Source organism: Nesoenas mayeri, assembly GCF_963082525.1.
Source record: "Nesoenas mayeri genome assembly, chromosome: Z".
In the NCBI taxonomy this organism is placed as follows: domain Eukaryota; kingdom Metazoa; phylum Chordata; class Aves; order Columbiformes; family Columbidae; genus Nesoenas; species Nesoenas mayeri.
The window spans coordinates 23,243,895-23,307,318 of record NC_137542.1 but is presented as its reverse complement, the minus strand read 5'-3'; the positions used below and the strand labels follow the sequence as shown (position 1 = coordinate 23,307,318).

Below are 63,424 nucleotides of genomic sequence, written 5' to 3'. Positions count from 1 at the left end.
AGGATTGTTTGTTATATTAGGAGTTAAAATTTTCTCTGAGTATTAAAAACTTTCTCATTATTAACAGGGTTAGTATTTCATTCTGTGGGATTGCTTTACATTATGAATGGGAGAAGGACACAGCAAGGAATCCACCAGCTGAAGTTATTCTGAGGAACTTTATGTTAGATCTGTATGCTGTATTGATTTTCAGCAATAAATGTGTCTCAGAATGCACCTATATATGCACTGATGAGCATGCAGTAACCAACATGAATAACAATAACAAGAAGATGTTGCTTATGCCTGTGATCAGCACCAGACTGCTGTGACTGAAAAGGAAACATTAATTCTTATTTTTTGGTGCTTCTAAGGAAAGGTCTTTCATGACTGTGTTTCATGAAGCTGTGCTTTCAGTGCTTCCTTGTTTAGTTCCGTTTAATTGCCTGCCATCTTATTCATAAGATCGACTTAGCAGGTAAGATGTGATATTTTACCTTCCAACATTCTACACTAAGTCCAACTTAAGAAAACATGCTGTTTACTTGGTAAAAGTAATTTTGAAATTGTTACATGATCAGATTTCAAGTAATATTTCCTTTCAGTATAACCTCCTATATTTTGGATATTTCAATTCAAATGTTTTGTCTCTGCTTTTATTTTTTTTCTCTTTTTTTTTCAAAAAAATCACCTCAAGCAACCTTCACCCACTTACCCACACAACTAATCCTCTGTTTGAGTCTTGTACTCAGCTGAACAGGTAGCAAATACTCTCAACAACAGGAATAATACTGTGATTCAAATAATGGCAAATAAACTTGCTTACAGCAACAGAATAGGTTTTGTTTTCACTAGTGACACATATACCATTTCCTTTCTTCTAAGATATTAGACCTGCAAGTTGTGCTAGGGATACCTCAGAGCTCTATTATCTAATTCCTATCAGTGAAATCAGTGCTTAGTGTGTTTTAGCATGTCCCCCATCTTCCTCTGTGCAATTAACATGCCATCTTCATAGCATTTGGCTGAGCATTTAATAAAACTTTCTGCATAATAAAAGTGCACTTCACTATGTTATTGTACTGGTATAGCGGGACCTTCAAAATATTTGGAAGTCCCTGCCAAAGATTTAATTTCTCACTGATCTGTGAAAATTATAATTACTGTAAAATTATGGTTATTGAACACATTTTCCTTCTCCTATTAATCTTTCTTACGCTGAATTAAATATTTTTACTCAATGACAAAGTCCTACCCTGGGACTACGCAATACTCTCAGATGAACAGGAAGCAAAAGGATGAAAATAAAGTCCAGAATTTACTGAATTCATGGCAAGAGAGAGATATGATTTTTTATAACATATCCTTTTCAACACTACATTTGTGATAGCCAGGACCTGAAAATAACAAGTTTAATACATACATGGAGATCTGCAGAAATTTAGACCTACTGTAAAGCTGACAGAGATTTAAATACAAGGAATCATTTTATTACCCTACATTGTTTACAAAAAATCCACAAAATGCTCACTGGAAAATTAGATGCAGTTTTTATCTGTGCTGAATCCTTTGCTTCACTTCCTAGTCCTCTGTGAAAAATCACACTGTTAAACTCTTAATGGCTAGAGATAAACTTCAAAAGCAGGTAATATCTGCTCTGTTTTTTGAAAAATGAGTCTCTATGAGTTCACTGTGAGCTTTATGCTGTCCATGCCACATAACCAATCTTTATTAATATCTTCAAATTATCAAATGGACAAAATAAAATATAATTGCAAGGTGACACAAACAATGATCCCCTATCTCCTATTGAAAAGGTGATATAATCTGAGGATCACCCATGGTTATAAAAATGCTATGAAAAACAGTATTTCCCTAAACTAAAGAATGACCTGGGGATTGTGACAGGAAGTTCTGTATGGATGTGGCAAACTCTGCTTCACCTGCTGTTTACAACCTATAAAGACTGGACTATAAAAATGTCTGTGTGTTATTGTGCTGAAGATAATGCATCAGCTACCACTGGGAGAGAATTTTTCACTTTCTGTTACTCTGCCTGATTGGTGGAAATAAAGGTGTTTCCAGGTCGTTGTGTCAGAGGAAATGCAGAGGCAGGAGGATGTGTGGCTCTGCATATGGGTGTGATTTCAGCAGCAGGCTGCTTCCAGAGAAGTAGTTAACCAGGGAATTCACATGTGTCTTTGTTAAACAAAAGCCTCAGAACCTAGATGTTTTTATAGTATTAAGACTTTTTCTTATTGCCTAAATGTTGTGGAAGGAGACTAGAAATTTTGCTAAGGTTAGGACTGGAAAGTACTGACAGTATCATATTTGGGTATAAATATTCTCAGTGGAGCATTTGCTTGTATTTCCACTATAAGAAGATTTAGGTTAGTGTAAAGAGCTCAAAGATGTTAGATATTAATAATAATTCAAGGTAGAAATAAATATCAGCTCCCTACCTGTCTAGGGAACACTTGAGTATATTGACCTGCACTTCAAGACTGATTCTTTTATTCTGCTTAACATGAAGATCTAAAGAAAGGAGTTTGTATTCCATATGAGAATTTTTTCATTTCCTTTGAAATGTATCATCTCAGCTGCAGTGCATAGTCGTAGAAAGCTGCGAACCACATCTGCTGAAGTATTAGCAAAATAATAATAATAAAGAATATTGAACACTGTATCTGAGGCTTTTTTTTTTGCCTTGATTTCATGTTGGAAGAGGTTTTATGTATTTGTACGTACTACTATGCACAATTAACGTCACAATGATATCTATTTTGGAAAAAGATGGTTATTTAAATTTGAAATTGCACAAGAATTGTGGTTTAACTCAGCAGGGAGCTAAATACCACACAGCCATTCACTCCTCTGCCCCCTCAGTGGGATGGGAGAGAGAATAGGGAAACAGGGTAAACCTCATGTTTTATGACAGAAATAGTTTAAGAGAACAGGAGGGGATACTACTACTGCTGGTGCTACTACCATTACTAGAACCTATAAACCAAGTGATGAACAATGCAATTTCTCACCACCGGTCAACAGATACCACATCAGTTCCCAAGCAGTGGTACCCCATGCCAGATGCCCCCAAAATATGTACTAGATTGGACTAGAGGATCTTTTGAGGTCCCTTCCAATCCCTAATATTCTGCGATTCTGTGATTCTGTGAAGCTTGATGCTATGGAATATCCATTTGGCCAGTTTGGGTCATCTGTCCTGGCCAATGTCCCCTCCCAGTGTTTTTTACACCTGGCAAGGTGTGAGAAGCTGAAAAGTCCTTGGCTACTTCCAGACAGTGTAACAACTAAACTGTCAGTGTATTACTAACATATTACTAACATTTACTAACCACAAGTAATGAGAATTTTCAAAACTTGTGGTTGATTTTCTACTTAAATCCATTCTTATCACGTGTGCATTGCTATCATACACTAATGAGGTTTGCAGTAAATTATCTTTGTCACCATTTCATTCTTTTGTCTGTGTCTTTGCCAGCTCTCCATAGCCATGGGGTGAGCCTTCGGTATTTCCAACTTTTAATACATTGTGAAGAACTTCCTGAAAAATAGAACTAGAACATTTTTCTCTCTGTCTCAGAGTTAGATCATAAAAAAAATAGTCCAATATGTAATCTGTAGTCAATAGTATCTGTAGTCAATAATAGTTTTAACCCATTATCTTGAAATTCTGGACCAGGAAACAAAACAACTATAGTGGAGATATTTTAATTGTATAAATCTTAGTGTAAATAGTTGGCAAACAATCCAAATTCTACTCATGAAAGCCATTAGCTTAAAAGTTTGAACTTTTTGACTGCATATCTGTACCTATGCTTATACCAAGTGGTTGACTCCACAAACTAAATGCTATTTTTATGCAATGAGCTAACTAAAAGAGAGTCAAAAAACTAATAGACCATTAAAAACATGAGTTTCCTCCTCTGATAAGGAATAAGTCTTGTTTTTTCCACTAGATAAAGCCTTTTTTATGACCTGGTAAAAAAGAATAGAAGAAAAAGTGTTATGTAATAATTGTAGGAAAAAAATATCTCCTAAAATACCCTCAGAGGTTCTGAAAGTATGAAGGCCTAATCTTCAGCAAAACACCAATATCCACAAGTACGATGACATAAATCTAATACATATCCTATATAAAGTAACAATTTGATCCGTATAGTGTAGTAACATGAAGCACAATTTCATCATAATCAACCTGGGATTAATTTCCTGCCAGTTGAAGGTAAACATGATAATTCAAAAACTTATTTTTCCTTCCTTCCTTCCTTCCTTCCTTCCTGCCTTCTTGCCTTCCTGCCTTCCTGCCTTCCTGCATTCCTTCCTCCCTCCCTCCCTCCCTCCCTCTCTTCCTCCCTTCCTTCCTCCCTTCCTCCCTCCCTTCTTCCCTTCCTTCCTCCCTCCCTTCTTCCCTTCCTTCCTCCCTCCCTCCCTTCCTTCCTCCCTTCCTTCCTCGCTCCCTTCCTCCCTCCCTTCCTTCCTTCCTTCCTTCCTTCCTTCCTTCCTTCCTTCCTCCCTCCCTCCCTCCCTCCCTCCCTCCCTCCCTCCCTCCCTCCCTCCCTCCCTTCCTCCCTCCCTTTCTCCCTCCCTTCCTTCCTCCCTTCCTTCCTCCCTCCCTCCCTTCCTTCCTCCCTTCCTTCCTTCCTCCCTCCCTCCCTCCCTCCCTCCCTCCCTCCCTCCCTCCCTTCCTTCCTTCCTTCCTTCCTTCCTTCCTTCCTTCCTTCCTTCCTTCCTTCCTTTCTTCCTTCCTTCCTTCCTTCCTTCCTTTCTTCCTTCCTTCCTTCCCTCCTTCCTTCCCTCCTTCCCTCCTTCCCTCCCTCCTTCACTCCTTCCTTCGCTCCTTCCTTTCCTCCTTCACACCCTTCCCTCCCTCCTTGCCTCCCTCCCTCCTTTCCTCCTTCCCTCCTTCCCCCCTTCCTCCCTTTCTCCCTTCCTCCCTCCCTTCCCCCCTCCCTCCCTTCCTTCCTTGTATTCTCAAAGTTGTACTGTTTTTTGGTAGGAGCATTCCCTTTAATGACTGCATCATGTCCTGAGCTATATGTAAGCTTCTCAGGGTAGCTTGGACATTTTATCTGCTTGTGAGCCTCCCACAGCTCCAAATCTGACTAGGATCTTTGAGTGCCACTAGAAAAGTGACCATCCAGCTGGGTGGGTACTTAACCATTAGTTTCACATTTATATGTGATATCAGATATGAGTTAATCTACTACCTGAATGCATAATAAGAAATGGTTTTAAAGCTTACAATGGAGTAAAAAGGGCCTTTTTTTTTTCCTTCCTTTCCAGTTGCCTGAAAAAAGAACCAACAATTGTGTGCCTTGGTCTTTCCTCCAGCAGAGGTCACAACAACATAAAATATTGCCATGCAACTATGTGCACAACTGCCTTAGAAAAGGATAAATCCTTACTATGTAATCCAGTAAAAGTTCATAGAAATAAGGCTGCTAGTAGAGTTTCAGGTCAACCAGCAATTCCAGGCAATCCCAGAAGTTTGCTCATGTTATGTCTGGATTAATGCCTATAGTAAAAGCTTTGATGTGCTATGGCTATCTAGAAGGAAGAAAAACTAAGAATGTAATAGGCCATCTGACATAGTACATGGGAAAATCCAGTGGAAAAAAAACACCAAAAAACTTTCCCACATTTTTGAGTTTTTCAGATCTAATAACTGGTTACATAGCTGCTTGGGAATAAGTCTGTTGGCTTCTATTTTTAAAAGCAGCATTGCTGAATCATATAGTTTGACCTGTAAGTATTTTGTGGTTCAAAACAGTCCATCTGTTCTCTCATGTCAAACATGATAATAGGCAATGCTTGTTCGAAAAGCCAGCTTTAAACATTATTTATAAGTACATAGAAAAGGCAAAGTGCAAACTTATCAAAGTGAATTTTCATTTCAGGAGCCTCTATTTGGGAAAGAATAATACACTCCCTGTCTTATGTGTCTTGTTTAAAGTAGCTGAGTAATTATTTTATGTTTTGCTGGATAAATGCATAGATGTGTGGTAATATTCACATAGCAAAGCCTTATCCAAATTAATTTGGGAAACATTTTTGCAAAGCAAACTTGTTTGGACAAACTGTAAATTGTTATTCCCTCAATGCAGGTAGCAAACTGCTGTGCAAACCATTCAGCAGTACTCCATACCATGGAGCATCTGTAGTGGCCCAGACACCACAATAATGAGATCACACATGGATATATGATTAAAGAGAAAGCCACAGTCTTTGTAAGCTGTGACAGAATAGAGGGAGAGATGGTCCTACCTCTTACAAACAGCCCATATAGTTAAGTACAACACAGCTTCAAAACCTGAATAGTGAGGCATTTGTTTCAGGAAGTTACAGGTACTTATACCTTCTTTTTCCACATAATGGCTGAACAGGATCAATTATACCTCAGACTACACCTTTTGGTTCCCTAATAGAGAACAAGAATGAAGGTGCAGGAACACCTGCATTACAACGCAATGTAAGGCAAAGGGGCCGCCAGGTTCCCCATACAACAGTGTTATATTCAGTCCCTACTTTGTTTTAAGTTAACAACTACCACAAATAAATGTACAGTGGCAAGCAATACTCCCCCTAGACAACCTCTGGCACTGCACTAGAAAAGACAAATGTCACCTTAACTCCAGATACCACTGTGTAATGTGGAGTAAGTTTCTCCTGTTTCCTGAGAGTCACAGGCAAACTAAAATGAGCATCTTGCAGCAAGAAACAAGGAAAGTTAACACCAGGGAAGCATGAATAAAAAAGACCAGTATCATCAGGGTGGTTTACTTTCCTGTATTAATTGCTAGAGATATTTTTTTTTTACTTAGGTAGGATTATTTTTGTGTTATGTCTTATGATGTGCCAAAGATACATAGCAGAATTGGTCATGCTATATTTCAAGTGACGGTACCATCCATCTCCACACATATGGCAAATTTTGGTTACATCCCAGCTGCAGCAGACTCTGCTGCTTTAAACTGCTCTTTTAGTTTGGCTTCTTTTTCTAGGATTAGTCTACAACTGAATGCATGGCCATCCAAAGTGATGAGACCTCTCTGCTGGATCGTCAAGGAATTAGTGGATACTCTTCCTGTGTCAGCTGTAGCTGGCTGAGAGATATTAAGTAAAAAGCAGTAGCTGAACCCACAAAGAGAGACATTTAACTTACACTTTCATTGTGTATATTAAGATTTAGAGAACAATTTTATTATTTTTTTTTTTTTTTTTCTGCCTTGCCTGAAGTTATCTGACCTTTCAGTGAAAACAAGTTACTCTGTTACTCAAATGTCTACTAGGGCATGCAGAGACCTGCTTAAGACTTGATTGTTACAAGCGCCAAAAGCGAGGTAGCCCAGTATATGCCCAAATTATACTGAGGGTTACAAACTCTGATTCTGGTTTAAAACGTATCAGCTTTAAGTGTGTAAGCATTGCAGACCATGACTAATGTTGTTTGACAGTCAGGCCAGTGCTCCCATTTTTCTGTCCAAGGGTTCTGGTGGTGAATGGATTTTGTTGTGCAGCATTACGATTTCAAATTTCTGGTACTGGATTTTCCCAGTGTCTCTTCTCTCTCCAGGAAATGCCAATACAGCTCTTATAGGTGGAATTTACCCTTTGCTCCTGTTCCACTTGCAACAAAGCATCCTTGTTGCAGGGATTGATCCAAAATGACTCTTGAATCTAGTGACTATTCCCTGCAAATGCAGGAAGTTGGACCTGACTCTGTGCTGTTCAGCTGCCCTGTTACTTTTGACTATTTTGCAATTGTTAGCTTGGTGATTAGCATGCAAGATTTTGCAGATTTAATTTCAGTGTTCGTTGTATGCCCACCAGGATACTGAGAGCTCAAGGCACCTCCTGGAAATGTTCTTGGACAGCAGTGTGCCTTCTAGTTAGACTGCAGCCCTAAGCAGGGTAACTTTTATGCTATTTTGTCAGTGTCCTGGGAGTTTGCAGGTGTGTTCTAGGAGGAATTTAAATAAAGAGTAAATATATATAGATATATTTTTAAAAAATGTTTTAACCTAATTGTATTTTAGCTCTACACATAATTTATATGGGATTGTGGCATAGAAGGTATGATTTTCTCCCAGGCATATAACAAAATAAATAAAATTTCAGCATCCTTGCTGCTAAACTGAGGAAGTGTGGTGTGGATGATCAGGTAGCGAGGTGGACTGTGAACTGGCTGAAGGAAAGAAGCCAGAGAGTTGTGGTCAATGGAGCAGAGTCTAGTTGGAGGCCTGTATCTAGTGGAGTGCCTCAAGCATTGGTGCTGGGACCAGAACTATTCAATATATTCATCAATTACTTGGATGAGGGAATAGAGTGCACTGTCAGCACGTTTGTGATGGCACCAAACTGGGAGGAGTGGCTGACACTCCAGAAGGCTGAGCTGCCATCCAGTGAAACCTGGACAGGATGGAGAGTTGGGCAGGGAAAAATCTAATGAAATATAACAAGGGAAAGTGTAGCATCTTACATCTGGGCAAGAACAACCCCAGGTTCCAGTATAAGTTGGGGAACAACCTGTTGGAGAGCAGTGTAGGGCAAGGGGACCTGGGGGTCCTGGTGAGACTGCATCTGGAATATTGTGTCCAGTTCTGGGCCCCTCAGTTCCAGAAGGGCAGGGAACTGCTGGAGGGGGTCCAGCATAGGGCAACAAAGATGATTAAGAGAGCGGAGCATCTCCCTTATGAGGAAAGGCTGGGTTTCTTTAGCTTGGAGGAGACCAAGGGGTGGCATCATTAATGTTTTTAAATATGTAAAGGGTGAGTGTCATGAGGATGGAGCCAGGCTCTTCTCGGTGACAACCAGTCATAGGATGAGGGGTAATAGGTACAAACTGAAACATAGGAGGTTCCACTTAAATTTGAGAAGAAACTTCTTCTCAGTGAGGGTGACAGAGCACTGGAACAGGCTACCCAGGGAGGTTGTTGGGCCTCCTACTCTGGAGACATTCAAAACCTGCCTGGAGACATTCTTGTGTAGCCTCACCTAGGTATTCCTGCTCCAGTGGCGGGATTGGACTAGATGATCTTTGAAGGTTCCTTCCAATCCCTAACATTCTGTAATTCTGTGATTCTGTGATTCAATCCTAGGTTAAAATAGGATCCTCCTGGTTCTGCAGTAACTATATCATTGTTTATTCCTGCGTTTGTTATTTCACTGACTGATCAGATGAGTTAAAGTAATGTTGTGCTGTCACCTCCTCGACGCTAGGAACATGATTTTTATAGAAATCCTTCTGCAGGTATTCCTTCAACCAGTGATTTTTCTTCATATATATAGATTTGTATTCTTGTTGTTGAGGAAGTGCTTGTATTGCGTTATGGCAAAGGAAAATTTATTTACTGTGAAGAAAAAACAAGACCAATCTGTCACAACTGTCTCAGCAGTAGAATCAGATTTCACAGATAAGCCATTTTTCAAAGCCTTCTTTAGACCCACATTAATAGCTTCATCAAAGATTGAGCTGAATGTCATCCTGCCCATTAGGAGGTTACCCGTGGATTACTCTACTCTTTCACATAGCACTCTACTCTTTCACACAGCTATTTCTTAAGGATTGACAAGAAGGGAGAAAATACAAAGAGCTGAAACATGAATTAAATAAAATAAATTAATTATTCTAACCTGACTGCCTAGATTCTCAAATGGCTTATTTTCCTTTGCTGAGTACAGAGTATTACCGTAAATATTACTGATGTCTGAGCCACATGGTGGCTTTTCTGCCTTATGTGCTTGCATTTTTTTTAAGTCCAGTCTTAACTAAGAATTATCTGAATCTGTCCATTATGTTAAGTTTATTCTATGTATGTTTTTTTACTCAATTCTAAATTATTCATTTATATGTTTACATCTAGCCTTTTGGGTTATGTACCTGAACTTCTTAGATGATGGCTGAAAAAATGTCATGGGGTGAGATGTTTAATTTATTGTCACTTTGAAATGTTGTAACCGAAAGTTCATTCTTACAAATGTTAAAGTATGATAATTACCTTAATTTTCCAGCCTATTACAGAAGAGGAGGCATTTTCGTTCTGTCTCTGAAAAGGTTCAGCGTGCTTTCTGTGTCAAATCCCCATTGACCTTTCTGCTAACATATCTTTTCTGTGGGCATATTTATTTTCTCCCCTAACAGTAAAGATTCTTAATTTACTTTATATATTTGCTCCTGGTTGTTTTTTTGAGCTTTACTTTTTAAGCCCATAAAGGTTTGGGGAGATAAAATCTTACCCACCTTATTCACCAGTGTCCCCTGCCTTCATCTGATAATTCTGAACAAGATTAGACTTCGGAATTACGTATTTTGCTAGGTGGTTGTAGTCCATGTGCAAATGTATGCTGCCACTCACACTCACAGATTTTTACATCAGTACTTTAGAAAAGCAAGTTTTCTCACAGAGAGCACAATGACTAAAAAGGAAACAGGTATTTTCTGTTTAATCATGTAATGTCTTATTTATACAATGAGAATTTTAGTTTTAAACATTTAACTTGTTTCTGGATTCTCTCAACTGATGTGCTTTTTTTTCTGTCCTCACATTTATTATACATTGCCCTGTTTGAATACTATTATTATTACTGTCTCACCTTCAAAATAATTTATTCAATGTAGCATTCGAGAGAAAGATTAGTTTTAAAGGAGTCCATTTGGTTTGTTTAAAAATTAAAGAGCTAAAATGCAACTTTTAGATAAAACATGGTTTTAAAAGTTAAAGCAAAAACATCACACAAGCAGCCCTCTGGCAATAAAGCACCAAACCATGATGAATGACTGGTTCTTCTGTTTACAGCATAGCAATGCTTACAGGAAATTTTCACCTGAATTACATGGATATGTGAAGCTGTCAAAATTTATGGTAGTAACAACTGACACCCCTAGAAATCTTCAATTTTAAAAGTCTCTTTTTGGATGAGACAAAAATTTTTGTATAAGCTATAGAATGTTCAGGCTGGTCTCTGTTGTCAACAAGTCAGTGCCAGCATGGACAGTGCTGAGTGTTTGATTTAACAGTCAAAAGTGATGTAAATCTGTGCTAGATTTGGTGGTTATGGAAAGTTTCAGTCTGTTAGGAATCGATCACTTTAATACACAACAGCTTCTCCCATATAGCCCTTCATATGATATGAAGCAACTCCTAATGAGCTGTGAATCTCTTCTTTCCAGCTGTGGTAGTGACAGAAAACCACAAGAAAATCTGAGTCAAACTGACTTATCCCACTGTCCTCCCAGGCAGCTCCTTGTGTGCTAGGGAAGTAGGCACAGAAGGAGGCAGTGAAATTGCTATGACCTTGATCTGCACAGCTATGTTTGTTGTGAGGGAGAAAGCATATACATTTTTCTTCCCATATGTTTAAGTTTTTAATTTTCATAATCTCCTGTTATGAAATAAAATTCTGACATATTCTGTTCTTGTAAATATAGTCCATAATACAATGACTTACACATAGGCTCATATTTATGTATCAGTTGCACAGAATTAGTACTTAAATGTAGTTTTTTTATAAGCAAAATATTTACAAAAAAAATAAAAAAGAATGAAGCAAAAGACAGTAAATATGTTCAACAAATAGATGTCATAAAAATGTAGTCATCTAGCAAAATAAATTTTTAAAATTGTCATCCAGTGTCCATAAAGCTATATACTTAAGTAGTCCAACCTCTAGCAGTTAATAAGGCAGTGGAGGTTAACTATTCAGCCTACACATTCATGAAATCAGGGAAAAGTGACAGATAAAATGTTGAAGGTTTTGAAAGGGCTCTCTTGTTTAGTGGTAGCTAGTACCTCACATACAGAAAACAAAAATATCGGAGGTGACTCCTGAAACAGCAACATATTGTCAGACATGATCTGTCTTCTATCAGTGAGTAGTGTAATGTATGGACATTTTTCCTTTTGTTAAAGACAATTAAGACCCCTCTGAGGAGGAATACAGTGATCCAGTACAGCTTGAGGAAACATTGGGTAGGAAACACATGCTTTACTGAGTGTAAGGTTCAGATTCCTAGGATACTTTCTTAGGCAGATTAACCTCTCCCTGCTGTTAATGGCAACAATTGTTTGCTTCTGTTTATTTGCTGAGGTCTAGAGAGAAACATAATGATACCTAACCTTTCCATCAACAAATCACCAAAATGCAGAATATGAAATGTGCTGTTTATCAGACTGAAGTTTGTTTAGCTCTATAGTGAGGACTGGTTTTTTTTTTTTTTTTACCAATTACCAAGCTCTGTCCTACCCATGCCCCCTTCCTCGATGCCTCACACCTGTGGGCAGAGCACTCAGAACGACCTTGGCTCTCAGACCAGAGCAATTAAAAACATTAACTCTGTGCTGGGGTGTTATCTTCTTGTTCTCAAACTAAGTCCAAATAATGGCCATGCTAGCTATGAAAAAGAAAGTTTTCAAACTTCATGAAGAAAATTAACTCATTTTCAGTCAAACCAGCACACCTATGCCCAAGGTCTCCCATATTCAATAAACAGAACCCCTTCTGGTTGAGGGCATTAAAAAAGAAATGCCTTTTTAAAAAAAAAAAAAAAATTAACTTATTTTTATATTATTTTAGATAATTTTGACTTACTGTAATACACACAGAAGAAATAGAAGACCGATCTTCCCTGAAAATTCCTCACCAGGAGGATACAATAAGTTAAGAATATTGATTAATAATTAGTATATTAATCTGTGCTAGATTTGGTGGTTATGGAAAGTTTCAATCTGTTAGGAATCGATCACTTTAATACACAACAGCTTCTCCCATATAGCCCTTCATATGATATGAAGCAACAGACATTCTTATCTTCCAAGGGCAAAAAATCTCTAATCTTGCTCAAATTTTACCAGGCTTGTCCTTGCTGTCACTAGGCAGTGTGCTCCTTGGTACTAAGTATGGTAACTATGTGTAAGAAGGAGCTTTATTGAGTACCAATGTAGAATCTGTATTATTGGAGTCACCAACCTGCAAGAAGCCCATAGGTAAGGCCTTGACAACTTGTACCATTTACAAAGGTGTGCCACAACTGTATTTGTGCTGTATAGATCATGCTATGTCATCAAAGCTTCTTAATAGTCCGTAAAAGAGGTACTGGTGGGATTTTTCTGCACAGACAGTGAGAGGATTGTGCCTAGTTGCACTGGTTTGAAATGTTTGTCAGAGTTTGTCAAATTGCTCTTTATGTCCAGAGCCATTTTGGATTGGAGTGTATTTTGCATTTGTAATTGCCAAACTATTATTCAGTCATGATCTTATACTCTACATAGAATGGTACACAATATGAGGATATAAACTAAAATAATAATTAAAAAATGTTCTTGTTACTGCCTATTCTAGCTTACTTGCTTCTAAGTAACACTCAGTACTAATAATTTTACTTGGAACAATGAGCTACTTCTTCTCCAATCAAGGACAACAATATTGTGGTTTAATTAATACTTCTCCCAAATCTGCCCACAAAGCCTGCTAGTAATGTGTAAAAGCAGCTGTGGTCTCTTCCTCTTGCATGGCCAGTTTACTATACTGTGTATGAATCATCTCTGTTGATGCCCTTTGAGGACTATTTCCCAAGTTAGATTTCAACAGTCAAACCACTCGATACTCAGTTCTGTTTGCTGGATCTTAATGTTTGTGCAATTTTTCATGCAAGAAGTGATTCATGTTGTTCCTACAAGGCTATGAAACATTTTATTTAACTGTGTCAGTTTATGTTGTGCTTCCAGATCTTCAACTTTTGTTTCCAGAGCAGTATATTCATCAAGCCACTGTTTTTCTCTTAACATAGCAAAGGTTATAATTCCGTTCTTAGGGCCTTCCACTAAAGTCATTAAATTATTCCAATTTTTTTAAAATTACTTCATTTTAGAGTGGGATTTTCCTAATAAGTAACTATTTAAATCCCACTTTTCAGTAGAGGAATAGATGGAAGACAACATTAACACCAATCCCCCTGAAACATGACCTAAATGGGAAGAGACATAGCAAAAGAATCAGGCAGGACAAACACAATCTGGAAGCAAACATGATGATGGAGAGGCTAAGGAAAAAAAGCCTTTCATGTTAACTCTTACAGGATTATAATGAGATCTTACAGAATCTCTATGTGGTCCTCAGCTTTGCTTTCCTTCCTCATCACACTCCTTAGATTTCTGTTGTTTCTCACTTCCTTTCACCCTGTTTTTCTTGCACTTGTCTTTTCTGCACTTATCATTTGTGTCGCAGATGGAATATCCCACTCTCCTCCCCCCAGGCTCTTTTGCTTGCTAAGATCTCACATCTTTCAAATTCCTCTCTAAAACCTGCTTCTTCAGGGAATTTTCACTCCTTATACAAGACAGATGCCTTTCTTGCTCTGAATATTTTTTCCATATTTGTCTTGTCTGTATTAAGACCTGTATATCTGGCTGTTGAGGAAAATCAGTAATTTTCTTCCTTCAAACAGAAAAAGAATTCCATAGAGCTTCACTGTTTTGACTGAAATATCCCGAGGGTCCCTCTATCTTGCTGTTCCCATTCAACAGCTTCAGTCATCTTAAAAAAAATAGTTTGTCAGGAGTGGGGGAGAGGGCAGGGGAGGCCTCCTGTGGCAAGACAATGGCTTTAAGGACTCAGGTTTCTAGGACTTGCTTTTCTACATGGTATGAAATTGCGCGAAACAGATACCTTTCCATAAAGACTGCAGAAGCGTCTCTTTGGTCATACTTTCATGAAAATTAAAGGTATCTATTCAATAGTGTTAAGGGGATAGAAAGGTAAATCACTGGAAAACTGAATAGTCCTATTCAAATCTGCTGGGATTTTGCTGTAGATTATTTACTCAGGCATCCATTGCTTTGAAGAACTATATGAAAAATACTGCCATTTCAATCGAAACATAAAATATATATTTAATAACTACTGCTGACTACAGCAGTCAGTTTTCAGAAGATTTGAAAGGAAGTGCAGTAAGTTTTCTTCTCTTGTTAATTTTTATTCTCTGTGAAATGCTGACTACAACTTCACTAACATTGTATTTACATAGAGATCAATTATTGCTCTTCTTCTGTTTCATTCCAGTAAATTTCAATGATACTTCTTTGGTATGTAACAGGAGTAACATGACAGTGGTTCAAGTCCAGAAAGAAAGGTCCTCCTTAATTACTTGTGTAATATTTGCAGAGTTTAAATCTTTTATTTCTGCCTGGATTGGGCCATCACAAGCCACTGTACGCATGTGCAGATATAATGCAAAGAGATAGCAAAGGTAGTTCACCATCAAATTGAGACTTTAATACTACAAACAGAGTTACAAGCACTCTTAATTGTGAAATAACACTTCTGGAACTCACAGGGAGATTGTATTAGTACTAGTAGTGTGTGCATGGTGGGCAGTTGAGGAACAAACAGTACCATATTCTGAAATTCTTCCGGGTTGGACACTTATGCAATGCACTGTGAATTGCTGTGCTTTTGTAAGGTAAACTGGACTATGCAATTTATTGAGCCCTTGTTTGTCTCCTTCAAACACATCTCAAGTGCTTTAGGCAAACACACACATATTGAATTCCTTAAACATAGAAGCTGCCAAAAGGTGTATCTCTTTACATTGGCATCTCTTGGGAACAACCTCAGTGTGTCATCAGATTAACCCAAAGCTATACTTGGCTCTGATGAAAGTTGGGTGTTTCACCTTGGTTGAATGACAGTCTTTGCCTTCTTTTGCTCTTTTCTCTCTCTCATGTGTAATATATACAAAGAAACATTTCTCTGAGTCACGGTTTTTGAAAAAATGAGAACTTAAAGTCACTACTAGACACTAGATTTTGATCACATTGAAACATTTAAATTTACAAAACAAGACTACTGCCAGCTTTTAAAATCTGTAAATAAGAGAAAGAGTCTATCAAACAAGAACTAAAATGGATTTACAATTTTGTTGAGAATGATATTAAAATATTTTGGGCATTGTAAGGAAGAAAACATATATGCATGCAAGGTTCAAGCTGATCCTTCTCCTATACCCACATATTTATGCTGGGTTTTCCCTTTCCTTGAGTTATATTTCACAGTCATTCTTTGCTTGTGCTTGCACTTGTAGCCAGCATAGCCTGGTAGGACTGGATTTGCAGCCCTGTGCTGCCAAGGAACAGGATGAGGAGATGAAAAACAACAGCCACATAGTACACATTCAGAGGGGAGTTGCTTCAGGCTAGTCCTAGTCCACTTCTAAGACCTGAATGGTTATTAGTGGTTGGATTATACCAGATACAGGCCAAGCGCACATCTTCTGTCATAGTGTCATTGAAAAGAAACCCAATTTGCTCCCCTGTATCACTCTTCCATGGTAACCAAAGAAGGCAAGTGGAAATGGTCAGGAATATAATTTCATTAGTGTGCTCAGCTTGCTCCCTGAAATGCACATACACCAATGCATGCAGCATGGGGAAAAAGCAGGAGGAGTTAGAAACCTGTGTTCTATCAGGAGATTATGATCTGGTGGCAATTACAGAGACATGGTGGGACAGCTCACATGACTGGAATGTGGTAATGGATGGCTATGTCATTTTCAGGAAAGACAGGCCAGCCGGGTGTGGTGGTGGGTTGCTCTTTATGTGAGAGAGCAACTACAATGTATTGGGTATTGTCCAGGGGCAGATGAGGAGCAAGTTGAGAGTCTATGGGTGAGAATTAACGGGCAGGCTGACAGGGGTGATATTGTTGTGGGTGTCTATTACAGGCCATCAGATCAGCGTGAGGAAGTTGATGAAGCCTTCTACAGGCAGCTGAGAGCGGCCTCACAGTCACAGGCCCTGGTTGTTGCGGGAGATTTTAACTTCCCTGATGTTTGCTGGAAGGACTATTCAGCCAGCCAGCCACAGTCCAGGATGTTCCTCCAGTGCATTGACAATGACTTTCTGATACAAATGGTGGAGGAGCTGACTAGGACAGGAGCACTGCTGGACCTCATCCTCACTAACAAGGAGGGTGTCCTTGAAGCAGTAAAGGTTGAGGGCTGCCTTGGTTGCAGCGACCATGAGATGATGGAGTTCAGGATCTTGTGTGGCAGGAACAGAATAGCAAGTAGAATTGCAACCCTGGACTTCAGCTGTGCAAAATTTTCAAGCAATTGCTAGGGGAAATCCTGTGGGCAAGGCTAGTTGAAGGTAAAGGGGCCCAAGATAGTTGGTTAGAGGTTCAGGGACTGCTTCTACCAGGCTCAAGATCCTGACATACAGGAAGTCAAGGAAGGAAGCCAGGAGACCTGCGTGGTTAAACAGGAAACTGCTGGGTAAGCTCAAGTGGAAGAGAAGAGTTTACAGATCATGGAAGGAGGGACTGACCACTTGGGAAGAATATAAGTCTGTTGTCAAAGGATGTAGGGAGGCAACCAGGAAACCTAAGGCCTCCTTAAAACCTAGCGAAAGGAGTCAAGGACAACAGAAAGAGCTTTTCTAAATACATGGCAGATGAAACTAACATCAGAGACAATGTAGGCCCACAGATGAATGAGGTGGGTGCCCTGGAGACAGAAGATACAGAGATGACAGGGTTACTGAATGCCTTCTTTGTCTGTCTACTCTGCCAGAGGCTGTTCGGAGGAGCTCTGTACCTCTGAGGCTTCAGAGGAAGTCAGGACAAAGGAGGAGTTTGCCTTGGTTGATGAGGACTGGGTTAGGGAGCAATTAAGCAATCTGGACATCAATAAATCCAGATGGAATGCACTCGTGGATGCTGAGGGAGCGGGCTGAAGTCATTGCTAGACCACTCTCCATCATCTCCACTAAGTTGTGGGCAACAGTAGAAGTGCTTGAGTACTGGAAGAAAGAAAATGTCATTCCAGTCTTCAAAAAGGTCAAGAAATAGGAGCCAGGTAACTATAGACCCATCAGCCCCACCTCCATCCCTGGGAAAGTGGTGAAACAACTTATCCTTGGTGCCATCTCAAGGCATACCAAGGATAAGAGGGTCATTAGGGGCAGTCAACATGGCTTCACCAAGGGGAAGTCATGTTTAACCAACCTTATAGCCTTTTATGAAGACATAACAAGGTGGATAGATGATGGCAGAGTGGTGGAAGTGGTCTGCCTTGACTTCAGTAAAGCATTTGACACAGTCTCCCACAGCATTCTTGCAGCTAAACTGAGGAAGTGTGGTCTGGACGATCAGGTAGTGAGGTGGACTGAGAACAGGCTGAAGGAAAGAAGCCAGAGAGTCGTAGTCAATGGGGCAGAGTCTAGTTGGAGGCCTGTATCTAGTGAAGTGCCTCAAGAGTTGTTACTGGGACCAGTATTGTTCAATCGCTTGGATGAGGGAATAGAGTGCACTGTCAGCAAGTTTGCTGATGACACCAAACTGGGAGGAGTGGCTGACACACCAGAAGGCTGTGCTGCCATCCAGTGAGACCTGGACAGGCTGGAAAGTTGGGCAGGGAAAAATCTAATGAAATATAAAAAGGGCAGGTGTAGAGTCCTGCATCTGGGCAGGAACAACCCCAGGTTCCAGTCTAAGTTGGGGAAAGACCTGTTGGAGAAAAGTGTATGGGAAAGGGACCTGGGGGTCCTGGTGGACAGCAGGATGACCATGAGCCAGCACTGTGCCCTTGTGACCAAGAAGGCCAATGACATCCTGGGGTGTATTAGAAAGGGGGTGTTTAGTAGGTTGAGAGAGGTTCTCCTTCCCCTCTACTCTGCCCTGGTGAGACCGTATCTGGAATATTGTGTCCAGTTCTGGACCCCTCATTTCAAGAAGGACAGGGAACTGCTGGAGAGAGTCTAGCCCAGAGCCACGAAGATGATTAAGGGAGTGGAGCGTCTCCCTGATGAGGAAAGGCTGAGGGAGCTGAGTCTCTTTATTTTGGAAGAGACTGAGGGGTGACCTCATTAATGTATACAAATATATAAAGGGTGAGTGTCAGGAGGATGGAGCCAGGTTCTTCTTGGTGACAGCCACTGGTAAGACAAGGGGTAATGGGTTCAAACTGGAACACAAGAGGTTCCACTTAAATTTGAGAAGAAACTTCTTCTCAGTGAGGATGACAGAATACTGGAACAGGCTGCCCAGGGAGGTTGTGGACTCTTGTTCTCTGGAGACATTCAAAACACACCTGGACACTTTCCTGTGTAACCTCATCTAGGTGTTCCTGCTCCAGTGGTGGGATTGGACTAGATGATCTTTTGAGGTCCCTCCCTATATGTAACATTCTGTGATTTTGTGATTCTGTGATTCATATGTGCATGCCTGATCCAAATCGAAATGAAAATTTAGGCTTAGTGCAATTTGACATGTTTATCCTCCTTTGAGACTTCTACAATTGACTTCAGTAAAAGCAGAATTTTGACAGTAGAGTTTTATGAAGACGCATACCTGCTCTACAGACTGCTTTTCATCTCTTTTCAAAAATGTAATCTTTCATGATATTCAGGTTTTCTCTAATACAATGTTCATTACCACTTTCAAAATATCTTTTATTGTTTTGCTATCATTTTTTCTCTTCAACTTATTTCTTTAGGATTTTTCCCCTTTCTCTTTTTTTTTTGGTGCTTATTTTGATTTCTGTGCTTTCTTCTTTACATTTTCCTCTGACAAGAGATGAACTGGGGCTCCAGATTCAGTACAGGGAAAATTTGACTCTGTCAGTAGGAGACTACGTAATTGCAATACTTTGTATCTGTAGATCACTGTCCCAGGACTCATCTGGTGGTTGCTATTGATGAGCAGAGAATTGTGAAATACTGAAGCTGCACAACCAAGAGATCTTGCAGGTTATGATCAGCTTGGTACACAAATATTTGCAGAGGGCCTTTATGAGAATAAGCAACTATAAGAAAAACACGCAGACATGTGAGTACATGGAAAATGGTATAAATTACAAAGAAGATTGCTTTCCCTCACCTCCACTTCTCTTCTTGCCCTTCGGTACTTCTTGCTTGTTATCTCTTAAGAATTTTTTTATATACTTATCATTACAAAAACAAGTGCTGGCTCTTTGCAAATTGTCCAGTGTTCTGTGTGTTCACATTTTTCTATTTATAATACTGTCAAATAATTAGCATATTTAGTTTCCATATAGCCAATATAGTATGCTTCCGATGACCTAAACACATGGTGGAGAAAGTAGTGTCTCTTTAAGGATGCATAGTACCCAGGTGTAAACCAGTGTAATAGAAAAGACTATCAAAAGGAGCAATACTACGTTTTGAAAGTGAATTTTAATATTGAATGATATTGTCCAGATTACATTTGTGTGGTATAATAAACAAATTCGGTAGTCTAACAAATATATCTAGAAAAAGCCTATTATTTTTGAAAGACATGGAAAAGTATCTATCTTCTAATTACTCATAAGTGCTTTTTTAAGGCCACAAAGAAAATGCAAAGAGAGCTGTCATCTAACATTTAGAAGAGCACATAGATTCAAACTGTTCCTGTTGGATATATCGAAAAAGGAACATTTTAATAGCACTACAGAGACTTTCCACTGAAAATAAAAAAGTTATTCCTGAACATGAATTATAAAATTAGTAAGCTATGCACCAGACATTAAGTTTTCATTTTCTCAATTAGTAACTTTTCTGTATTATTCTTTATATTTTTAATGTAAGCAAGTACCTCTTATATAATCAGAAAGCAAAAAGTATAATGAATAGTTCTTCAGAATTCAGATCCCCTTTTCAGATTCATTTGAAGGTTGCATTTGAAGATCCCCTTTTCAGATTCGCTCTGTACCTCAAGCAGCATTATGAGTTCTTCTGTGGGATTTTGATTGTGACAGTCTTAACTTCTGTGTATTCATGAAGGCCATATTCTCCCCTAGATAAAAGAGAACCAAGAGCAATATTTATGCTAATGCTTTTTATATGAGTTATGGCCTGGATGGGATTTTCGGTGGTGTTGTATGATTAGACAGATGTATAACAGGTATACTATACATATTCGGAAGACATCTGTGCAGCTAGACTGCTGCTGGAAGCCTTTCAAAAAGCTACAGTAACTGTCTCTTGAGAAAAGAAGGAGAGAGAGCAATTTCCTTTCTGAGCAAAATAATGGTGTTTAATCAATTTAATGCATTGCTAAACTGGCTTTCTGTGCACCAAAGCAGGCACATTGTTAGGTCTTCACAGACATATTCAACAAGTTATTTTCAAATGCTTTCCTCTGATGTTGAGTTTTCTCCTAAGTGAAAGAATAGGTGCTTCATCTCATGTAAATGAGGGACATAATTAATCCACTATGAAATCTCCCAGACAGTGAAAAGCATTTAAATTTTACTGACATATTATTAACGTGATTCCACCTCTATGTTTTACATATGAGATGAAGTATGTTTGTGTGCCCAGATGTTTGACATATGATGCAGTCAAACTCTTTAGACATAAGTGGTGTTTTATAGAACAAGGATTTGTTACAGTATGTTATCCATTTCTCATCGCCATTTTACTAGATAATTCTGTAAGCAAACCAGAAATCTGTGATCAGGACTTTTGTGCTGTGGGTAAATTTTTACTGATTCTCTTCATTTTTGAAGTGGCATTCTGTTAGTTTATGACATTCAGCAGTTTAATTCATAATGGTATTATCATTCCAAGAATTATACAGGGCATTTATTCTGGAATTCAGGGAAGTCAGTGGCTTGACACTGTGACCTCCTAATTATTTCAGTGAAGTTGTTTCATACATATTTCCATCTCCTCTAAAACTGATTGCCACATGTTTACAGAATATTTTCCATTGTAAACATCTATCTGGTACTATTTCCTTCCTTGCCCTCTAGCAGGAATATCCTTATTGCTCTACTAATTGTGATTTTGAGTGGAGCATTAGGAAGGACTTCATTTTCACAAAAGCTTAACTCCTTCAAAATGCATTGTTACAGAGAATATTAATCTTTATGATAGACTGTTATTGTTTTCATGTTATTTCCAGCAAAGAAATCCCCAAAATATTTCTGCAGAAGGCTGTAATTCAGAATTGATGATATGTCAGTTTTTGGCATTCAGCAAATGCAAAACAGTCCTTGATAGTAATGGCCTAAATTATAGTTTTTTCTTGTTTTCATTTTAATATTTTCTAAAGCTCTCAGCATTGGCATAACTCTGTTTCCTTTGAAGTCAGTGGGAGCTTTGCCATCAGGAGCAGATTGAGATCAGTGATGAGCAACCATGAAAACTCTAGCATTTATCTCTTAAAAAAAAGTACAAAAAAGAGAAAAAGAAGCTCTGAAACAATTCACCAGCACTTTAATTTCTAAAGTACCTTCATTATTCATCAAAAGTACTATGCATTTGGCTTAATTCAAGGGAAAATTTACACATTTTGAATTTTATATGCTGCTTTAAAAACAATTTGTTCTTCCCAGATATATGACAAATGACTTGACAAAATACTTAAAAAAGGGCTGATTGTGATTTATGTTCCAAAAAAACCTCTAAAGACCTAATTCTATATAATATAATGAACAGGTATGATATGAGATGTTTTGTAATGTAACATGTGACATGATTCTCTTGCTAATATGAAGGTCAGGATGAACACAGATTAGACGGGACATGATTCAAATTGAAACTAGACTAAATCTTGGAACTCTGAAAAAAATTGATTAGCTTATCATTTCTGTATACTCCTCCATCTCTAGTTTGGGAAAAGATCAAAGGCCTGAAGACAACAGAGGACTAGTTTTGTCATAACTTTTGACCGTGCAGGAACATACTGTAAAAAAGTCATTTTAAACCAAAAGCTTTTGTTTAAATTAATGATTTTGAAATGCCTTGTGTTTTCAAAAACCCAGCATCTAAAGGGAATTCCATAAACTACACACATTTATCACATTTATCTGTTCATGCAAATGACACTTTCTACATATATGCAAAAACTGTAAACCATAAGTACAATGATCTGTTTTACAAATCAGTAGACCACAAGCTACTAAAAATGGTCAGTTTGAGAAAGTATGTATCTAAGTAATCTTCTTATTTGTTTTATAGGGAAATTATTTGCTTGACATTGCCTCTGACAACATGAAGTCCCTGAACACTATATAGAGTAATTTGACAAAATCTCAAACTGGGCATCCTAGTTATAAATGAGTTTGAATTTGGATTTTGGAAATTTGTTTTGCAGTTCTGGTGAATCTACAGTTTTAAAAGTATTTACTTACATTTCTCGTCCATTTCCTGACATCTTAAATCCTCCAAAAGGACAATGAACAGACACTGCACTGTAACAGTTAATCCTAGAAGGACAGAAAAATTACTTTTAATATCACAAACCAACATTTTTTCACTCTGAAAAATCAATGTTTTTCTGTTGACTGTAAAAAACCCATGATCATATTTACAAACTATATCTGAGTAATATATTTGCAAAAATATGTGTAATCCAAGGTTCAGAGAAACAAAGCATTACCAGAAACTACACTTATGATCAGGTTTCTAACACTCATGAAGGGTCCTCGAGCAGAGTGACGGTCATATCTTTCTCTGATAATTATAATAAATTTCCTTACTAACTAGTGTATAAGTTGTTAAAGCAGAGACAAGTCATAGTTACTTCTTCTGCAGCTGCACATCCAATAGGCAAATTCAGAATGACTTCAGTGTATATTTAGATCTCTTTCTGATGAATTGATGTAACTGCAGGGAACTGCAGGTATCTGTCAGTGATAGTAACTAGATTCAGTCTGTTATTCCTCCAAGCTTTCATTCTTGCATCTCTTAGCCTTTGCCTTTCTAGCTTTGTATGGGTTACCTCATTCTTTTCCATTTCTGAAAACAGTTGCCCTTTTACTTGTAACAGTTCTCTCCTGATTGTATTTCCTTACTTTTTTTTAAACCACATTTTATCAATCTTTTCCATCACAAGTAGGTTTTCTGCCCATGTTAATAACCACAGAACTTCAGATAATTCATTTCTTTATACAGAACAAAAAATGATGCCCACAAATTAAGTATGTAGTGGGCTATTCTCAGATACAGAATAGAAAGTAAAGTGGCACTCTCACTGTATTTTGTTTTGTCTTCTTTCCTTTTTAACAAGACAGTTTTCTTTTTCAGACTAAGTTTACAGGACAGTTGTGTGAAGACGTAAAGTAAGTATTTATTTAATAGCGGTTTAAGAATAGAGCAGTGATGGAAAGAGAGACACAGGAGGATAGAATAGATATACCTTTCTAAAGATTACAACAAATTCAAATCTAAAAGTATACCACCCAAAGAATTATTAAAATATCTTACAGTTACTGCCGTTGGAAGAATTAAAAAGCTATTATGTACCATACTGTTCCAGCTTGAAGAGCAGCCGCAAACGTCAGTGCTTTATCCATGTCTTTGGTAAAAACTGCTGCTGCTAAGCCATAAGAAGTGTTATTTGCCCTCTTGATAACTTCATCTGCAGTTTTAAACTTCATGATTTGTTGAACAGGTCCAAATATCTGTTTCAGACACATGTAAATAAAAGAAGTGAACTAAGATAGCTTACTATTGTAAATAATTTATATTTTAAAAAAATATTTCTGTCAGATGACCTTATTCTTGAATTCATTCAGTCAAGAGTATACATCTCATAACAGAGCTCTAGAAAGGATTATAAATTCACATAAAGATAGGATTTTGGTAGTGTTGTAGTATGCCTATTGTAAAATGATTGATAAAACAATAAATCAAGAAAAAAAAATAAAGGAAAATTATGAAAACAAATAAATAAAGATGAAAAGACACCCACCATAACTGGAGTTAGCATGGAGTCACAGTGTTTACATACCTGTGGCTGTTACCAATAAACTGGTATTTTTTTGGCAAACTCCAGTTTTAGAGTTAAGATCTTAAGCTTTTCCTTCCTCTGAAATTCCTGTTCAGCTTTTATCTCTGCAGGTAGCTGCACAACTAGACATGTACACTAGATGAAATAAATATTTCTGCTTTCCATATGGGTGTTATGTGAGATAATCATCCTTCAGGCTCAGTTTTCACACTATTGTCAATCTGTGTTCTCAGCCACAGATACCCATGGCCACCACGCAGTGCCAACTCTGTCGAGGACAGGTGGGCATTGCCACATATAATTACTTCCGTTCCATGGATCATGACCTTTCCACTTCTTTTTCCTCGAAAATGTTTAGTGCTAGTTTCTAACTACAGTTGCAGGGACTGATATATACAGATCAGGAAATCACTGAACATTCCCCCACTTTTCAAGCTTCGTCCTTCAGAACCTGGATATTTGATGAATTGCCTTGGTTGTCTGGTATTTCATTGTTCAATACACTCAAAACAGTGTGAAAGAAGCAGTGCTTGTACTGGTGAGTCAAAGGAAGCTAACCAATCTGTGAAGAAACATACTACTGTGTAGTTTCCTACCTGACACCCAGACCAGCAGAAACAATCCAAATTATTTGTCATACACCTGTCTCCTGTTTTACAGCACTGTCCCCTTCACAATTAATTCTAGATGCTCTGATGTTCATTTTAAGTCAGCCTGTTGACTCTTGCTGAAGGTTCTATATATGTTCAGCAGACTGCAGAGCAGTGCTGCTGGCTATATAAAGCAACATCTAGATTTGTAACAATTTGGAAGGAGCTTTCTAGTTTTAAGAACTATAATGGACACCAATTGCAGCATGATTGCAGCAGTTATTAATCAAGATGAATTCAAAAGAACATGGAGAAGAGGACTTTGGACATGGACTTTGAGACTGTGTTTACAGAACTCTTTTTTTTTAATGCCATAGCAGCTCTGCACTTGTGACTCTCTGTCATTCCTTGCAGATGATCACTGCAACCTTGGCACTGCTACTTTAGTTGGGTCAGCAAAAGTTTCTTCAATGCTGTGTAGACACATCTGCCAACTGATCTAGGTTAAAAACCCTGCAGAGACAGAACTCTGCTTTGCTGTAGTTACCAACAAAATGCTTATGGAAGCACAATCTAACTACTTTTTCTTATTGCAAAGTAGCCGTTTAGTGCATAGTGTCCAAACCCCAAATTAAGGGGCTCCCTAGGCAGTGCAAAGAGTTCACAAGCTGTGCCTTCAAGGTTCCTTCTCTGCTACGGGTTATCATTACTCCAATACGTGAGACATGGGCAGTATGGAGTACTGTAAACAGTTCAAACCTCAGCACTTTTATGCACTGCCAGCTTAAGCTCGAGCCTTTGTTGGCAGGCCAGCCTCCCTGACCTCCACTGAGTTGCTAAAATGGGCATCAGAAACTGAGAAAAGCATTTTAAACACCACCAGGATGGAACTACATATTTATTAAGAATGTTTCTATGTAGCCACTTGACATTCTAAATGGATATTTAGCACAGACATTTAAACAGACAATCTCCAGTGACAGTACAGAATGCCAAAAATGTATTTACCTCTTCTTTGGCGATACGCATATCATCTGTAACATTAGAAAAAACTGTGGGCTGGATGAAATAACCTTTGTCTCCCCATGGACCTCCTCCACATTCCAGTTTGGCTCCTTCTTTTTTCCCACTTTCAATTAGCTCAAGGATTTTTTGAAACTGCTCCTTATCAATCTAAATGAAAATATAATACAGAGATGAAAACAGCACACACTGAATTGTTCTTCTAACTCATTAACCAAAATCTAACAATGATCCAGTTTTGTTGAGTTGCAGGTGTTGAAGTGGAACATCTGGAGAGCCTTGCAAATATTTCTGTCACTAACTTCTCAAAACTTTGCAGTCTTTTCTGAAATAGACCAGTTATCAGAAATTCTGACATAAAAGAATCAGCTCTAGAAGGACTGATATGCTGGTTTTCTTTTTTTAAAAAAGCAAATAAAAAAATCTATAAAATGAATGTGTTTATACTTCTCCTACTCCTCTTACTTCCTGAGCTTAATGCTGCAAAAACAGCAGAGTGCTTGATCTAGCCAGCAAGACTCTTTTGTACTTCACTAGGTCTGGTAGACTGGCCATATTGTTTTCCTAGACTACTAAAGGAAGTTGAAAAGCAGCAGTAAAATATAACTGAAATTCAGTGCTGTTATCAGTTTATTCTGTTTTATTAGTGGTATAAAGGCATTTACATTTTTGATTTGAGAAACACAGATGTTAGATCGTTTATGGTATGAAGCTAACCTCTGCCCCTTCATGCTCCTAAGCCTACCAAAAAGTTCAACATATGCCAAACATAATGCAGACTGCAGACTGGCTCTATAGCATAGCAAAATGCACGGTGTTTGGCTGGAAGAGATATTTATTGTGGTAGCACAATAGGGGCTTGTATTTCTCTAACCCCTTATAGTTTTCAGTGACAAAGTGGATAGTAGGAAATAGCATAAATGAGGACTAGAAACTGAGTACACATCATTTCCTCTCATCCCCTCTCCAAATCAGTAGATCACCACTTCAGGCCTGAGGGCAAATTATGCACAAGAAAACACTTATGTGGAGAAAAACTCAATGGTAAAGCTTTTTTCTTTTTTTCTCTCTCCTTTTTTTTTTTTTTCATTAGTTCCATTTTCATCATTTTTGCCTTCACTTTTCCAGCATTCAGCCCTTCAGGCACTGGTTCATGAAGATACTGAGATTACTTCTACAGTGACTCGTGCACAGAAGCTTCTTATCTGTGATCATACTCAAGAGTCAGCAGAGCAGGTGTGTATCTAATTATCTTACCTGTGCAAGAAAAATGTCTCATTTCAGTTTAAGCAAAAATACTACCATGGTCACAGAAAACAATTATTTTCAAAGGTTCTGGGGAATCCTGGATACATTTTGGAGTAAACAGCTATTCAGCCATAGCTTTGCTAAAGCTTATATTTATAGATATATGGATTTATAAGGATTTTGATAAGGAGATGATTTTTAGTTTGCTGAGGTCCCCTTGTAATTTTGTTTTCAATTGCCTCTCTTCACAGTGAAGACTTAAAATTTCTGCTACCTTGGTGGCCAAATAGCTCATGCGCATAAACACCTTGAAGAGAAGACAAGTTTTAGATGACACAGATAATGTGTGAATTAGCATATATATGATCCTTTGTGTCCCAGCAAGGCCTTTCTCTCCTCTTTGGTGCCCACCGTGTTACTCAGCTTGCTAAGAGAGCGGGGTTAGGTGCTGCCCCAGAAGGCCTGTGAACTGGAGGACAAATACAGTTTTCAAGGAGTCTCTGTGACAAGAGAGCACAGTGAGTATGCCTGATAGAGGCTATAATTTTTTGTTTATATGAAGAATTAGTCGAAGCACAACAAAGAATTAGAAGACAAAGAGAGATATTCAGCGTAATTATGACAAAAGAAATACAACTAAACTGCGTATTTACAGTTTTTCACTAAACAGTGTCACACTCGTTCTAAAAGGAGAAACTTTGCTAACTTGTGAAAAAGTTAAGATTTCTGCTAAAGCTTCCTAAGAATAAAAAGAGGTCAAGAAATGCAAATGATGACACTGGAGGAGACAAAATTCTTCATGCTCTTTTGAATGTTTTCAGTAATGCTTTTTTTTCCTGTTTAACATTTTAAAATTTATTTTTAGTAAAGGTTTACTTTAACCTCTCTTTAAATTGTTAGCATGAATTTCAAACCCAATAAAGCCACAATAACATGAAAGTGGATCCTTGTTAGTGTTGTATTAGCTGCACACCATACACCTGGAGTTTACTTGTTTAGATCTTCCTGTTCTCTGGCATTTAAATTTATTCACCTGAACATAGCAGCTTGTTAGCAAGACACATTGGAGGATATCAAAGAAACAGCATTGCTGTTTTTAAATTCTCCAAATATTATATGGCTTGGAAAGAAGTTTTCCAATTTATTTGGTGGTTTTGGTTACATAAAATGACTGGGATAACCAATGAAGAAGCACATTACGTTATCAAATTTGTGGGACTTTCTTTGTCTCCAGTATTGTTTTATTTTGTTTTGTCTCTTATACAGTTTATTTGTTCTGTGAAAATAAAACATGTGCATAATAGCTGTATCCTGTAGTACAAGCCAATATGGGAATAAGACTAATTAGTGAAAACTAATTTAACAATACTCTTATGTTAAACGTGGATCCACTGAATCATGATAGCAATTTTTTTGAAGTTTCATTTTCACATTCATTTAATGGAGGAGATGTTGACATAACCTTTTCATATAAGCAGGAAAAAGTACAAAACTATGCATTTTAATGATGCAACTTTCTAAAACTGAGAACAGCATAATGAAACACTAATGTATTGAAAAAGAGGAAAATACACTACTAAATTTTATTTCCTCAAGCTCCTCACAGTGACACTATTTGAATATAATGAATCTCTGACATGAGTGATCACACTAGCACTTCACAGCTATCACATTGGAGCTTTCTCAAAGCATTTAAGTTCTATAGAATTGTTCCTCTCACATAATAGGGAGAAAAGAGGAGAGGAGAGGAGAGGAGAGGAGAGGAGAGGAGAGGAGAGGAGAGGAGAGGAGAGGAGAGGAGAGGAGAGGAGAGGAGAGGAGAGGAGAGGAGAGGAGAGGAGCGGAATCTCACCCTTAGGCCTATGATAGTGACACAAACATCCATCAGTCCAGTTTATTCCTCGTGGTCTGCCAGACTAACCACAAGACAACTGTACTTAGCCTTGATACTCATGCAATAATAGGTTGTACATTGTTGCATTAGAAGTACAATAATAGAAGTACATTAAACTGTTATGTCATGTCACGATTATATTGGAAACACATAACACTACTTACTTGAGGGCCTTGCTGTACATCAGGCAAAAGAGGATTCCCAAGGGTGTTCTTCTTTGCTCGTTCAACGCTCCGGCGAACAAACTCATCATAAATAGGCTCTTCCACAAAAATCCTAGATCCTGCTACACAACACTGTCCCTGGTGGTAGAACAAACCAATATGTGCAAATTCCACAGCGGAGTCCACTGAAAAGCAATGAAGAATTCATCAGATAACACATTTGAATGGTCATGTCATAAATTCTTTACAAATCTTCATCATTCCTTCTCACTTCCTTTTTTGAATTTTTATATGGTCCTTTAAAGTACAAATATTAATCCATTTACTTATGTACCAAACTACTAATAAAAAATAGTACAGTACACCTAGAAAAACACATTCTACTCTTCTTTGTGAAATAAAGATTCAACATTATTTGCCCTATCAGACATATGAAGAGGAGTATTCAGCTAGAAAGTTAATAAACCTGCATAAAATCTATCTATCTGCTTTTGGTTCTGCATTTGTGTCGCATTAGGATAATCCTTAATTACACCCTTAAGGGGTAACCTTGACAGGTTGTCAGAGCTTCATATCCATTCAGTGCCCACCAAATTTTTGTGGCAGTCTAACCTAAAACAATGGCGTGACCAGAAAACATTAAGAATTACTCCTTCATTAAATGGGTACAAGTAATTTACTGACAAGGAAAAAGAACATGGTACTTGAAAAAGTAGTAGGTTTATATAATAAAAATGCTACTAACAGTCTGCGTCTGCAAATATAATATTAGGACTTTTTCCTCCAAGTTCCAATGTAACTCTCTTCAGATTGCTCTTCCCTGCTGCTTCTTTAATAAGTTTGCCAACCTAAAAGGGAGGAAGAATACAGTTTCATCTTAAAAAACTTATTATGACCTCTGAGTTCCTCAAAAGTGAAAATTAGTTCATAGTTCTCTGCCATCCCAGTAATAGTAGAAATGAAAAATAAATTAAAAAAGAAAAAAAAAAAAAGTCAGGGTGCAGGTGATTTGCAATCTACAAACCAGGAATGTTTTATAGAAGATTTTCCACCTGGACACACTCCTGTTAATATGAACTGTCCTGGAAAAACACACTTGTAGTCGTTGTGGCTTTGGTCTGTGACTGTCTCTGGCAGCTTTCTTACCTTTGTTTCTTGCTGCTATATTACACTGTCATAAGAAGAGGACTGTCACCAATGTCTATGAATTCATCCTTTGGTCCATCTGCCTTTAGAAAGACATTGGGGCATGGGAATTGTAGTTGCTACTATCCGTTTGGAACATCTGTGGGGTATTTCTCAGATAGCATGTTTTTGGATATTTTCCTGTTACTTTAGAGCTGAAGATTTCTAAAAGTAAATATAGCTCTTGTACTCAATGTGTACTCATCTTTGACATGAAGACAGGTTGAGAGGGTTAGGATTGCTCAGCCTGGGGAAGGCTCAAGGGGACTTTATAGCAACTTTCCAGTACCTAAAGGGGACCTACAAGAAAGATGGAGAGGGACCATTTACAAGGGCGTGTGGTGATACGACAAGGTGCAATGACTTTAAGCTAAAAGAGGGCAGATTTATTTTAACTATAAGGAAATAGTTCTTCACCATGAGGGTGGTGAGGCACAGGAATAGGTTGCCCAGAGAACTGGCTATGCTTCATCTCTGGAAGTGTTCAAGACCAGGTTGGATAGGGCTTTGAGAAACCTGGTCTAGTGGAAGTTGCCCCTGTTCAGGGCAGAGTGGTTGGAACTAGGTGATATTTAAGGTCCCTTCCAACCCAAACTATTCTATGATTCTATGGTTCTATAAGGCAATGCTTTTTATCTTTGGAGTATATATCCAAGAAGTTAAGAGACCATTTGGGAGCTCTTCTATATAGAATTCACACAGACAGATAATATAATGTATTGTGTTAAGGATCTGGTTATGTAATACTTGCACTGAGAAATCTATCATATCGGTCACAGTTCTTCAGGGTGAAGGTTAGGAAAATTAAGTGACCTTTCTTTCCATCACCATCACCTCACCTAAATAAGGTTTCTGAAGTACTTTCATATAATTCTGTTGTTATTAAAACTAAAAAGAATGGAACACAGCCTGCTTTTGCATTTTTTATAATTACTGAAAAAAACCCAAAACAAAAAAGACCCCCAAAAATCTCCACATTGTATCTTGTGGAGTGTCTTTGTTTGAAGGGCTTTTCTACAATAGAAACATTGTTTAAACATGTTTAAAGTTAATAATAACCAACAAATCATTAAGCAGACTTTGTTTAAGTAAACAGCAGCCAAAATAAATAAAAAAGTTTAAATAGTTACATAGAACTTTTTAGACATTAAATCATTACAGGGAATCAGGGAGGCTCAGTTCCTGCTTATGTTTTCTTGCATTCATTATAGTACCTCTGTAGAGCCCGTGAAAGCTACTTTATCTATATCCATGTGGTAAGCAATCGCCGCTCCAGCAGTGGGTCCAAAGCCTGGCACAATGTTCACAACTCCAGGTGGAAATCCTGCCTGAAATGGAAGAGAGAACCCTGTGAGCCTGGGAAAGAATGATGACTAGAAGAACACATCTCATTTAGTCTCACTTCTCTTCTCTAGACTCCTTTTCTCAGTCATACAGTTATTCTCAGCCCTAAAGCCCCAAATACGTTCATTTTCACAATTATGTTCATTCTCACATGTAACCCTCTTTCCCTCACCTGTCTTTTAGGCTATTAAACTGTCCTTTTTTAAAAAAGAGAGAACATATAATTTTAGTTCTTTTTCAATGCCATTGCCAAAGAATACATTTATTTTTCATTTTCTTCCCCAGTCAGGTGTTTAAAGAAAAAGATATCTTAATTTCACATCTTCTTGATTAAAGCTATTTGAATCATCCTTGGACCATCTACTCACTATCCCACACACTAGATGGAATTAGTTAATGATCTGCTGACTAACACTGAAATTCTATTACGAAAAATGATGGAAATAATACTTCCAACTCAGTGCCTTTGTTTCTTCTTCTGGGTGTGGGTTAGAAGTAGAGAGTAGGCAATCTGAGAGTTTACAGCACAAAAGAGGCAGGTCAGCTACCAAGCATGAAAAAGCTGGGTATCTGAGATATGCACAGTCCCAGTTTCTTGTAAATTTTCTGTTTAAAGAGTGGGCCAAATGAAAGCTATTGTTTCTCACCAAGTCTATATTATTTGTGTTCCATTCACAGACAAAATAAGCTATTTTCTTCCAAGAGCTTGTCAGGCAAATTTCCATGGCTGTGGATCTGGATTTCCTGTGGGCTTCTGAAGAAGCTCTTAGATCTCAATGGCACTTACAAAGCAGAGCAAGCATGGCATTCAAAGACTCCCCCTAAAATAGTATCTCATTTTTTATCATTTAGATGAGTCTCTTTTTAGCATTAAACAGGACTATGCAAAGGTTCTATTTTCATTTGGAAAATGGTGAATTTTGGCTGGTGAGTTACAGCTTCTAAACCTCATATTCTGCCTTATGGACACCAGGCAACTGCCTTTGTTCAAATAACTTTAGTTCCTTACAGGTTCATGCTCAGATACCTTCCATCAATGCTTCTTATGACCAATTAATTTTCCAGATTAATATTTGCCCTGGAACTGATGAGATAATGAGGTTCTTTCCATTTACTTAACATTGTGTTTCATACTTTGTAGAAAAAAGTAAGAAAAGTATTTTTATGGGGCTAATTCACATTGTCTTACTTAGGGCATCTATTTTCCACGTCTGTATTAGAAGCTATTCTCTACATCTAAGCAAAGGAGTCTTGTGAGGACTATAAAGGATAGTGAAGATTACCAAAATGACTTTTTTTTTTTTTTTTTTAAATGTGGACATTTGAAAAGGAGAGAGTTAAATTAGATCTTCAAATAGTTTCACAATGAGTCTAAAACAACTACTGGTGATCAGCAAGGTTCAGATCACTATCAGGGATTTGGGCTCCAACTTTATTTGGGTAATCTGGGCGTAAATTAAAACCCAGATTGATTTGAGTGAATAAATCTTAAAGGACTTGACAAGATAAATATCTGTCTTTTTTTAAAAGCTACACAATATCTACCAGATAACACAACAAAAACATTCAATAATTACATACTTAAGCTGCTATTCAGTTGAACAATGAATGAATAGGTAAAATGAGAATCATCTTGCCTTTTGCCAAAAATGCCCTGCTATTAAGTATGGACACAACATGGAGCACTGATTACATTCCCACTTATGAACTCTCAAGAAATCAGAATATCAGTATAGACATTTTGTTAGACTCAGAGAAGAGCTGAGTTACTTTCTCTTTAAAGCTGTTTGTTTTTTGTTCGTTTGTTTTCAGAGTAATATACTTGTATTACTCACACGTATCTCTGTCTTATTTTTTTTTTCCTAAAGCAATTTGTCCTTCCCAATATTATCTATTAGCATTTACTATGTGACGTGATAACAGCAGGACTTAGCTCCTTCCTGATAGTCAGTTAGTTTCTGTAAAATATTAACTCATAACCAGTCAGTATGTTTTACTGAATCATTGTTTTGAAGCAGAATGACAAAAAGTGCCAAGTCATTTCCATTAACACTCTGCAAGGTTACTGTGCTGGTGATTATTGACATCTGTGACAGCTCTTCAAACATGTTAGATTACATTTGTTGATTTCATTGGGAAGCAAGATAGCTAAAGTATTTAACTGTTCTTTGGGTATTTACTGGGCTGGGCACAATAGTCAACATAACTCTGGAGACACCAGAGAAACTACTGCATGACTTGTGTTCAAGAGTACAAAGTGTATTCTCCCAGTTTCTGTGTGAAGAGAGTTCATAAGTTTGGCAGCTGTCACCAGTCCATTTTTGCAGCACCCTGTTAATAATAAAACCAGGTAGATGAAAAGCTGGATCAACTAAAATGTAATAATAATTAGCTGTATCAACAGATCCTTTTCTGTGATAACTATGTTCACAAAGTTGTTGTCACCCAACTCTAAGTACTCTGTCCTTGACTCTTCATTTGCTTTTGACTTTGAAACATACTGTGCTTTTGTAATACAAATATATTTCCCAAAGAATTAAGTTACTGAATTGCTATTTGTATTTTTTTGCGTGTGTGCATGTGAACTAGAAAGATATGCATGCTTCTGCCCTGGATTTGCTTCACTGCTTTACAGTAAGGTAAGTTCCATAGTACAAGGCCAGACATGCAATGAGATAGACATGCAGGGGATAGCCTGGCTTCTATTACCTCTGTGGCACTTCAGCTGCAGTATGCTCTTACATTTCTGAGAAGGGCAAAACACTCTGCTGTTGCTGACTTACCTCTTTAATTAAGGATCCCATGTAAAGGGCAGTCAGTGGAGTTTGTTCTGCTGGTTTGACAACAACTGTGTTTCCACAACAAAGGGCAGGGGCGATCTTCCACATGAACATAACCAATGGGAAGTTCCACTGAAAGACAGATGAGAAGGTGTATCCTATTTCTAATATATCACCAAAACGCCTTTGCTTTTTCTATAATAATAGTGCAAATTGTCATCTGGGTGGTTGAACTCTTTGTTGAACTCTTTTCAGAATGAAGATATTTTGAAAAAGCAACGGGCAAGCTTTGTTATACAAAGACCAGTGATTTTAGTTTATGTGAGTCCAGGGCATCCAAGATTTTAGTTAAGAGCTCCAGAGAAAATAAGTGTGCTCCTCTTACAAAGCCTTCCAGAAAGTTGGTAGATTAGTGGTGAAACTGGGAGTTTTGCTAACTTAAATGATCACATCCATCATCAGTTCCATTTTCTAGGGCAAACAAGGTAATAATGTGTAATGCAGCCCCTGCCCTTTTCCATGGAAGTTTCACTGGCAGCTCTCTATCGTGGTCAGTCCAGCCAGACTGCGGAGCAGCTGACTCTCTTGGACCACATATTAAGAAGCATCAGGGCTGGGTAAAAATGGTTTGCTCCTTTGAGAACATTTCAAATAGTTTTTGGAAGCATTGAGCTCATGAATCTGGGCATAAAAAAATACCGTGTGCCTTACCTTTATGAAGGTCAGAAAAAAGGCTGTTAACAGTTATCTATTATGTTAGAAATGCTTGGAAGAGTATACATGCAACTGGTCTTTATCTCTCTCCTTATCTCGTTTTAATGTTACCCCATCCCTAAAATAACAGGAGCACAAATAACACAAAGGTATTACAGGGTTTTCTAGATCTTTATCATTAAAGTAGAATTGTGTGAGTGAAGGGAAATTGAAATGATGAGCTAGCAAGGGTGTTTTGCAGCGTTCACATAGTTCTCCAAGTTTTTATTTTATGTAAAAACCTCCAATGTGGTAGGTTCGCATTTCAGTGGAGAGAAAATAGAGATATACTCAGAAGTCCTTGAATATTTTATAAGGAAAGCCAGTCCTTGTACTAACTGCTCATACTTTCAACATGCACATTTAGTGTGTCTAATTCTTTAATGTATCTTGGCTGAGTGCTTTACTTGAAATATCATGTGCCTGACCTACAAGAGAATCTAAATCAGCAGATTCCCAAGCTCTCCTGGAGCCTGGATCCATATTCCAGTGATGTTCTAAAAATCCATGTGATGGTCTAAAAAGATAGCAAATCTGTAAATTCAGGACACCCAGAACATGTGTGGAGCCCACATGTCTGAACAAACCTGACAGACAAGATGACTCTTTCAGAATCTCATAAGCTGCTGAGCAGGTCAGGTCAGGGTGCCCACACCTACTATGTGAAAAGAGATGGGTGGATTAGGAGCGTCCAGTGTATACAATTATTTTCACAGCAGTGCGTTGAAGCTGTGTAGACCTCACAAATATGTTTAAAAGTTGAGTTCCTCAATGTTTTGGATGTTCAGACTTAGGTATGCCTTTTGAATCTTAACATAAAATAAGTGACTTCAAAACTGGGAATTTAGACACTCCAAACAGGAGCTTGGAAACATATGGCTCGGTATCACCATGCTTATTAGACACATTTTTTGTGCTGTTACTTGTACCATGAACATGGTGAATAAGCCTTAGTCATAAATAAAGGTTCAGGTATCTGGATGCTGTACAGAGCAGAACAGACATTCCGGGTCCTAAACACTTTGTTACTTATAGGCTGTAAATATTACCCTCTCATAGCTGTTTATTTCTAATTCTTTCACTTCCAGCAAAATGTAGTTCTGTCTTTCAAAGCAATCAATCAGTCAGTCTTTTGAGATTTATTTTCTTTCCCTGTACAGGAAGGAGAGAGGCAAGGTTGGAGGGGACAGACTCATCAAAAACTCCCTGTTGCAGAGTTTGATGAGTACTCAGAACAATCTTTGTCTTTAAGGAACTTAACGTTTCTGACTGGTAAGGTTTCACAAATGCACTTGCATAGACAAAATTTCAAGAACATTTCCATTTATAACAGGAACATTTGTGTTTTACATAAATGGCTCCAACTTACAGGGATAATTTGGCCACACACACCAATAGGCTCATGTCTTGTAAATGTAAAAAAATTTCCATCTAGGAGAAGAAGAAATAAATTAGACATTCAGACAAAGCATTTGTGAGAAACAGTTAAACCAGAAAGAGATAAAGTTGGATACCAAAATTAGCTGGATACAATTTTACTTATAAATGATATTTTCAAAATCTTAACTATGCAAAAAAAACCCCACCATAAAGCACATCTGGATTCAATATCTATTTTCTACATAGCTCCAAGGTTTGATTCTACTAGGCTGACTGACTTTTTGGAGTGATAAACCCTCTTCTCAATATGGTATGCACAGCAAACCAATGAGTGTTCCTCATTTCTTTTTCTTTTATCACCTTTTGTTTTTTTTGGGGGGGAAGGTACTCTTTTAAAAGCTATTTAAAATCTTAGGTACATATCAGAATTTTTTAAATATTAGATCTTAGCTTAAATCAAATCCGTTAAGTATAAAATTCCCTTTGATTCAAATAAACCTGTTCCATTTAGCTGAGTATGTGATGCGAAAAAGTTGGAAGTATTTATCAGTCTAGTTTTCCATAATTCCTTCTTTATTACCATTCTTTCCTTTGTCCTGAGAGAAGGCAGCTACAAACAATGTTTTCATAGAGCTGCTTAATGGGAGAGGGAATAGAAAAAAGTTTGAGCAAAATAAAGGAATGTTTCCTCATTCCTATCTCTTGGTATTTTTCCTTATACATTATCCAATAATGAAAACAAATATTACTCTTTGTGCTAATCTTAGCTTTAATAAGCAAATACCTGGGTTTTATTACTGTACCATTGCATAAGCTATACTTTTCTATGCAAAAGTGACTTATCAGACTTCATAGATGCACTTGCAAAAATCTTTTGGTCAATAAACAGTACTTATTAGTGGTGTACAGAACAAAAAAATAAATGTGAAGAACTGCACTAAATATTTGAAACATACTATGATGGATGATGGATATGAAATAACCTATATTAAGAACAATCAAAAATATTTTTTGTTTGAGATATTTTTTTTCTGTTGCCTAACTTTTAGAGAAAGGCAGTCTTTTACAGAGCACTTTGGCTTCATTTCTGTACTTTTTTCTCTCAAATGTACTCACCTATTGGAACAGTACGCCCATGGATTTTATCAGCCCAACCCGCACAGTAGCGTAACGATTTGATAGAAGCATCTAAATCCATCAGGTAAGCAGCAGAAAAGAGTTTCCCACCATTAATGGCTTCCATTGTCTGCAGACAACAACAGTTACGAAGTTAATATCAAATACTGATAATGGTTCTCGTGCTTATACTTTGTCATTTAGCTTTTGGTTGTCCAGTTTTCAGCTGTAGTACAAACATTTTGATTAATTCCCCTCTGCAAGATATTTAGTACTTGAAAATCCCAAGTTAGCAATTTACAAATGAGAAATTTTCAGTATGGTTTATTCGCAGTGAGCTATGCAGATAACATGATCACGTAATAGTGAAATTTTCTGATGAAAAAATAGCTTTTCTCCCATCTGAATCAGTTACATAGTTCTAGTTTAGATTAAATATTCTACAGGTGTAGATGAATGATCAGGTAGGACTCTGCACAAAAACTGACGCAAATAAAATGAGTGACCTCTCTCAGCCTGTTCACACTGACAGCCAAAGTAGGCAGTAATTCCCTGGAAATAATGGTCACATTAACTTAGGATCTTGTGCTTTTTAATGATTAAGGAATGTCTTCCTAGGCGCTTAATAAATGCATGGTTAACAACTTATATAAGGAAGAAGACTCAAAGCATGGAATAAAATACCTCAAATATACCTTGTGTATTTGATGTGCAAAAGAAAGATGTGAGCCATCAAGAACTCTTACTGAGAAAAGTTCATTATGAATAATAAATATTTATAAAAAAGAGACTCTCTTTTATTTGCTAACTGCTAACTGAGTGAACTAACTGGTTTACTTGAAACCAAGCTTAACTCTCCTTACCATGGATCTCCATGCAATATAGATATAAACCTTGAGAATAATAGTCAGCAAATACTTAACATCCATAAATTTCCAGTTGACCAATTCTATTCCACCCACAGTGCTTTAGTGATCCTACAGAGACACCAGCACTAAATGGGGTTGACTTCCAGACAAATCTAGGGAAAACAGTTCAGGTTAATGACTTTTTAATACCCTTCATTGTTGAGACATATAGTTAAAGACCATGCTCTGTTCTTAAATAGCATCAATATCTTCTTGACACTGCTAGAATTTTTTCTCAAGTTTTCCTGCACAGAGACACTAGGCACTTTCACCTTTGTGAAAAATTCTGCTCTGATGCTTAGTGAGAAACTCAAACTGTAGGTTCAAGATCCAGTCAGATCTTAGAAATTTTATTTAATTTTCTAAATTTGTTATTTTGTATGTCCAAGGATTTTTAGCATTTCAGGCTGACTCTACTGACTGATCCTGCAAATACAATATATCACCAACAACTCCGCTGTAAAGTGCACAGCTTTAGTTAACTGAACATATTGCAGATATCATACCTGAGTAGAGAACCGAACAAATAGAGAAGCCAGCAATGCTTGATGACTTTTAGCAACAAGGAACGGATTAAATGAGATAAGCACTTGTCATTTTGGACAATATATTGACACATTGTTGTTCTTTTTGGGCATGGGAGAAAATTATTCCCTGGCCTCAAAGTTATGAACTCTATAGTTTTGAAAATCACAACAAACTAAAGCCTAAGAAACAAAGTTCTAAGTGGCTCTTTCAACATCCTGCTTTGACTTATTCTTCTAGTAGCCTACCCATAGGGCAGTTGAGGGTCTGCAGCTTCAGGAGAGGCATCTTATCACTCTATGAAAAACTGAAATGGAATAATCTTGATCCTGGTCAGGTGCATGAACACAGGAAAATGCATTTGCAATGAGCTTTGCGAGTCTATTTTGATGTCTAGTGTTTACAAAGCTATTTGCTGTTCTACAGCACTAGTTCTGCAGGTAGGTTAAGCTGTGAGTGAAAAAAATCTCTCTTCATTTTGATGAAGTATGGAAGCCATTCAAACACACCTTATCTACAAGGGAAAAGTAGTGAATAAGGTTAGTAAGGTGTAGGAAATAAAACCAAAGTCAGTAAAATAGAAACCTGGGAGGGGCCCCAGGGAAAAGCAATACTTTCTTATTATGAATATGGCAAGTGAGAACAAAAACTACCTTAATGCTTCAGCTTTCCTGTGGAAAAAAGATTATTTCTCCATCCTCTTTGTATGTGTAAGGCCTTAGGCTATACAGTAAAGAAGCAAATACTAGCTTATCCAGTATTTAACTGACAAGGGGGCACACTTTTCCTATTAGAAATGCAACTCTCTTAAAATTTTGTCTCTCTGAAGTCCAATAAATCTAGCATTGTTAAGGTTACAAGTTCTAGCCAACCAAGTTTTCTCCCGAGAAACTAGGTGATTATCAATCCCTATCACGGTGACAAGATTCATTTAGAAAAATAACTTAGTTGAAGAAAAGTGTAAGTTTGACAGTTGCAGACTTCAGATTTTAAGGAAACAATCTCAGTTCCTTGAAATTTTCATTCTGCTTTTAAAACTTCTTTTGGACATGTGCAAGTGTCTTCCTATACTGCAGCCATAAGGACAGTAGAATGGGCAATAGATTTTTTGCAGATTTTATGTATTTTGAAAGTTTAGATTTTATGAGCTAATCAATGGTGTGGTTTGTAGTTAATGGCTAAATATTTCAATTGCAACTAGAACAGTCTGAATGATGGCCCTGAATATCAGATACTCCTTCTGCTTTCTTAAATTTTTGACTGCCTTGGCGGAAAACCATGGTTTATGTTCAAAATAATGCAAGCAATTATCCTAACTGTTAATTCCAGAAGGTGTATGAAATCGCAAAGAGATATCCTTAATTGTAGCACCATATGTGGGGTTTAAAACAGGGGAGAGAGGTACCACACTTTATCAAATCGGTGGTGCATTTTTATCTTAAATGTTCTTTCTTGCACACTCGGTAGATGGTGATGTTACAGTTTATGTGTCTGCTGTTAAAAATAGTGAAATAGCCAATACACAGTGGTGGTTAGAGAAAGGATGTCATTCACCATGTTCTTCCTATTAATAAGTAATTAATGACTGTTTTTAGCTCTGAATAAGGTTTCTTACTCATTACCAGTTGCCAGCTGGAGTTAATAAAGTACTAGTGTTAACAAAATATGCAGCCATGAAATTAAAATTTTCTCCCAGTTCTTACCTGCATCATCTGAAAGTGCTGTGCCAGTCTTTGAGCTTAGGCTTTGATTCAGGCCTTGCTTTAGACTAGTGTTAACTGTGTGGTCTACGTTATTGTGTCTTAAAGAATCAACTGTTGAAACTGTATCGATTGTAGTCAGCTTAAGTATCATCTTAAAGCTAATCAAGTATTCAAGTACTTTGTGGATGTGGGTTGTTAGCAGAACAGAGTGCAAGACAGTTTAATAAGGTTCATTTGCAACACAGATGAAAAACAAGTATTGAGACAGCCTGACTTTCCAAGGACTTAACATGTTATACGTGCATACATCTTGCTTTAAAAATCAGGACATAGGCTTTTTTTCCAGTCTTTTTGTTCATGTGTCATACTCACAGCTAAAATCAGCCGATCTCTTTCAACTAAGTCAGCTAGTTTATTCAAGAGCCTTCCTCGCTCTGAAGCATCCATTGTACGCCAGGGTGACCCAATCTCAAAAGCTTTTCTAGCTGCTTTAACAGCCTTGTCTACATCTGCCTGCGGGGGAAACAGAGAAACTTTTATAATCAGTAATTGATTCTGTCATAAGTCTTCTTTGTTGTTAAATATGTAAGATAAATTAGAGACACCAACATAAATCTAATCAGAATTAGTACAGTAATTCTAGGTACATGGATTATTTTCTTGCAAAGACTTTTGTTGTAATTTCAGAAATGCGACCTTCTCTAAGTTTCTAAAACAAAAACATATTAAGGAACTCTATTTTTAAAACTTAGATTTTCAAATCATCTACCTTCTACTGTCTATAATTGGGGACACACTCACCAGTTACACTGATGATGCAATTTAATCTCTTTTATGTACAAAGAGATACCCAAATCTATAAGTTTAATATTTAAGTACTAAACATCATCTAAAAGTATCGGGTGGTGTGCTGAAGACCAGGTTAGAAAAATCTGTTCCTTAAATTGTTTAATAAAATGAGCAAAAATTTATTATTGAGAAAGATAAATAATTATGTTTGGTTTTGAATTTTTAAGGAACACTTACTTAAATTTAAAATAAGTTTAATGATTGAATAATTAACCAGATTGAAAATGATAAGCCTAAATGTTCTGAAGTCTAAGCATTGTCTTGCTTTAAGAAGTTAATTTGTCAGTCCATTTTTTTTTAATCTCAGAATTTATTATTTATAATTTGGCTTTCACTATAGCAGAAAAATCTACAATGAATTATATGAAATTCATTTCTTTCCAAGTGTGTTCCAGGATATAAATAAATCCAATTAAAAATCTTTTGAGAAAAGACTTTCAGTATTTGGAATACTTCTATATTTCACAATCTTGAAAAAGGTTTCCCATTAAAACAATGACATTAGTCTAGTTTCTTTATATATATATTTTTTAAAGAGAAGGAATCTATACAATATTGTTTAAAGTACTTCAAGTATTACTTTCAAACTTTTTTTTTTTTTTTTTTTTTTTTACAATTGGTTAGTAAAATATCCTCTGGGGAAATCATCAAGGTTAACTAAGCCAACAAATAACAGCAAGTCGATTGTTCTAAATGTAAACCAGATCTTAAATATTTAACTGATGTTGGTAGCAACAACTAATGTTTACATACTGGGAGTGGGGTGGATAAGTGGGGTGGAAAACCCCACACAGACCTGCTAGGCAGAAAACCCACAGAACTTCCTAATGATCTTTCCAGGAAGTTTGGGAAAAAGATAGGAAGGATCTTTGCAAATAGCATTAGCATTACTATAGGGTAATACTGACCAGTCATCTACATCAGGTATCTGAAATCTACCAGATTAAAAATAATTACTTTTCTTCATAATCTGTCAGAATGTTATAAAAAACCTCACCACTTATCTGTCACCCAGAAAACCACATTCAATGAACATTTAATTCATCTTATTTTTTTGTCATCTCTTTTGATTATATATATTCTATAGCTTTTCAATATGACTTGGAAGTATGCATTGTTTTTTGCTGGAGAAGAATAAGGGAAAACCATAAAAAGTACTTGTGTGAATGAAGTAAATTAAAACGAAATACGGTGCCATGTGTTTTTTCTTCTACAAGTGCAGTGATAAATAAAACAAGAAAAAATAATAAAGTTAATGTAAGGCTGTGAATAGCTGTAAGAAAAAAAATGTTCTTCGACTGTATGAAATTTAATTTGGGTACCTAAACCTATACCATGATTATAAAGACGGATAGCTCCTTTCAGAGCTAGTTTAGACTTTTTACAGAAGAACCTTTACTTTACATGCAACTGATCATTTGTTAGCCTGCTTTATTACAAGGAGCCTTTAGGATTAGCAAATGTAGCTTGAAAGATCCATCAAACTGAAAGAAAAACAATTCCCACCCACATGTATGTCTATGCTTTGTAATCTCTACTTTTTCGTTTTTTTTTTTTTTTTTTTTTTTAAATACCACTGCATGGCAGTGTATAGCCCTTTGTCAACCCTATTGTACATACAAATTAAATTCTTAAAGTCTCTTGGCTCATTATCTGAAGACTAAGCTCTAGAATATTAGGTTCACAATGGCTATGTAATTTACTAGATTTGTACAATTCACTCAGTAATTTGGTTAATAGCAGTTGTCATTCCACATTACTTTGCAAAATTATTGGAGAGAAAGCAAACTTGTGTGTTGAACACTATTACCTCTTTATTTAATGAGTTGTTAGAGTGCTTGTAAGGACAAAAATTCTGAATGGTAAGTGAACACTTGCAGGTCATGAGTAATTTAATTTGAGGATGATCAAATATCAGGCCAACCTGATTTCCTATGTAATCTGGTTTTTAAACACTAAATAGAGAAGAGGTAGAAGCAGCAGAATTTTACATCAAAGCATATGTGGCTCTAGGGGGATATGATTCAGAAATTAACAGCATGCTTATGAAATTATTTGATTGAGAAGAAAAAGAGCCTGAAATAAACTTAGTGACCCTGAGCACTCTGTATGGGTAACTGGGACTGAAGAAAAGCAGGGGGAACTCACGGTTAGATATATGAAATGATCAAAAGCTGGATTCATGCAGACTTTCTCACCCATCTTTGTCTAACAAAAGGTCTTAAATGTGTCTTCACTATGACCTTCTTAATAGTATGTATTCATTATTGCTGATGTGCGAGACAGATAGCATTTGAGCCAAAGTTTATAAAGAGATTCATGATGAAATTACAGAGCACAGTAACTGAGATTCAATGAGCACAGGATGTTGAATGAACAGTTGAATGAAACCACATTTCAATTCAGAGTGAATCTTTGTACAGTAAATTCAAATATTCTGAAAGTGATTGTGCTTATTTTACCGGCAGTTAATTTTTGGTGAATTTATAACAGAGAGAAACATAAGTTTCATGGTAGTTCTCATAGATAAATAGGTGTTTAATGGAAATTTTGCTTCTAAGTTTAAAATACACTTTTTATACAAGTCATTCTAGATATACATATTTCTTGGCTAACATAAATATCAGATGTCATTTCGTGAGAAATGTGAGAAAATTTTCTCACTTTTGGATGTAAAAATTAAAAAATGTAGAAAATTATATAAATATTTGCAAAAACCAAAAGTAAGTATAAAACCAGTTTTATTTTCAGTCAGAGTCATCACTTTTTGTATATTGTGTGAAATGGAACTAGAACATTCTCTTCTTATGCATATTTCTCTGAGTTTATAACAAAAAAAAAAATTTGGTCACAGGTTTTAAAACTTTTTAAGCAGAATTTTTTATTCTATTGAAAAAACTAACCTCTGTACCTGATAACTTATATTTAAACTATACGGTAGCTCCAGGTAAATCTTTTCGGCAGAAAAATACATAATATAACAAAAATACAGAGCTGCTTACTGGAAATATTTGTTTACAGGTATCAATAACATTTTTAGTCCTCTGCTAAAATTAATCAATTTGTCATGATGTAGAGAAATCAGTTTTGGTGGAATACAAGTGTCTATTTGACCTTCAGCTTCAGAATCTTTATTAGGAGTATGTTCCAATAAATTTTTTACAAAACTAAATTTTTGAAGGGGGCAGTACTGAGAAGACATATCCATAGCTAAAAATGCTGATCATCTTTGCAACATCTGTGTGAGAAAATATCAATATCTGTCCACTTCATGTCATCTATAATGAAAAACTTTGTATAAATGAATAATTAACAGATTACATCACTGTTTAAGGAAGAGCCAAGACAAATAACAGACTCAAATTACTAGATGCCACTCATCAAAGATAACAAAAAGAATAAATATTTTTAACAACAAAAAACCCAACCAAATAAAAATTTAATCAGAACTTTCATCATATAGGCAAAATCTTAAGAGTATAGCAATTTTCAACTTTTGTTTACAAATGATATTAAGGTTTAGTAAAAAAGCCAAGAATCATGTTTGCAAAACAATGTATATAGGATGAAGTAAGTATATCTCTGAGGTGAATCCTTACATTGACACAGATGGATGCTTCCTGCTTTTAAGATGCAGAATTTAATTTAAAGCTAGGGTTAAGACCATAAAAAAACCCTACCTTGTCGCCTTCTTCAACTTCACAGATTTTCTCTTCATTTGCAGGGTTAAAGACTTCGAATTTTTTACCACTGATTGAATGATGCCACTCATTGTTTATAAATATCTGCAGGGTAAGAATGAGTGCAACAATATTACTAACATATATATAGCTGTTGTTCATGACCCGTTTTAAAGAATGAATCTATCTTTCACAGCTGTCAGCTGCCTAATTGATAGGTATCTGAATTAAAAATGGAATAGCTGTTTCTACATTATTCTGAAGAGATGAGTAATCAGTTATGCACTTAACCGGGAATAGCCTTTTAAAATTAACTTCAGTTGGAGAAGAAAACTTTCTACATTATGTTTTCACTTTGTTTCATATCATAATAAGATACTGTAACAAAGGAGTTCTTCCTCTCTCAGAATGAAGTCTGTGATCTACAAGGGAGTTACAGTCCCAAATGACCTACCCAAAGCTACCTTGGTTTCCTGTGCCCACAGGATTGATAACAATGGAGAGCCTTTCTGTTATATGCCCCAACAAAAGCAAACCCAGTCATTTGGTTTAGTATACATAGTACAGGTAGTATCTGGGGCAACATTATTTTGTTTAGCTTTGTGTTTGTTTCACTTCAGTCTCTCCTGAAAAAAAACCCCAAAACAAAAACAAATCCTCCCAAAAAAGCCCCAACCCCCCCCAACAAAAACAAAAAAAACCACCAAAAACCACCCCCCCAAAAAAACCAAAAACAAAAACAAAACCAACAACAACGTGATAAACATAAACAACAGCAAATTTTTCCGAAATTAAAGTCAAGGCTAAAAAAACTCCGCCACAGTCAATTAAATGAAACAAAGGAAGAACCACTTAAGCAGAGTAAAAAGCAAGCAATTATACTTCTCTCTATTAATGTTACAGAGGAAAAATAATTAGAGATTAGTGAGGGGTTCTTTTTTTCTTTTTTCACCAAAATACCCTTGGCTTTCTAGATTGGTGCTTCATTGAATGTGATTGTTATCAAAATTTAAATGCAGGAACATAAGGCTCTTAATATTCTGCAGGAAACACAGAATTGACTCCACTAAATAAAGACAGGAATAACAGAATAACAAATCTAGAGGAAATGGCTAATGTATTCCTCAGAAGCACCCTGTTAGTAAGGTTAGAGAAAGACAAGACTGTCCTTGCTATTGGTAGTAAGTAGGTAGATATTTCTATTAATACCCTGATTACCTCCAATTTAATGGTCACAACTACTGAATCTTTTGTCACCATGACATTGGTGACACTTCCCTGCCTCCCCATTCAGCCTTTAGCCATAAAATGCAAGTATATTCCTGTTATTCTAACTATTACTGCCAAGGACTGATTGTTATTGTTTGAACTGCAAGGGTATTACAGCAAATAAATAGTACTTGTTTCCATTTTGATAGTTTTTCATACTTCATTTCAACTGTGAATATCTCTGTTATGTCCCTACACTGATTTCCCTCAGCAGACACCACCACTCTTGATTTTCCATTGCCTCAGACATCATCTAACCACTTCCACTGATCTGTTGCCCTCATGTGCAACATCTATATTCCAGGAAAAACAGACCAGCATGCTTTTCTCATTTAACTGTTTTCTCCTGACTTTTACCTGACAAGAACTGGAAAAAGCCTAATAATAAAACCAAGAAAATAAGCTAAAATTGTGCTTTCCTCAATCTCGCTAGAATATCCTGTCATTTTATTTATAATCTTTCTATTTCAAGCTCTTCCTAAAGTGCTAAACACATAGCTAGCTATTAAACAACACGAAAGAACAATAATTGCACAGCAGCTGGCCCACACCAAAGTTAATCATAACAAGTTACCCAGCACCAATGAAATAGATACACAAAGTTCATTTAATGAATGTTAAGAACTGTGTCCTTACTCAAAGATTAAACCTTTATACTGGCTGAAAGCACATTGTGTACTGAATTTACTTTGCATGACTGGAACAAATACAATCAACTGCTGATTGCAACATTGCTGGCATACTTAGAACAAGACCTAAACAAAGCAAAGTGGGCATTGTTGCTTCCCGTACTCAACTTGTATGATCTGTAACCTTTCGTGTTATAACAATCCCAGAAATTCAAACCTAGGTCCTTTTGTACAGGAATAAGTAAGTGACAAGGGTTATGTTACAGCTGAAGGAATAATTAAATGTTTGAAATCCTTATAAAGTTTAAATTACATCAGTGTCATGCAAAAATACTGTATTTGAAGATGACATGAAATTCCCACCATTTTTGTTTTGCTTTTAGTAATAATTTTGTTGTCTGTTTGGTATGGCACTTTCCTTTTCTTTCAAGCTTAGGTGTCCTAATTTCAGTTGTGATAGATATTCACTTAAGATGATGTCCAAAGAGGGTCTTGGGAATAAGCAGTCTTGCATATCTCTCTGTTTTTTGGTCACTAAATATTAAAAAGACTGTTGATGAAATCTGTAGAAATTAGTCGGCGTTTCCATTAAGACAAACTAACAGACTAACAAGAAAATAAACCACTGCAATTGCACCTGAAAAATCAATATTTTTCAGTTGTCTAAGGAAAATATGATACCATACACACTATTTTAAAAAAGTAAATGTTGTCTTTTAAAAGATGTACTTTATACCATTATTAAAATAATGATAACATTTCCAAATTTTGTCTTCTGTCATATTAAAGATGATACAAAATGAAATGATCCAGCAATTACTACGTGTCAGAGAATAAAAAATCTACTAAAAATATGCTCTACTTTAGTTGAATTACTGAGAAGTTATATGATATTACACAGCTTTGAAAATTTAGAAGGCAAGGAGAATGAAGGACATCAACCTCTGGGTGAAATCTGAGGTACTTATCTCTGTTCACAAATGCATAACAGAAACTGGGCCTTACCTGTAGGTGCACAAGATCTGTTCTACCCTAGAGCCTACCATCTCTGAGCCACTGCTGGAGAAATTGTCAAAGTGAGTTAACTTTGTCTCTGACTCCATAAGTTAGCCTTGAAAGAGAAAGGAAAATCTCATTCGAGAGATCTGATACATGGCACAGATGTTGAAGACAGGAGGCTATGTTGCTACCAAGTGTTGTGTAGGTTGCTATTTAAAGTTGGCATGATAATGTATACAGTCTAATGTTAACAGTACCTGCCATCGTCTGTATAACCATCTCTGCAGTCTCTGGGTCAGTGCTGAATGGTGTCACCACCCTAAGCCACCTTCCCTGTGCCTGAGCCCACCTTCCTGTTGCTGATGACTTCCCTTCTTGCCCTCTCTCATTGTGCTGCATTATGGCACACATGTGAGATATTGATTGTGCTCTTCATCAAGACCGTGGCAGGCTCTGACTGTACCAGGTATTTTGTGGTCACATTGTGCCTATCTTTAAAGTTGCAGCATCTAGCCTCATCTTTAGTCACTGAAGCTTAACTGTGAGACCAGCTAGCTGAAAAGATGTGATTCCTGTTTGCTCTCCTCTAGGATTAAGGATCCACTGTTGCTGCTCAGAACAACAGGGCCTTTTAAATAGAAAACTGGAAAACACTTTGAAGCAGGTAAATCAAAGAAATGACGGTTGATTCAGGCCAGGACAAAGTGAAGACACCAAAACTGCAGAATAAATGATTTTTTTGTCACACAGAGCTGGGATTTAAACCCTACCACCACAACCACGTATGTTATGTAAATATGACAGCTTTCAGGAAAGAAATTTTTTGCATAGTATGAAATTGCTTACACTGACAGACTGGATGGTTGCTAATAATTGGTGACTAGTTTGGTAGTAACTACCAAGATCAATAAAAATACCATCTCTAATTGGATATAGTAACAATTTGCTATTAATATATTGTTGTATGTTTCAGCTTGTTTATATGTTGGTACCATATACAGAGTTTCCTTGCTGCCTCCTAATACCAGGACTGACCAGCAAACTTGTGATTTAACAAAAGCTGCCAGTGAAATAAACATTAAAGTTCCTTGACATTTCAAATATGTGATGAGGTTGATTATAAGAATACCCATACAAAATTCTAACCGCTATGAAACAGCAAATATAGCACTTAAATGGTTACTATGAAAAAAAAAAGCTATCTTCAGTAGCTAGCTACGTTGCCAAGAAAGGAGACAAAGTAAAAGGTAAATATTAACATAACATTGTTATGATGTTACAGCATACCAAATTCATATCTGTCTGTGAAAGGAAGAGTAGCAAAACATACCATTTTTGGAAGTTTTTAAAGTATTTGTTTAAATACTATATTTATTGCACCAACAAATATCACCCAGAATATTAGTTTAGAATATTTTTCTTATTGATGTTTCTAAACCATTTTCATTTAAAACATAATTATATTAAGTGTACACACAATGTTGTATCAGGGCTGTATAAATTAAACTATCCTGATGTCTTCTGTAAGCTAGACAGCAGTCTTTCATATGCAGATATGTAAGACAGGAAAAAGAAAGTCACTGCTCTCCAAGTAAGCAGTGTTACACACATTGCAGGCAGCTGCACTCATAAATGTGCAAGCAGCCATGCTCATTTAATACTGTGGAGTATATGTTGCAAACAAATAGGATGTGAATCTCAAAATCCAGGTAACATTGAAGTACCAGCCAACAGCAGCCTCTGACAACTCCACTGTCCTGCTGAAAAAAAGAATGTTGGGATCATCTTGGAATAGATTACAGAGTTTTGTCTGTCAGGCAGAACTCCACTGGTAACTTAGATTTTTTTTGAGCTGCTTTGTTAGACATAAATGGAAAAGACCTACCCTTCTGTGGCACATGCTATGCAGGAGGTTACTTGTGATGGCTGAGTGTGGCTCATGAGGTTTAGGGCTGCAAATTTACTTTTGCAAGGATTTACAAGTGTTGTTTCAGGTATTTTGTAAATGTTATTTCACTGGTATTTTTAGAAATAAAATGGTTTTTATTTCCACAATACAAAAAAATTAATGACTTTCAGACCTCTTTGCTCTAGATCAGGAAATACATATTTAATTTAGATGAGACTGTACACTTTTAAAATATGATTTTTAAAATAGAGCCCAGATAACAGGCTATTGAAGGAAAAACCCTTTTGACTTGTTTTATTTCCCAGTGTCAGAGTGCAGTAAAATCTTGATTCTCTGAAATGACTGACTTCAGATAATCTGATCCCATTGACCATTTTGAGTTAAGTTACGTGCAAGACTACAGTATTTCTGTCTTTGTTTAGAAAGTTGATTTTGTCACTCAAATGACCTGAGCAGAGAAGAGGGAGACAAGACATGCTCTTTGCCTTTCTTTGTCATCCTAATGTGTTTTTTTTTTCCTCTTCAGTCCTTGAGTATTTTGAAAGGATCATAAGCCCATTTTATACTATAAAGTAGATGCTAGATGTAGTGCCACATTAGTATCACAGTATCACAGTATGTTAGAGATTGGAAGGGACCTCAAAAGATCATCTAGTCCAATCCCCCTGCTGGAGCAGGAACGCCTAGGTGAGGTCACACAGGAACATGTCCAGGTGGGTTTTGAACGTCTCCAGAGAAGGAGACTCCACAACCTCCCTGGGCAGCCTGTTCCAGTGCTCTGTCACCCTTACTGAGAAGAAGTTTTTTCTCAAATTTAAGTGGAACCTCTTGTGTTCCAGCTTGATCCCATTACCCCCTGTCCTATCATTGTTTGCCACTGAGAAGAGTCTGGCTCCATCCTCATGGCACTCACCCTTTATATATTTATAAACATTAATAAGGTCACCCCTCAGTCTCCTCTTCTCCAAACTAAAGAGACCCAGCTCCCTCAGCCTTTCTTCATAAGGGAGGTGCTCCACTCCCTTAATCATCTTGGTTGCCCTACGCTGGACCCTCTCCAGCAGTTCCCTGTCCTTCTTGAACTGAGGGGCCCAGAACTGGACACAATATTCCAGATGTGGTCTCACCAGGGCAGAGTAGAGGGGAAGGAGGACTTCTCTTCATCTACTAACCACCCCCCTTGTAATCATCCTGTTGTCCCCCAGGACTCCCAGGTCCCTTTCTCCTAATATGTAATTTCCCAACCTATACTGGAACTGGGGGTTGTTCCTGCCCAGATGCAGGACTCTACACTTGCCCTTGTCAAATCTCATTAGGTTATTCCCTGCCCAACTCTCTAGCCTGTCCAGGTCTCGCTGGATGGCAGCACAGCCTTCTGGCATGTCAGCCACTCCTCCCAGCTTAGAGTCATCAGCAAACTTGCTGATAGTGCACTCAGTTCCCTCGTCTAAATCGTTAATGAATATATTGAATAATATTGGCCCCAGTACTGATCCGTGAGGCACTCCACTAAATACTGGCCTCCAACTAGACTCCGCACCATTGACTACCACTCTCTGGCTTCTCTCCTTAAGCCAGTTTGCAACCCGCCTCACTACTCTGTTGTCTAGACCACACCTCCTCAACTTAGCTGTGACGATGCTGTGGGAGACTGTGTCAAAGACTTTACTGAAGTCAAGGTAGACCACATCCACTGCTCTGCCATCTTCCATCCACCTTGTTACATTCTCATAGAAGGCTATGAGGTTGGTCAAGCATGACTTACCCGTGGTAAAACCATGCTGACTGCCCCTGATAACCCTCTTATCCTTGATATGCCTTGAGATGGCACCAAGGATAAGCTGTTCCATTACTTTCCCAGGGACAGAGGTGAGGCTGACCAGTCTATAATTACCCGGATCCTCCTTCTTGCCCTTTTTGAAGACTGGAGTGGCTCTTGCTTTCCTCCAATCCTTGGGCACCTCTCCCGTCTTCCAAGACTTGGCAAAGATGTTGGAGAGCGGTCTAGCAATGACTTCAGCCATCTCCATCAGCACCCGCGGATGCATCCCATCTGGACCCATGGATTTATGGATGTCCAGACTACTTAATTGCTCCCTAACCCAGTCCTCGTCGACTAAAGCAAACTCCTCCACTGACCTGGCTTCATCTGGGATCTCAGGGGTACAGGGCTCCCCAGGACAGCCTCCAGCAGAGTAGACAGGGACAAAGAAGGCATTCAGTAACTCTGCCTTCTCTGTATCTTCTGCCACCAGGACACCCACCCCATTCATCAGTGGGCCTACATTGCCTCTGGTATTAGTTCTATCCGCTATGTATTTGAAAAAGTTCTTTTTGCTGTTCTTGACCCCTCTCACCAGCTGTAATTCTGAGGAGGCCTTGGCTATCCTAGCTGCCTTCCTACATCCTCTAACAGCAGCCTTATATTCCTCCCAAGTGGCCAGCCCCTGCTTCCATGACCTGTAAACTCGCCTCTTCTGCTTGAGCATACCCAATAGATCCCTATTCAACCACGCAGGCCTCCTAGCTCCCTTCCTTGACTTCCTACGTGTGAGGATGCTCTGATCCTGGGTGTGGAAGAAGCAATCTCTGAATGCAATCCAGCTATCTTGGGCCCCTTTTCCTTCAAGCAGTCTTGCCCATGGGATTTCCCCCAGCAATTGCTTGAAAAGGCCAAAGTTAGCCCTGCTAAAGTCCGGAGTTGCAATTCTACTTGCTATTCTGTTCCTGCCACACAAGATGCTGAACACCAAGTGGAGTGTCCAAGTATTTGACTTGGACAGCTTTGTCTCAGATGGGCCATACCATAGCTCTCCTGAAATAGATTTTAGGGCCCTTACATTAAGTGTCATCACCTTATGAAACATAACTTCTTCCTGCATCTTCCCTAGAACAAGGACTCCCTTTTTATGGGTTCAATATTCTGCAATGTCCACACAGGTTTTCAGGCTTCAGTACTCCCGTTGAAGTAGCATAAAAGTACAGCTTAGAAGAGAAAAGATTTCATTTCTGATGTTGCAAAGATACTATACATGATCCCATATTCAGCATCTGTCTATAAACTTATTTTTCATCAGGGAATAATTTTTATGTAATTCGCTATTATTATCATAAACTATAATCCAAACTACAGGGCTGTAGTCAAGAAAAGTAACAGAACTATCTAAAATGTGGACTATCCTAAACTTAGCTATTAAGGGTAGATTTATAACTATCAAATAAATGTCTAAGCTATCTTCTCTTTAGATACCAGAAACTCTTCCAAACTTACGGTACAAGAAAAAGCATAAGGTCTTCCCATCATAAATCTGTCCCCAGATAGCCAACAGCTCTTGCTATGATACAGCTTTTCCTGACAATGCTTTTCACATGAGCCTAGTTATCTGTTTCACAGAGCTAAAAGTGTCCACCAAATTTCAACAGCTGCTCAGCTGCCTGCTCACAAGCTTTCTACTGCAGACAGTAAACCAGGGAATGATATCGTTAGAGTTCTTTTAGCAGTCAGGAACAGTGAAGAGGCACCAGGGCTGTGGCTGGGCTCCCATATGCTGGAGACAATTCAGCATCACTTAGTTGAAGTGATGCACAGTGCTGAAAAATTGTTGGCCCATATTCATACCCACTCTTACAGAGAGAGTCACTCAGATATTCTTGAGTTTGATGATGGCAATAAATCTTACAGTTATATCTAAACCTGAAAGGGGACTGTGGCCCAAGAGGAGGCTCAGTTCAAGTGCTTTAAGTTCTGATTTACTAGTCCCAAAATATGTCATAGAGTCTCACTGTATTCTATCAGCAATGCAGTTAAAATATGAAATTATTTAAGGATTTACTAAAGGCTGAAATTGTAAGCTTCAAACAAATACATCCGTATAGAATATCTGCTGTGAAATCTTACCCTACCCTCCCCACCCCACCCAGGTGTTTTTTTACAATATTTTGATATTTGGCTAATGATTCATGTAACTTTTCTTCCCTTCGGAATTGTACATTATTTTTGATGCAGGAATTACATTTTATGGCTGCAATGAACTAATAAGCAGTGAACATACTCTTCCTATTAATTATCTATTTAAACTTTTTGATTTGTCAGTTAGTGGCTTTGTTCCTACAAAGTGAGCTGATCTGAGAAAGAGTGTGGCTCTATAGTACCTTTATAGTTGGTTACCTCTCCTCTGATGTTCTAATCAAATTTTTGTGCTTTTAGCCTTCATATTTGTTTGTGAAGCTAGTGGTTGCAACATGTGTGATACTCAGCTACAGTTTTTCTTCTCCCAGAGTGGCTTACCCTTCCACACTTTCTGTTTTTCCACAGGCAGGTTAGTGAGAGAATCTGCTGCTGTTTTCTCCCCCTCATGTAATTTGACAACTTAATAATTAACTAATCTGAGTTTCTCAGATTAAAGGAGCACCAAAGGGCTTAGTGTATGTGAAAGCATCATGACAGAAATAATTTAACAAACAATCACTGTTTAATTCCTCAGTGCAGATTAAGGAAAATGCTTACTAGTACATTTTTAGCTATCTACCAGCACTCATTCAGTTCATTGGAATATCTTTAAAGGACATTCAGATATTAAACCAATTCAAGATCACTTTGTGGTTTAACACCCAAGCCAAAGTTTAAAGACCATTTAATATAACTATTGAAATTCCCTGAAGAGTAGTTAGTTTTATACTATATATGAAAGGCATAATCTGAAAATGAGCTGTACTAACCTCTAGATTTGTAGACATATGGAAATACCTAGTTAAATTACCTTTATAAACTGCCCCAAATGATCCCTCTCATAGAAAATGAAATACAGTGAGTGTTAACTAAATAGGAAAGTCCTTGGAACATATCCTGCAGATCTTTCTTCGGATCCTTGTGTGATGGCTGATGCCATGGTAGAAAAGGAGAAAACTGAGTTTCCAGAGCTGAGAGATCTCTGTTGTCCAAAATGCTTCAGACAGAAAGGTTAATACCTGAGCAGTAATTAATGCTTCTCTCAACTTGATCCCTTCAAAGTAACTAGTCAAAATAATCCCACACCCCACGTTCTAACTTGTGTGGAACAGGAGAGGAACAAAATGGGCAAGAAGACAAGAGTGGAAAGGCTTTATTAAATTGTTGGGTATGGGATGACATTTCTATTACCCCATCTCCCTGCACCTCAGTACACTGTTCTGGCTTTCAGACAATCCCATGTGACATCTGAAGAGAGGAGGAAAGCACTGCAAAAATCAAGCGTCCTTAAGGGTATTTTGGACTTTTTCACTTGTAGGTATACATTTTTTGTAAACAAGTGCATTGTATTTCTGCACAGTTACACAATGTATGCAGTTTTTAAGGAAATGCCCTCTATTGTCAAGACAAAAGAAACTTGGGCTTGCTATGTGACACTCTCCTTAGTTGCACACTATACGCATTTCAGCCATGCTGACTGTCTTGTAGTTGCTTCTTGCATTAATGGAATAGGTGCTTGGTAGTTAAATACTTTTGAAGGATAGAAATGTTTCTAGGATTTTATATCTTGCATATTCAGTTACATCTGATTTCTGAGCTGGCTTTTTGTTCGTATTGGTTTTTTTTTCCTTAGGTGAAATAAAAATCATATGAATAACACTGTATTTTCTGGAATACCACTGTGACTTAGGTACTAAAGTATCTTCCCTGAATTTTTTTTTTTTTTTTTGAGAGAGAGAGAGATAGAGAGACAGGAAGAGCAGTAGAGAGCTATTACATGGCAGAACTACATAGCTTTCATAGCCTGTTAAATATTTACAAAGTAAGGTCCTGTAAGATTTATTCAGGAAATATATGTGTTGAAGTTTGGTTATATTCTTTTTCCATGAGAAAAATAAAATAAATTGGAATTCAAAAGGACCAATCTGGATAACGACTGAACACTTTATATTTGGAAAATAAAATAAGCAGTGGTTCTGGAAAATATAATTTATTTAAATTGCAGTGGTACTGAGAAAAAAACTGAACAGTGACCAAGGAGTATCCAAAGAAAAGAGGTCCTTTCTAACTAATATTTCTACCTGAATGCTTCAGAGAGCAGAGTTTCAGTATTTTCTGCCAACAGTTTGTTCAGAATTCTTGCAGATATCACTGTCCTATGATATAAAACAGGCAAAGCATCTCTTCAAGCTAGGAACACATGCCTGGATTCAGACCTTCTTTATCTCTGTATTTCTAACTGCATATGGAAAGAATTTGCTATGGCAAAAAGTTTATGGTAATATTGAGTAACTAGTGATGGTAGACTTTATCTGTTTTATTGATAGTTACTTGTCTAAGCTAAAAACCAGATCCATTATCTCAAAGAAAATATTTGAGTGGAACAAATTTTGTTTTAGTTTCATTTTCACACGGCCCTTTCCACAGGACCCGGTTTGGTAAAATGATTTAAATCTGATTGCAATGTGATGCAACATACTAACATTTTGATTTGTTCTTGCTGTTCTGAAAACTAATATAGTAATAGAAACTTTTCTCCTTTGCTCCATTTGTACTTTCTGGGAATCTTATAACTTCAGAAAGTTTGTTTCAGGAGAAAAACAACACCCACCTCAAGAGAAATATGAAATTATTCTTTCACACTTGTGCACTTCCTGAAATACTTAGGTTAAAAGGATCACTGAACACTAGTTGCAAATATGTATCATATCAGATACAGGTCAGAATAAACATTTTAAGCACTGATTTACAGTTCATGTGAAATTAAAATAAGTACATCCTTCTCTCTGGGCTGAATGTATACAAAAAATTAAGAAACACAAATGCTACTAACCTTGGTGTACTTAATTTTCAGATCTTTGAGAGGTTCTGGCAGTGCTGGCAAACCTGGAGCAGGACTTCTGTCTGAACCTTGCTTCTCCATATTTTCAGTTGAAGAGTTTGAAGATGTTTCTGAAACACAGGTGAAATAAGGTATGAGGGAAGCACAGTGATTTTTGTCCGGACTGAGCTCTTAGCTTTATTTGTGCTTTTTTATCTGTACCAGCTATGGTAAATTTGCATACAGGAATATGATTGGATGAAAGAAATCATGGCAAAAAGGATGGTGCTTATTTTTAAGGCCAAAAGCAACAGCCTTTTCATTGAGCTGAGACCTCAATTAAGCAAGCGTTGCTGAAACAATCTGCTAAGCCAGATCCTTCAAACTTTTTACTGGTGAACAGAGTTTAAAGTGCCTTCATTTTACCTGCAAAATTGCTTTCTCCCAGAAGGCAGGTACCTCAGATTTTAAGAGAAGTTCTTCTTATACTTAAAGGCATCTCTGAAGGTAAAGACAGACTTGTTAGCCCTGGAAAAAAACTAAGCCCTTCTCACTGGAAGGCTGGTGAGAATAATTCCCAGAGCTGGAAAGTGTTCATTGGAAAGAAGCCACCTTAGGTTATGCTTTAATACGTTTGGACTACATTATAATCCCTGTAATTAATACCAACTTTGTAAATCACAGAGACAGGTGATTATTATAGTGACAAAAGATCCTACACGTCTTTCAAAATATGCGAAGGTAGGACAAAATTGATCAATCCAGAAAAAAATATTATGTGGGTAGAGCCAAGCGAAATCTTGTTCTTTTTTTTTTTCCCTCAATAACACCACAATTTTAAAGACTTTTTTTTTTTTTTTTTTTTTTCCTACAATGTCCTTTGGATATCTGAGTTTGTGGCTTTCAAAAATAATCCTTTCTTCATTAAGTACTACCTTTTCTGATGAATTGTCTCACAGAACAAACTGGGACTGAATTAACACTTTTTTTTTTTTTTTTTTTTTAATATGTTAAGCTTCTGAGAGATGCACAGTGGAATTGTGCCATAGAAATAAAGAGAAATGATCTTATTGCTTTCATTGAGAATACAGAGATGCTTGAAAAACTCACTGAGCTCAGTTCGTTCACATATCAGGCATTATATAAACTATTTGGCAGTAGAGACTTCGTTGTTTTTAACTGATGAATGACATATAATGAGATAAATCTTATCACACATTAGTTATACGTAGCAGACATTCTGAACTATAATTATCATTGATGATTTTTGTGTTTAGACATATGGTTAGAGCAGTAGTTTCTGGCCTTTAGAAAAGTCCAACTAATTTCTGAATGAGAGAGAACTCTTCTCCCAATAGTCATCTCTCAGTGAGATGTGTGGACTTAAATAAGTTTCAGTCATTCACTCTGTCATGTGAAGGGAAGGTGCCCATTCCCATTACTGTAACACCATAATATCCATGGTTACTGACTCAATTACTTCCTTTTGGATGCATCCTTCAGCTCTTTTGCTTCAGTGGGCTGATTCAAGACATCCCAACGTAGAAGGATATATTTGAAAATTTTGTGAAGAGTCCTTTCAGATTCTAAGATTGGGTTACAGTGTTTGCCTGCCTTAGAGAATTTCTTTGAGTCTCATGCAAAAAGGCAATGTCTAAATAGTTTTTTTTTCCACTTTTATTTTGAATATAGTTTCTCAGTGCTACTTTCATGTAGCAATTATTTGTGGTTTCCCTATTCTTAAAAAAAAAAAAAAATCCATGTAATTTCTGTTTTAAACATGAAAGTGTACTCTAAAAATCTTCCTACCACTCATTTATCTATTAACACACAGTTTGTGTCTAGTTAATTCAACTGCTAATTTCTTAGATGTATTTGACTTAAACAGAATTTAACTGGAGCTGTAAGACAAAGAACAGCGGAATTGTCAGGTTTCAAACAAAAAAAACCCCTCTTTTTCTCAAGTAGAATGTTCTAAATACATTCTCATGTTTTGATACCACCGCATTCCTGATTTTTTTTTTTTTAAAATAATTAAGCTAGAGGTGAATTATGAAAACTTCTTTGGAAAATGACAAGATTTATCCTCTTCCGGTGTCTACAATCCAGCCTGTAATCTCCTTAGATGATTCAGAGATACTACCCTGAGTGAAAAATTTTAACTTTTCCAAACATGCTGGTAATCATTGTTTTATTTTCCACACCATTAATTCATTTATCACATACTTCACCATCTTTTTAAATTTCTGTTACTATGTTTCACTCTTTGATTGCGTGAATCACCTTCACTGTGACGCTTCCTATGAGTCCTTTCTTTTATCTCTAAAAGTTGTGCAATTGTTAAAAAGGTCTTGTGTCTTAAAAAGATTACTTGCTATCTTGAGCAATTTACTTATCCTATCATTTGGCTTTATCTACTGAGACTTTCTCCAAGCATTACCATCACCAATAATTCATTTAACTTCTCTGTGTTCTCATATCTATGAATGCCTGACTCACCTCCCTTTTTCTAGGAAGGTCTAACTCTTGCTTAGACTAGCTGTTCATGACCATCCCAATTGTCTCCCATCCAATAACTTTCCTATTCACTTTAAGCCTAGAATTCTTTTAAGCCTAGAATTCTTTTTAGCCTAATGTAGAAATAATTTCCTTTTCCTCACATCCTATGCTCCTGTTTCTTATAATTTCCTGTTATTTTAATGATGTGACTATTTTTCTCATCCTGCATTACTACCGTTACACATTTCACCTAAATAAAGATGTGCATTTCAAGCATTATAACTTTAGTGGACTTTACTTTTCTTTTGAACAGTGGATTATGCAACACTTGGATATTACCAATATTGTACATGGAAGTATATGCAGTTTTGTTGTTAATATTTTCTTGGAAAATGTTAGACTCTATGTAGTTTTTTCATTTCTTTAGGTCAATGATGCAATTTTTACTTGTTATCTTTTCGCTGCTAAAGAATAAACCTTAGCCACTCCACATCCTGGAGAATAACATGATACATTGTGTGACTGTGATGGTGCTTTCTACACTTTAATGCGTAACATTTCTTTCAGTTCTCCTATTCAATACAAGATCAAACAGGAACAAATGAAAGGTAGTGGTTCTCCATGCAGGCTGTAATTAAACTTTGAGATGCCTTGGTGCATGACATTTGTGACACTAAAACATGAACTTGAGGGCTGCATGAACTTTAGGTCATACTATATCAGCGGGTTAAGTGAAAATTTTATGCTGTAAGAGGCTGTAAATCATTTATCAATGTGTTTCTTCACAAAGATTAAAGAAAAAAAAAAACAACAAACTAACTGAACACAGCATTCCAGAGTATGAGTTACATTTCTCCTCAGATGTGATCATGACAATAAGTAGAATTGCAACCCTGGACTTTAGCAGGGCTAACTTTGGCCTTTTCAAGCAATTGCTGGGGGAAATCCCATGGGCAAGGCTGCTTGAAGGTAAAGGGGCCCAAGATAGCTGGGTGGCATTCAGGGATTGCTTCTTCCAAGCTCAGGATCAGAGCATCCCCACACGCAGGAAGTCAAGGGAGCCAGGAGACCTGTGTGGTTAAATAGGGATCTGTTGGGTATGCTCAAGCAGAAGAGGCGAGTTTACAGCACATGGAAGCAGGGGCTGGCCACTTGGGAGGAATATAAGGCTGCTGTTAGAGGATGTAGGAAGGCAGCTAGGATAGCCAAGGCCTCCTTAGAATTAAACCTGGTGAAAAGAGTCAAGGACAACAGAAAGAGCTTTTTTAAGTACATGGCAAATGAAACTTACACCAGAGGCAACGTAGGCCCACTGATGAATGGAGTGGGTGCCTTGGTGACAGAAGATACAGAGAAGGCAGAGTTACTGAATGCCTTCTTTGTCTCTGTCTACTCTGCCGGAGGTTGTTCTGAGGAGACCTGTACCCCTGAGACCCCGAATGAACCAGATCAATGGAGGAGTTTGCTTTAGTCGATGAGGACTGAGTTAGGGAGCAATTAAGTAGTCTGGACATCCATAAATCCATGGGTCCAGATGGGATGCACCCGCGGGTGCTGAGGGAGCTGGCTGAAGTCATTGCTGGACTGCTCTCCATCATCTTTGCCAAGTCTTGGGAAATGGGAGAGGTGTCCGAAGATTGTAGGAAAGAAAATGTCACTCCAGTCTTCAAAAAAGGGCAAGAAGGAGGACCCGGGTAATTATAGACCAGTCAGCCTCACCTCTGTCCCTGGGAAAGTAATGAAACAGCTTGTCCTTTGTGCCATCTCAAGGCATATCAAGGATAAGAGGGTTATCAGGGGCAGTCAGCATGGCTTTACTAAGGGTAAGTCATGCTTGCCCAATCTCATAGACTTCTATGAGAATGTAACAAGGTGGATGGAAGATGGCAGAGTGGTGGATGTGGTCTACCTTGACTTCAGTAAAGCCTTTGACACAGTCTCCCACAGGATCCTCACAGCTAAGTTGAGGAGGTGTGGTCTGGAAAATAGAGTAGTGAGGTGGATTGCAAACTGGCTTAAGGAGAGAAGCCAGAGAGTGGTAGTCAATGGTGCGGAGTCTGGTTGGAGGCCAGTATTTAGTGGAGTGCCTCACGGGTCAGTACTGGGGCCAATATTATTCAGTATATTAATTAAAGATTTAGACGAGGGAATAGAGTGTACTATCAGCAAGTTTGCTGGTGACACTAAACTGGGAGGAGTGGCTGACACGCCAGAAGGCTGTGCTGCCATCCAGCGGGACCTGGACAGGCTGGAGAGTTGGGCGGGGAATAACCTAATGAAATTTAACAAGGGAAAGTGTAGAGTCCTGCATCTGGGCAGGAACAACCCCAGGTTCTGGTATAGGCTGGGGAATGACCTATTTATTAGAAGCAGTGTAAGCGAAAGGGACCTGGGGGTTCTGGTGGATAGCAGGATGACCATGAGCCAGCACTGTGCCCTTGTGGCCAGGAAGGCCAATGGCATCCTGGGGTGTATTAGAAGCGGGGTGGTTAGTAGATTGAGAGAGATTCTCCTTCCTCTCTACTCTGCCCTGGTGAGATCCCATCTGGAGTATTGTGTCCAGTTCTGGGCCCCTCAGTTCAAGAAGGACAGGGAACTGTTGGAGAGAGTCCAGCGTAGGGCAACAAAGATGATTAAGGGAGTGGAGCACCTCCTTTATGAAGAAAGGCTGAGGGAGCTGGGTCTCTTTAGTTTGGAGGAGACTAAGGGGGGACCTTAATGATGTCTATAAGTATATAAAAGGTGAGTGCCATGAGGATGGAGCCAGACTCTTCTCGGTGGCAAACAATGATAGGACAAGGGGTAATGGGATCAAGCTGGAACACAAGAGGTTCCACTTAAATTTGAGAAAAAACTTCTTCTCAGTGAGGGTGACAGAGCACTGGAACAGGCTGCCCAGGGAGGTTGTGGAGTCTCCTTCTCTGGAGACATTCAAAACCCACCTGGACGTGTTCCTGTGTGACCTCATCTAGGCGCTCCTGCTCTGGCAGGGGGATTGAACTAGATGATCTTCTGAGGTTCCTTCTAATCCCAAACATACTGTGTGTGTGATACAGTTAGATATCGCCAACGTTGTTAGCAGTTACTTTTTGATGGTGTTCATTCTAGTCTAAGGGGCAAACTATTTGGCCTATATTCTTGAGATTCAATGCAGCCCCAGATTGATTCCATGATATATTATTTAACAGCCAAGAACACATAGACACAAGCAGAGCTTTTAGTTGGGCTAGCTGGCAATCCAGCTAATAAAATGAGCGTGTCACAAGAATCAGCCAGAGGTAACTTGTGACTAAATTCACCTTCCTAAATACAATACTAGCACTATCAGAAATGTCTTGTCCTTTCCTAGCTAACCTGAGATGTCAATACAGGAGAGTCTTGTAAATCCTGTCGCATTGTCAAAGTCATATCAGTTTATTCAAAATCCTTGTGCAGCTCAGATGGCACTCAATGCCTATATCAAAGGAAA

At 37.6% G+C, this 63,424-nt stretch overlaps 1 protein-coding gene across 1 annotated transcript; it reads right to left on the bottom strand.

Moving 5' to 3' along the window:
* Positions 1 to 20,720: 20,720 nt before the first annotated feature.
* On the bottom strand, positions 20,721 to 57,558 carry ALDH1A1 (aldehyde dehydrogenase 1 family member A1; the record flags this gene model as incomplete). The annotated part of the gene is made up of 13 exons (XM_080362926.1): positions 20,721 to 20,793; positions 23,138 to 23,212; positions 24,252 to 24,409; positions 26,337 to 26,501; positions 29,658 to 29,842; positions 30,403 to 30,505; positions 32,057 to 32,170; positions 34,970 to 35,098; positions 37,089 to 37,150; positions 38,216 to 38,345; positions 41,724 to 41,864; positions 45,881 to 45,985; positions 57,469 to 57,558. The coding sequence occupies 13 exons, from the start codon at positions 57,556 to 57,558 to the stop codon at positions 20,721 to 20,723; spliced, it is 1,530 nt and encodes a 509-aa protein (XP_080219052.1).
* Between the last annotated feature and the right edge of the window lie 5,866 nt (positions 57,559 to 63,424).